This window comes from Lonchura striata, chromosome 7, assembly GCF_050655825.1.
Source record: "Lonchura striata isolate lonStrDom1 chromosome 7, ASM5065582v1, whole genome shotgun sequence".
Lineage (NCBI taxonomy): Eukaryota > Metazoa > Chordata > Aves > Passeriformes > Estrildidae > Lonchura > Lonchura striata.
Window position 1 is genome coordinate 25,882,932 of NC_140709.1, and position 68,087 is coordinate 25,951,018.

Consider the following 68,087-nt stretch of genomic DNA (forward strand, 5'->3'; position numbering starts at 1 on the left):
TATTAGGATATTGTCTTGTTTTGGGAGAGGATGTTTTGGCTTAGCCATTGTTTGGAGTATTTTATGAGGAGCAGGGTTGTGGGGACAGAGATGAAGTTATATTACCTTTCCCCTTTGGATTAAGGCTGATGTCAGTTTGCCACACTGCTTTTCCTTTAGAGCTATGACACTCAGCTTTATTTTTCTGTTGGTTTCAACATTAAAATACAGCACATCCCCCAATCAAGCATGTACAAGACTGTCTTGCAAGAATCTTATCAGCCTCAGAAGATGCACTGATCCAAAACCTTGTATTGAGGAAATGCTAGACACCTTCTTTTCTGCCTTGAGCTATGCTTCAAAATACATTTTTAAAAAGTCACAGCTTTAGACTTAGAGCTTAAATCTGTCTGCAGTTATAGTTTCTCTTTAATCTGAATGCACCTTGCCTAAACTTGCTTGAAAGTGTAACTGCATAGTATGGTCTTACCTTGAATTAACACACCCTTTGCCTTCTCTACTCCCCACATCCACCTGCTGAAGACAAGACTACAAAAAGGCAAGGTTTAATCTAAGTCATGTTTGGGGTTAATAGTTTGCACGCAAGAGCCTTGTTTACACCGGGCTGTGCTCAGAGAGGAGGATACTTAATGCCCAACCCCATCCATCCCTCCCAGACACATTCCTGTTCCTTGGCAGGCTGTACAGGCAGGGTGCACAGGAGCAGGTGAGATGAGATGAAGCTTACTGCACCTGAAGGTAACTGGCGATGCAGCCGCTGACAAGTTCTGCCAGTTGGCCACCAGGTGGAACCAGGGCTGCACTCGGGGAATTGCAGGAATTGCAGCTCCTCCGGGGCTGCACTCAGCTCCAAAACAAAGGGTAACAAACCCCTGCCCACCCCAGCAGAGTCGGGATAAAGGCACTCACCAGCCTTGCATGCAGTGAGCTGCATCAGTTATCACCTGGCTGTTCCTGGTACTGTAACCACAGGAACAATACTCAGAGCGTGTTTATCTCCCACCATCCCAGTTCTTCAATGCCACTTTTTCATAATTCTCTAACCTGAGGTTGCAGCTTCAGGACCAACAAGTAGTAGCACTGATTGTAAACTTTTTATCTTAAATAAACAGAGGTAAGTTGTGTAAGTAGCCCTGTTTCTGTAATTTTTGTTCAAATATTTTGCCCAGCCTATGTCACTTCCCTGCCTTTGCAGACCTCTATTATGCTTTTGTCACTAGCTGGTGAAAGTCCTCATATGCACCAACTGTCCAGCCACCAGAGCAAAGAGAAGAGATAAGGGGTAGGCTACAATCTAAACTCAGTGGCTAGGAATGCTAACTTAGATTTCTCTTTCTTATCTAGTTTTCAACAGTTAAATTTATGAAGAGCCTTGTTGCTATTACTAAGTTTGGCTGAAAAATTCTGTACTTGACTAGTTAGGTGGGAAAGAGAGTAGAAACTGGACAGAGAGCACCACATGTACTTCTTCCCCTTCTTGCCTTTCTTGATAAAGGCTGGACAGTTTTTGAACAGAAACCAGAATTTATTGTACATCTAACTGAAGGACATAGTGCTGTCAAAAAACCAAAAAGCATGCCAGAGTTCCCAGGGTAATGCTACAACATTTAAGGGAAAAAAAAATCTAAAGCTTTAAATTCTGAAGTGATAACTGTCTCGTTGCACAGCTGAAGTTAATCCTCTGTGTTTGTACAACATAGGAGTGGGGAGGGAAGAAAAGGTTTTCATCTTAGGAGCCTGAGAACCAAATGTTTTTCTGAATACAGGATTCAGCTACACCCTTTCTTCCTATTTTTGGCATATGTCACACACATTTTTCTTTTGCTATGTGCCAATAAACCCCTGCTCCTGCTTAAGAAGTAACATTCCACAAGGACAGGAGGAAGGTTTCATGCTGTACTTGGTCCCGTGAACTGCCATATTAAAACCAGACTGCAGTCTCCCTCTCTGCCTCGCTAACATGCATAGCAGGATCTCAATTAAATGAACAGTTACCCTTTTCTGTACCACCATGAGAACTGACCCTGTCCCTGTTGGTAACTGGAGATGGCAGGCTGAATAAAACCATGTCCAACATTGAACACTTAACTCGTGTGAGGACACTGTGATACACCAGCATAACCAGAAGAGTCTTCTTCCTGGGCAAAAGGAAAACAATGTTTTAAAAAGTTATGTGTTTGTTACTGAAAAATTTTAAGCATGGAAGAAGAAAAAAGGAATTTTGTAAAACTAAGGCTTCTACAGCAGCACCCCCATGCACTTAGTATTATTCTACACTGAAAAGGGTAGCTTTTCCTCATGCAAAATTAACTTTTTTTTTTTAAATAATACAGTTGGAAATGATGGCTTTATGATACTGTTCCCATATTCACAGTTCCTGGAAAAATTACACTGAACTTTTGTAGCCAGTTGAAAAGGAAGTTATCCTTCTTCCAAATTTACATTAACCATCATAACACAGAGGAGACAGTCACTGTTCTGAAGTTATTCTAAAGCATAAAAAAACCCCAACCACCCAACTAAAAAATACCACACACAACCCCTTCCCCCCACTTTGCTATATAAAGATCAATGCACAGAGAAACTATTCTGAGATTTTTTTTTCTGTATTTGAACTGGTATAAAGGCCTTTAGTCTTTCTGCTAATTTTTAAAGCACTTCAGTATGAGGAAGCTGTGTGAAGGCTGCTTTTTTTTTTTTCTACAACATCAAAATGATTTGTATTTCCTCCAAGAGTAGTCTCAACTAAAACAAAATGAAGAAACATACAAGTATCCAGAATAGAGTAGGTCTGAACATTGATCTAACCTAGGTATGAGGGACAACTTGCTTTAAAAGTACATTACAAAAACAGCAGTCACATTCTGACCAGGGTTTAATATTAACATACCTGGATACTCTGGAAGGAAGTGACAATCTAGTATTTTTGCCATGTAAACCTCTTCCTAGAAAATCCAGATTTACTGAGTCTGAGTTGCTTACTGAATTCTTTTCATGGAAGAAGCAAGAGCTACATGAATTACACAGGTAATGGGGTGGCTTGGTATTTATAATTTATTTGTATACAATCATCATGTACCCTGCCTCGGGATACAGTAAGTTGAGTGCTGCATGTTCCCTCAGACACAACAACAGTCCTACAGTATGATGGGGCTATTTGAAGCGATGAAAATGTGAATGAAGGAAGAAAAAAAAATACAACAGCCTGTCAAATAGATTTTGAAAAAAATGCATCAGTCACAGCAGTTAACTGCAACAAAAACCTAGAAGAAGGTGGTGGAAGTCTGATTAGTCTCTAGCAGATGGATGGCTCTTCTACAGCATGGGCACCTTCAACAACAGCTTTCACACACTTAGCCATTGTCTGGGATGCTCTACTGATGGAATCTGTAAAACAAAGAAAATCCAAACATGTCAGTGCACAGACACAATACAAAATAAATTTAGTACAAGACTAAATACAAAGAGGATAAATAAAATGACTTAGTTGAAAATAACAGTCTGTGCTTTATATAAATTCCAAATAATTTTACTGAAAATTTTTGTTTCTTCAAAATACTCAAATCCTATGTATCTTAGTGGAAAGCTTTAAATGAATCGTTAAGAACCTGACTGTAAAGCTAAGTAAAATGTTCTGATTTCAGAATGGAAAGACCACACTATACATACCTGTCATATAGAAGTCTTTTATTGTGAGCTGAGGTGGAACAAGAGGATCAGCAAGAAGCTGTTGCTTTGCTAACTGTGGTAAGAAAGGAAAAGAGTCACTTGTATGATAGGAGCTTATTACCAAAGCATTTGTTCAGTAAATTCTGCATTCAGTGCATTCAGCGTAGGCCAAAAAATGCTTCTGGTATTACCTATGAAGATTTTTCAAAAAGGCATTATGCTATATAACAGCACTAAATCATGCCAAGATGCTTCAGTTCTGCTTACCTTTGCCAATTCATTTGCCTGGATGAAGTAGTTCGCTTCTTCCACATCATCATATCGAACCAGATTGGGTGATACTTCTTCTAAACGCTTCCGTATTTGATCGAGGTTCTCGTAAGGCAAGGTCAAACCAGCCAACTGATAGATTCACAGAAAGAAATGCCATTAAGTCTAGGGATTTAACTCAGAGTGGTTTAGATTACCAATCCATTAACACCTCTAAAGTAAAATGAGGAAAAGTCTACACTCCTGAAAACACAGGCAGTTAGAATGCACAAACTGAAGCGAAGTCAGTGTTCTGATCAGTTGGACCTCTGATAGCCAACACTTCCCCATGTTAAAAACCAGGCTGTCCTGTTTGCTATACAAAGGATAAAAACAAAAGGAAGTACTTGTCTCCTTCCATACCTGCATTTTCCTTACCACTAAATGAGATAAAAGTTGATGCAATTATCAATGCATCTTGTTCCCTCTGCGTAGTGAGCGCATCTTTGACCTCATCTAATGATATCAGATCCTGGTCTCAGAGTCTATGCTGTTTTCTTTCTAAAAGGAATAAACTGCATGCCCCCACCAGCTTCCCCTAAAGCATTTCACAAAGACCTGCAAAATTTGCAAAGCTTCATCCATTATGCATTCCAGCAGCATACAGCAACTGCAACATTAGAACTATCTTCAAAAGGGAAACAATGTGATTTAACTCACAGAATTAACCCAGGATTCAAAACAAAACCTTACTTCTTAAAACTGTGTATGTTCCTGAAAAATCTACCTTTTTTTTTGCATTGGAAAATGTTTACAAAAAGGAACATTATCTCTCAGCATACTTTTATTAGAAGCAACTTATAACAGCAACAGTACCTCAGAGACAGCTCTAATAATTTTCCAGTCTTCCCTTGCCATCCCAGGAGGTGTTACTGCTACTCTTGTCTGCTGGGCCCGACCTTCAGTATTCACATATGTGGCTGCTTTCTCTGTATATGCTGCTCCTGGGAGAATAATATCAGCCATGGGAGCTCCCACATCCCCATGATGCCCTGAATACATGGAAAGAGGAAACAGTGCACAACCATGAGACAGAAGTAAGTCAAAATAAATAGAAATGCTTTACTAAGACAGAATTTCTGTGTTTCCAGAAAAAATGGATTTTCTAAGTTTTGCTTAGCCAGTAATCTGAAGCCCATGAGGCTGCCTGCTTTGAGGTCTTATTTGGCTAATACTCTAAGGAGAATGAATGGACTACAAGAAGGAGTAAATGGTACTTTAGTCTTTATAGTCACTCAGATTTGGGAGGTTCTTGGAACAAGGATTCTTAGATTAACATAAGATCATGTTTTGGTATGATAGAACAGCTGGAAACTAATACCGTTCTGTCTGCCAGGTTTGAAGCTATGTTTCAGAAGCCCTATAGTGGTTTATATTCCCTTATTACTCATCAACAGTTTCCCATCTTTACCTAAGAAATAGGTAACCAGTATCTCAGTTATGTGTTAGAAGTTCCCTTTCCTGTTAGAAAACAAAGGCTAAAATTCCTCAAAGGGTTTTATGCCACTGTTTATGCTTTTTCTCAAACTATTAACTTACAACATTTCTTAATTTACATCTACTAATTACCTTGATAGATGATAAAACAGTACTCTGGCAAGTCTTGACGTGTTATACAACCAGAATCTGCTCCCAAGAGATACAACACTTTGGGAGCACTTTTCCTAATTGCCTCCACTCCTGGTTTGAAACCCAGGTCCAAAGCAGCGACTTGGCTTGCAACCCTATAGGAACAAATACATCATGACTTTAAGTAATTTCATAATTCTCTCTCTCCCATCAGAACAGACCTAAGTTCTTTTTCTGACTACATGTTTTGAAGGGATGTAAGAGGTTCCTAATAGTAACAAGACAAACATGAAGCTCAAAGGCAGCTGAAATTTTTGACAGAGTATCAACTTAGTTTTGCATTTTGACAACCTGATATAATTTAAAGTTTCCACAGAGAATCTCACCAATTTAAGATGGGATAGCAAAGATAAAGGCAGATATTGAAAGTCGGGACCTAGTGGCAGGCAGCTCACTGGTGAAGCTTGATGCTCCAGATGACATTTTAGCTATGAATGGAACTCATCAGGCCTTTAATTTAGGGCACTCATGTGGAAGATGAAAGACTGGGGCCATCAGCTACTCAAAATCATCAAAGCATTAAGGCCACTATTTCATCTCTATTCATTTATTCACACATAAAAATACTTTTAAAAGAATGAAATAATTCCATTTTCTGGCAGTCTTCCTTTTCCAAAGCAACAGTTTTGCATAATCAGGTACCAGTCTTATTTAAAAGAAAAAAGATTTTCTCTAGAGTACAGATCTTCCAATATAACTCATTTTGTCTGACACAGTCAGACATGGAGGTTTCAATAAGTTAGATTGCTTTTTACACTTAAAGTTGAACGGATGGTGCACCAGAAGTGTGGAAGTCAATATGAAAGACTGCCAAACCACACTTGTATCATGAGTATTCTTTAACTCATCATTATTTTGGTACTAAATATTTCAGTTTCAGCAGCAGAATGTTATATTTGAGTTTCCTTCAAAGGCCCAAGCCCTGCTCTAACTATACTATTTTTACATCAGTGAGGCTGCTTTTGGCAGAAGAAATTTCTTGAGTCTCCAGAAATGAGAGCCATTACATTTGGTGAAATAATTTTTCCTTTAAAGAGATGGTCAACTTAACAGTCAGAATTTTAGAAAGGGAGTGATGAAGGACTGTTCAGAAAGAAGCTTGTCTGTAAAAGGAGTAGTATCCTGACAAACTGAATAGCTAAGATTAAAAGCTCTCAAATGGAAATCTTTGAAGCATTTCTATTAACTACTCAGTTGAAAAGCTGCACAGTAAAAGGAATATTAAAAAAACCCCAAACAAATAAACCATATTATTTAAATACTATTGTAATTTGTTTTTCTTCTTCTAGATAAAATCCACTCATTTAGCAAGTGAACACTGGTCTGCTGTGCATCCTACTATGGTAGATGTTATTAAGCCCTCTTATATTCTATGTCTAAATCAAAACCTTAAATTCTACATTTGAATATCATAAATTAATAAAAACTCATGGAGAGCCAGATCAAGGAACCCATTTTTATAAAGAAGTTTTTGCTAGCTTGTATTTCTGGTTTTTATATTCCCTACAAGTTTTAACGCAATAAGCTGCTTATGTGTACACGAAGCAATCTATACACATACATTGTGATAACCTGTGCAGCCCAATGTGCAAGCAAGCTGCTCCCAAAAAAGTTTTAAGCAAACCTGTGTAGGATGTTCATGACTTTCCAATCAGCCCCAGCACCGCTCCTGGCCCTGGCATTCTGTGCAATGGTAGAAACAGCAGCATGGATGGCAGCTCCGTCACCGCGCTGCAGGGCTGCACTGCCCACCACCACCATTGGCTTTTTGGCATTGTCAAGGACCTGTGCAAGACAACAATCAGAAATTCATTCCACAGCTACAAAGACAATTCTTGGGACAAATAATGTAATAAATCACCAAATTTCTCCATAAGTCTTCCATGTAAACCTACGGTTTCAAAATAGTAATTGTTTCATTTAGAGATAAAGCCAAGAAAACCTGCTGTAAGCAGGAAACTAACTTGTCAGTACACAACTGTATGCTCAATAACCACACATTTAAGTGGAAACAGCAGCACCTGGAACAGCCAAGATATATCCCAGGAGTTTCCTGCACTGCAAAGTTTTACACACCTGAATATATTACACAGTTTATACATACTTGGTGCACACTAATCATTACTTCGTATCCGCATTTGATTAAAAGCAACCCCAGCTATAAGATGGTACTTTTCTTCAAATCTGTCTCTGGGGAATTCAGATTATTACTCAATACCTGTGGGATTTAACAGTCACACTCTTAAGTTCTGTGTACCTTGGAGAAGGCATGTTTGCCAGAAGCAATGTCCTGAAGTATCTGTGGGGACTCTCCCAGATGTTCATATCTGTAGGTCAAATTCACAGGAGAGCCAACAAGGGCCACTTGCAAGTCATTATGAAGCCAGCTGAAAATACAACAAACATTTTTAAAAAATTAAAGAAATATAGAGTTTTACCCAACCAAAGCCACTCATTATAACTTCAGCATTAACTTAAAATAGCATTGCAAAGGAATTTAAATGGCATTCACTGTTTTGGTAAGATGCAGTTTAGCCTTATTCTGGCTGTTAAACAAACCTCTAGCTTTTTTAGAAGGATTATTTCTCTACATATATTCCAGAAACAGTACAGCAACACACCTTATGTGACAAGTTCATAACTCAATTCCCTCCTCCTCCCACGCTTCTGCCAATTCAGTTTTAGAAATCCACTTATTTCTTAGATAAACACAGAAAAAATTAGCTAGTTAGAAATTTTTCTTTTTTGCAGCTTCTCAAGGCACAGACATAAAAATGTATGAAAATGCACATTCAAAAGTCTCACTGCATTTTCTCCTTTCAAAATTTCAACGCCATTTCTGTTTAAAATCATGTATTTTCAAAGATCCCAGCATTAAGAAGGACAGGGCTTTTATAGACCTCATTTACCTTCTACTGACATATCTTATTAAAATTGAATTGGCTATGTTCAAAGGTTCGGGAAAGCCACGCTACTTGGCAAAGAAAATGTTAAACTGGAATGACAGCTTCTAAACTCAGCACATCTGATTTGTTACAGTACAAAAAGCAATAAACTGATGCTGAAAATAAATCTTTAAGGAATATGCTTTAACAGACTTCTATAAAACAGAAAATCTGAGGTGTCTGTGTAATGTGACAAAGGAATAAATGTCTGACTGGTGAACTTAATGTAAAATGTCAAAGTGAGAATGAACTAGCTCTACACTACAGGGTACTACCCTTTTTCCCCACATAAATCACCATTCCCTTTACTAAAAGGTGAACTAAATCCAATGATCCCATCTGAATGAATGCTCTCAAGTTACTGCCTGCGGCTCCAACCGAGCACTGTATCAAATCCAGATGGACTCACGTGCTTACTCACCACCAGGGAATACGAACCTCTTTCGAATTCTAGCATTAAAAAGTGGCGCCTCAAAGCGTGGATTGGTGCCAACCAGAAGGAGGACATCTGCCTCCTCCACCCCAGCAATCTTGGTATTCAGCAGGTAGTTAGAGCGTAAATCTGTGCTATAACAAAAAGATGGAAGAAAGAGGATAAGAATTCAGTTGAGGGAAGGAATTAAGCTATGGTAAAGATTATAAATGCTCAAAATACTTTTTCATCTCGGGAAAAGAAAGACAAAGAAGAGATTTCTCAATCCAAATTACTAATTATAACTGTACTAAAGTTTTCACACCACAAATAAACTAACTTATCCAGCTCACAACAGAGTGTAATTGTCTTTCAGTGACTGACTGTTAAACTGCAGCAGCTGTACACTCAGTACAACATGGGGGCTAAGTGTACAACCCTTGCTGGAGTAGAGACTACAAATCAACTCACAATCCATAAATACCCTCTATATATGTGAGGACTGTAAATTTAAATAAATCCTGATAATGCATTAGCAATTGTTATTCCTGCTAATTTTAGAATATTGTCACGAGATGATCTGCAGACTGGAAAGTTTATTAACATACTAATTATAGACAGACATTGCCTATCCTCTTACCCAGCTCCAGCAGTAGGAAAGATCTCTTCAGTGCAGAGTGTATCACAATTCATTCTATTCAGTAGGTCTTTCAGAGCTATTAGTGCTTCTGCATCCACCAGCCCTCCTACAACTGCTGCTATGTCCTTACCTTCCACTGACTGGAGCTGGAGAGAAAGGAGGCATAAACAAAAGAAACCACTGAAATAAATCCTCATTTAGCCCATGTAAATATTTGTTATATTAGGGTGTGCCAAAGCCAGCAGTGGTACCGCTGGCCTGGAGTAGCACAAACCAATCAGTGATGTCTGATTCCTGCCAGGCAGCAGCTCAAACTCCTTCAGAACTCATGATAAGCACAGAAGAGTTCTCTGTATTCTAGGCAGGTCCCTCCCATTTGAGTTATCACTCAGATATAGCTAATTTTCATTTGGTGTGGTGAGGGAGGTTGGTGAATGCTTTTATTTTAATGAAGCCACAGCGTAGACAGAATGCAAACTTCCGTAACACAAGCTCTGGTAAACTTAAAGGTATTATCTGAGAAGAAATAGCTTTTGTAACAAACCCTGCTACTGTACCATGGGCAAAAACATCCTTGAGGAAAGTTCAATTACAGTTATTCAATTTTACTTCACCCACATAAAATTTTTAATCAAAACCCAGAGCAGTCATGCAGCACTTCATTTGAGCTGCAGAATCAATCACCACACAGAGAAAGCACTGAGGAAAGCACAATTCAGATATAACTAATACAGACTTAATGTCTTTGATGGCAAAAATGGTGATAGCACAGTTTAAATAAATTTAAAGATGTCTCCAGATAGGTCAGAGTATTTGGGAAAATTGCTTCCTCCTAAATTTCTGAAGAAACAGTTTACTTTCCTATTTAAATAAAAGTAATTTCTCTCCCAATGCTCCAAATGAATTCATGATAAGAAAAAATTCTTTAAAAGGTCCAATCCATGAAACAGGAAATATTAGTCAAAATAAGAAATTTAAGTGGAAACACAATGGATTAGAAGTCAAATATTCCCCTCTAAACCTAAAGAAAAAATCCTTTTTAATATAAGTAATTTTATATTGATATTTGTAATACATCCAGTTTTAGAAATTAATTTTAGACTACTTATATTGAAAATTGTTCTTACCACACCAGCAACACGAGGTAATACATCCTCCCATGAGGCATAAACAAATACTCCTTTCTCATTTTTGATCATTGGCTGAGTAAGTCTCTGACGCTTCAGACCATCATAAGCAAACCTAAGTGAACACCAAAAATACCATTAAAGAGCAAAGACAAAGATAATTGTGAATAATTCTGTGAGTTTTCTAATTGTAGGCTTTTAGAAAAGATAAAACCAAGAAGTATTTCCCCTGAAAGTTTAACTTTTCCTTCTGAAAAACTCAGAAAATGATCAGTAATAGAAACAAAAGTTACCATGAAAAAATGTTACAAGAATCAAAACATTAGAAAACTCAGCAATTTCAATTATAGAATTACAAAACCTATTTTACAATTATTCTTCTTCACTGTAGCCTCACAATACTAACAGCTGAATACTGAAGTCAATGCTAGTGTGCACATTTCTGGTTCTCCAAACTGTGCCTTTAATGCATGCATAAACACATGTGGGTACAAGCACATCCACACACCTGGTTTTGTCAGATATCCATTCCTCATTGATATCTTCATGCAGTCTTGGCAAAATTCTCATCACCTCTCCAGTTCTCGTGCTCACTACAATGTTGCTTCCAACTGCATCAAGAACATCAATCGACTCTACCTTCCTGTTTTGAAGAACAAATAAACCACTTGCAGTCTTTCAAATAGGCAGCTAGTGTCTTAGTCTTAGCCTGAATAGAGACAATTTTCTTCCTAGTAACTGGTATAGAGATGTATTTTGGATTTAGGGTGAGAATAGTGTGATAACACAGGGATATTCTAGATGCTGCTAAGCAACACTTACACCACACCAAGGACTTTTCAGTTTCTCACCCAGTCCCACCAGCAAGGAGGCTGGGGGGCACAAGAAGCTGGGGGGACAGAGGCAGGACAGCTGACCCCAACGGGCCAAAGGGATCTTCTGCACCACACAGCAGCAAGCCCAGCATGTGAATGAGGGGAACGCTGGCTGGGGGCTGCTGCTCAGGGACTGGCTGGGCAATTGCAGTCTGCATCACTTGCTTTGTACATTCAAATTCTTTTAACATTATTGTAATTTTCTTCTTCTATCCTATTAAACTGTCTTTATTTCAGCCCACAAATTTTACATTTTGCCTCCCCCAATTTTCTCTCCTATGCCACATGGGGCCCTGAAATGAGCAACTGGCTATGTGGTACTTAGCTGCTTGCTGAGTTAAATCACAACAGTCATTTAAAGCATCCAGTGTGGGACACAAGGAGTTGAGGTAACAACAGATCTGACCAGAGCGTGTGAAAACAAATTCACTGTAAGCTCGCATTGTACTAGTTTAACAGGTGCTGGTCTCGGAGTTGCTGCACACTTTCTCAGAGCAGTGTTGTGTAACACCTTGCTGTCTGGATGCGTTCCTTGTTTGCTGTTTATCATCTCTTGAAGGCGGGCTAAGATGCGGTTCAGTCAGTGTGCCACTGGCTTGTGACAGGACGAGGTTGCTGCCGGCCACTGATGCGCGGCTCGCGCTCAGCACCGCTGCCGGCTCCGCGCCTCGGGCGCCTTCCCGCGGACACGCCTGGCAATCACACCCTCCAGCGCCCGGAGAGCCGCTCCGAGACTTTCCTCCGCCTTCCCCTGCTCCTCCAGGCTACTTACACCAGCTCCCGGGCATTTCCAGTATCGCTGGGATGGCCAAACTATCATGTTCGAGGCCTGGCTGGATAAAGTCTTGAGCAACCTGATCTAGTGAGAGGCGTCCCTGCCCATGGCAGGGTGGTTGTGACTAGATGATCTTCAAGGTCCACTCCAATCCTTAACGTTCTGTGATTCTGTCTCCTGAATGCTTTTCAGGGCTTGTTTAGGGTTAAACAACTACTTAAAAAAAATCACACAGAGATCTGCTCTGACGCTGAATGGCTTAGTTTCACAAGGTATTTTAAATAATATCCTCAACAATTAGTGAGTTAATGAATTTGTATTTTCCTTTATACACATCTTGTACTAAGCAATCAGCACAACATACAAGTCCAAAGCATTTTAGGGTAATAGTAAGGGAAGAACAGCCTACAAACTAACATTCTTCCTTTTCTTAAATAAGCTGTAAGTAACAAAATTCGTGTTAGTTTCAGTCTATAGAAAAGTCTACAACAAAAACGCAGAAAATGAAAACCAGAGAAAACCCTTGATATCACAGATGGACATATTATAAGATAAAGTGTACAACAAACAGAAAGCTGTGTCTTCAGTAGGAGTTAAGACACTTACCTTGTCTCCCATGGGCGTGCAGTAAAGGCATATGGCTTGGAGGTAAGAGCACCAACGGGGCAGATGTCAATAATATTTCCTGATAACTCAGACATAAACATTTTCTCAACGTAAGTACCAACTTGCATATCATTTCCTCTTCCGGTTGTTCCCAAGTCATCTACCCCTGCAACCTCACTAGCAAACCTGGTAGGTACACAAAGGAGAAACACATCTGGCATGCACAACTGCAACACAGAACGTTTTTCAGCCCTCATCTCATTTTCTTAAGATAAAACATTATTTCATACACCTGAAAGAAAAAAACAATTGTTTAGGTGCATTAGTCAGCACCACCACCTACAGACCATCTGCAAAATTTCATTCAGAAAGGGCTACAAAAACTAGGGGGAGGTATATCAAAAAACACAGCAGTTCAATCCTCACTGTATTACACTAACTGAGTCTAAGACCAGTCTGGAGTAACAAGTTCTTTCTAGAACTAGTTGGGTACATTGTATTCTTTTCCATCTGGCTCAAGTTGGCCAGTACAGCATCCAAGGCTACAGAACAGAGTAAATATAGCTACCAGAGGCTATCAAAAATAAATAAATCTTACAACTGTGGCTGAGGAAGTCACATATCCATTCTGGCACCAACACCATGGGACCAGTTCTGCCCTGCAGAACTCTGATTTCACTTTCATGCATTGGCCATCTTTCTCTATTTCCTGTCTGGTAGCTCCAGGAAACCAGCTATCAGTCACTAACAGAAATAAAATTTTTAAGTACAATCAGAAAATAAATTTTAAAAAAACTGACTACCCCTCATGGGGTTTCTTTCACTAATAACGAACTGACACAAATATGCCTGCTTAGTACTCTGCTCAGTGAAAGTAAAGAGCTTTACCTGATGCATCGAGTGCACTGTATACACCGAGTCATGATGGTTTTGACTAAGGGGCCAATGTTCTTGTCCTCCACAGCACGTTTGCTCTCTCTAAATCTGCTCCTATCACTGCCAAACATCATTGACTGGTCCTACAACAGACAATAGAACACAGGCTGCTGGAAAGCACAATTTCACCTAAGACAACAGCATTATACATAAGTCTACATAATTTAATTGGATCTTGTACCTGTAGATCACATTCTCCACCCTGATCACAGATAGGACAGTCCAATGGGTGATTTGCCAGCAGAAACTCCATTACACCCTCTCTGTTAGGTTCAGAGAATTAAATTAATGTCAACTTAACATCACTTAGCAGACAGTACACCTAATCAGCCAAAGGAGGCTAAAGAAAGGTACCTTGCTTTCCTGGACTTCTCAGAGTTTGTCAGTATATTCCAGCCCTTCATAACTGGCATGGCACAAGCAGCAACTGGCTGCAATCACAATAAAAAGGAAGCATGAAACAAATATTTTTCTTCTCAGCATGGGCACAAACCCACATCTCCTCCCCCCCAATTCTAACATATGTATCTGTAATAAATAAATAGAAATAAAGAGGTCTGCAAAGAAAACAAAAAGAATCTAACTGATAACATCACTAGAAGCCATATTCATTAATAATCTGCTATATAAAAAGGTTAAATTAGTTATGACTTATTCATAATTCTTTATTTATGAATAATTTTACAATTATTAACATTTTAAAATTCTACAATTTCCAGTCTCAATTTGAGTAGTTACAGCATTAAGAATCTCAGTTGTAATAGAGACAAGGCAAATCAAACAGTTTCAGCAGACATCTAGAAAACCTCTAGAACTGAAATTCAGAGTATGAATCGTTTACAAGACACTTATTTGCACAAAGCCTGTATAAAATCTTGGAATAACATTCTTCTCAAGATTACTGCAAGAGTAACAAAAACTCCTGCTCTGTAAATAAATCCCTTTTACTTTTCAATCGCATCATGATTTCCACCTTTAGTGATAACCCAACATATCCAGAGATACAAAGCTCAAAGTATGGAATAGAAGTTGGGTTGAGCTAAAAAATTTTATGTGTGAGTATAAATGTGTAATCCAAGACTGAACCCTAAAAGAATGTGCACAGATTTCTTAGTACTGCTGAAGACAGTGTTCGCTCCTGAAATCAACTATTTCACAACAGATATCAATGCATTAACATATAAACTACTAACTAACTGCAATCTTTACTTACAATGAACCTGCAGTTACTAATCATACAGCTAAATTCATACAGTATCTGAAGTGTATTATCTATGTAGTATCAGCTGAACATGTGTGGCTGAAGCTTGAACTACAAAGCATAAAATGCATCTAACAGCAAACACACAGCTATCAAATGCTCATGTCCAAGAGAATGCCAACAATTACTTAAAAGATTTAAACTAGGCCCAAGCACAGCAAAAAACTCCTACTGAATTCCATACTGCATATTCCATATTGTAATTCCTGTGAAACACAAACAATACCTTTGGAGCTTTCTCTATTTCCACAAGACACATCCTACAGTTTCCAGCAATAGAGAGACGATCATGGTAACAAAAACGAGGTATCTGAACTCCAGCCTTTTCACAAGCCTATCAAAAAATAAGAAATAGAGGAAAATTAAATCTTAATTAGATTTTTCAGTTCCACCTCAGAAAACACCATGCAGCTTTTCAAAGAGTAACACTGTCAATGCTCAAGAATAGAAGGCACTTGACCTTTCATCTTAAGAAGTGACCATAAATAAAAAATTGTGACAAAGCAAAAAAAAGTCAGGATATCAATTACAAATATAGTTTTTCTAACCTTTATAAGTGATTGAGGAAATGAAAACTGACCTCTCTTTCATTCTTTCCTCAAATAATACAGAGAATTCTCTGCAACAGGGCACTAATAATACAAATAACTTTTTAAAAAACAGACTCTTTACAGAAAAGTGCATCACAATAAAAACTGAAAAACTTAAAAAGAGCACCATGAGCAGAATGATTTCTGATAATCCAACAACACAGATCCTCTGTATGAAGGTACTCCAGCAGAGTCAATCTTAAACTTCAGCAGAGCCCAAACTCAAAGACAACACGACAGAAATAGAGACAGGAGGACAGAGCCAACAGATTTCCAGAGACCAGCTGAAGACAACCTTTCCTGCATAAACCCCCCACAACTAATGGGATCTATGCTACAGCATTATAGCTATGCCTGCCAGAAGAAATACCACCGAATTTAATAAAAAAACTTTAACAAGGTCTAATTTGTCTGACAATTTCTACCAAAAGGAACCATGTTATCTAAACTGAAAAGCTAATTTAAAAAAACAACATTTAAGAAAAATTTGCACTAGGTTCCTGCTGGGGACATTCTAATGCCTAAATAAATTAGTAACTTGTATCCAAAGAACAAGGGCTATATCTAGAAATAAATTGCATATTTTAATGTTCTAACTCATTATATCACATCTTCATTTAATGACCTCTTAAAAAAAATCTTTACTTGAAACTTAATCCTAAAAAGTAACAATGCTCTGTACAGGTTGGGAGATCCAGGTTCCCTTTCTTTCCACACCAAGAATAATAAAAGCAGCTAAGCATGAGCACTCTGAATCCTAACAACCAATAACTGAAAGGAGACAATCTGTCATTTACCCAAGATACACTGTAATAAGATACAAAATGTACAGATTCTGAAAGACTACAAGGTCAAGTTCAATGAGAATTTATTGAAGTCTGTTACTGCATTGAATAAAGTTTTGCAGCTGGGATTGATGCTGCATGCATCTTCTTTTAAGCAACCATGGCATATTTTTCTCTTTCAAACACTGGATTCCCCCAGGGATTTCTGTCACATGAAATTGCATCACAGTCGGTTAAAACACCCCTAAAGAACTGCAAGATGTAAAGGCAGGTGGCTTTTTGCTGAATGGAACAGAACATGCTGCCAAGAAGTGAGATGGGAAGTCCCAGAAAATTGAGAATGTCATTTCCCACACCTGCAGGACTGTGGTTCCAGGGTTCACCAATACAGGATGGCCATCCACAAACACCTCTATTTGGTTGCTGGCTGCTGTTGCAGTTGTACGCCCTGAAGGACATGGAAAAAGAAAACAAAAACTCCTTACTCCTGATTTTCCTTATAGAGGGCTGACGGAATCCCAATTCTACCAAGAGTACAACACAGTATCCCTTAGCCTGCAAAGCGAGTATGCATATGTGCCCTCCGGTAAATGAACTGCACATACATTTATCCCCAGAGACCCAGATATAAACCACAGACACTTACCACATACTCTGGAGGACTGGGTGACCCCAGCTAAGGTCCTGGGGACAGCAAGCAGTCGAAGCATGGTGCTTTGGAAAGAGAGAAAAGAGCACTGTTGTTACCAGTTCGAATGTTTGCTGGCAAGTTTAAAACAGGTAGCGTAAGAACTACACCAGCCGCAGAAGAGCACGGACCTATATGTACAGTTATGGGGCACCGAGTTACCTCCCTCAAACGCAACATACGATCCTACCAATCTATACATCACACACAGGAACGTCTCTGAGCGGCCCCTCCGCCCGCAGCGGAGCCCCGGCGCCGCTGCCCCGCTGGCAGCGCGGTTCGGCTGCGGCGGGCCCGGTGCCGCCGTCCCCGGGCCGAGGGCACGGCGGGCGGCAGCGCTACCCGGCGGGGGTCACCTTGGAGGCGGCGCCGCCGCCGGGCAGCCCCCGGCCCGCCAAGGACAGCGGGAGCGGCGGCGCCCGGAGCGGCGGCAGCGCCGTTACCTGGCGCGGGACGGCGGCGGCGCCGCGGCACGGCTGCGCTCCGCCTCGGCCTCCGCGGCGGCGGCCTCGGGCCTTTCCGCCGCGACCTCCGCCTGCCTCGGCTGCCTCCGGAGCCTCCTTCGGCAATCTCCGTACGGGGCAGACCGCGCTCGGCAACCTCCGGAGCGAACCACTTCGGGTGTTTCCGGCAAGCGCTAGGGGCACGATGACATGCGTAAGTTCCGCCGCCAGCCCACAGCCTCTTCGGCCGCCGTCACGCGCGCCGCCCTTCCCTCGGCAGTTTCCGTCCCTTTCCGCCTCTTTCTTCGCTCAACTCCGGCAACTTCCGCTCTGCCAGCAGGGCGGGGTGTGGCGACAATGCAGTGCTACAAAGCCGTGTAATGCCGCAAACCTTCCTAGCGCTTATAGTCAGCCTCACTTCTATTACTTCGACGCTTTCCCGCACCTCCGCTGTCCCGCCCGCTGCCCGCCCTGCGCTGCAGCAGTCAACCCCTGAGGCGCTACCTCGCGGCTCGCTCTCGCGGAGGGATACACGCGTGCAGTGCGCGGAGGGATCCGGCGCTATATAAGGCCGGCGCAGGCGCGGCCGGGCCCTTTCCCGCGGCAGTGGCGGTCGGGGCAGCGCAGCGTGTGGGCCGCGCGCCGCCGCCATGGGCTTCGGCGACCTGAAGTCCGCCGCGGGCCTCCGCGTCCTCAATGACTTCCTGGCCGACAAGAGCTACATCGAGGGGTGAGAGGCGGCAGGGGAGGGTGCTGGGCGCGGAGAGCGTGAGTCGGGCCTGGCGGAGACAAGCGGGACAAGGGCCCTGAGTCAGCCCGGCGGCCGCCGCTGCTCCGCGTGTTCCTGCGAGTCTCGAGCAAGGCAGATAACTCGGTTTGCTCTCCGCAGGTACGTCCCTTCGCAGGCTGACATAGCAGTCTTCGAAGCGATCGCCGCCCCGCCGCCTGCAGACCTGTGCCATGCTCTCCGGTGGTACAATCATATTAAGTCGTATGAAAAGCAAAAGGCAAGGTATAGTAAAACTTCGAAGCTGTAATACCTCCCCGAACTCGCCTACAAATTGTTGCGTTTGTTTCTTCCAGTTTGAGCAAAACTGGTTTCCAGTGGCACCGCATGGCATTTTGTGTCAGAAACAGGGCAGACATCTTCTGTCAGTACGGAGGACAAAATTAATGATTGCAGTACTGAAGGACATGGAAAGAAAAGTAGATATGAAAGGAAATAGTATATCTTTTCTCTCTTTAGTGGTTTTATGTGTTCATGAAAGGTGCTGTATTGAGATCCGTGGAGACTGCAGGCCTCTGAAAAGGTACAGCATAGGTAGGGTCAGTATTGCAACGCTGCTTCCGAGCCTCAGTCCTCTTCAGAGGAAACTACCAAAAATGGGTAGCTGAGTCTCTAATCAGTTTCTGAAGCTTTGGTAATGCTAAGAGGGACTGAAATTCTGAAGTGGTTTCACAAAGTATCTGGAAACTGCTTAGGGTTCCTGAAATCAAAAGCGAATTTTATGGCTTCAGTAACAGCTGTTCACATGAGCAATACAACTGTGACCTTATTCTAAGATAACAGGACCATATGAGCAGCAAGAGAAGGTAAATTCAGGAAGTTAGACTTTTTTGTCCTGTTGAGAGGAAGGGTTTAGGGCACTGAAACGGGAAAATAGCAGTTACCATGCAGTAATGTGTTTTCAGTGACTTACTAGGTTTTAAACAAGTGAAAGTAGTTCCAGGGAAGCACGTACATGAAGTTGGTAATTCCTCCTAGACAGAATGTAGTGCAGATAGAGGATTCCAATAAGAAAGCTTTTCTTATCCATGTACTTAGTTGGGCAGGATCATACCAGCTCTGAGCTACAGCAAATCCCATATTCACAGATTACTCAGCTGGCATGTCAGGAGTGTTGGGGCTGGCTTTCACGAGGTTCTGATTTCAAGTAGCAAAGCTGGATTTTTACTCTTTTTAGCACAAGTTTTTCATTATAAATTGCTTTGTACGGGCATTGATAAGCTGGCAGTGATTGTATTGATGTTTGAGGAGGTTCCTGATACCTGCATTTTTCTTTCAGCTTGCCAGGAGTAAAGAAGGCTTTGGGAAAATATGGTCCTGCTGATGTTGAGGATACAACAGGTGCGGCCACAGATAGCAAAGATGATGATGACATTGACCTTTTTGGATCTGATGATGAGGAGGTACTTGTGACCTTTTTGTATTATTCCTGTTACGCTTTAGAAATTAAATAAGGTGTGCAGATTTTTTCACCTTGACCTAGTTGGAGTTACTTATGTTTCCAACCTTGATAATCCTACTTGCAATACCCAAGTGTAGCTATCTTTGCAGAATAGGGAAGCTTGGAAGGTAAAAACTCAAAAGTTAGAAAATAAGGTGCTGGAATGGGATGAGCTGTCTAATTTTGGCTGGTTACATGATGAGTAAAACAAAAAATCACCATCTTTCGGCTGACAAGTGTGATGATTTGTTTTTATCTGAGTAAATGCCAGTCAGTTTGGTGTAGTGCTTTGGAGATGTGGAGGTTTGGTGCTTTTTTCTGTAACTGCAAATTTGTCTTTCAGGAAAGTGAAGAAGCAAAGAAACTGAGGGAAGAGCGTCTGGCCCAGTATGAATCTAAGAAGTCCAAAAGTATGTGTGCCGAGAACTTTCCAATCTTCTACACTGGAGTTAATTTTTATGCATTTGAACAGGATGGCTAGAAAGACTAATTAACTGTAATAATAGATCAGCTTGACTGGAATGAGACAGGAGTGATTAGCTTCACTTGAATTGCCAGTGAGCTCAGCCTTCCCAATGCAAATAGGAATGTTAACATGCTTTTTGTTCTGGTTCATACACTCCTGCTTGTTCTTTCCAGAGACTGGGCTTTCTACAAGGATTTTCTTCAAAATTTTAGTGAAAGTGCTGCAGTACACAAGTTATTCCACAGCTACTGGTCTGGAACTGTTCAGAACTGTAGCAGTTGCAGTATTCCATCTGTGGAAAATAAACTGTTACACAGCATTAGGCTCCTTCTCAGATGTTCTGAGAAGGACTTCCTATGTAACAAACACTGTCATCTGCTCAAATCTGTGTATACATAATGTATCTGCATATTGAAAGTTGGGATGTACACAGCTGCAGTACTTCAGAAATGTGCCTTGGTACCAGAGGCCTGTCACAGCAATGTCATCAGGTTCTTGCTCGTGAAATGGGATAAGTTGCTCTTGTAAAACCATTTTGCAAGTGTATTCATGAGTTTTTGGAAGATACCTATCTTTTCATGGTGATTTTCTTCCCCTAGAACCAGCTGTTGTTGCAAAGTCATCAATCTTGCTTGATGTGAAACCTTGGGATGATGAGACAGACATGGCCAAACTAGAGGAGTGTGTTCGAAGCATTCAAGCAGATGGCTTGGTCTGGGGATCTTGTAAGTATGGGGAAATTTCAGAGCAGGGTGTGGGGGAGAGTGCAGGTTTGTGGGCTAGTACTGAGTAGTGGGACTTGTGGTCACTGCTGATGTATGAAATGTAGGTAGCTGTAACAGGGGAACTGCAATACTGCAGTATTTCAGTGTCTTTGCATGGTCTGAAAAGGTGTATTGGTTCAGTGGCCTAGTTAAGATTCAAATACAGGTTTTAAAAGCTACAGGACTTAAGCTCTGCTCTCCTGCATCTCCCTGTACAATTCCTGATGCAGCAAACACCTTTATGCACCCACATCACTGGTTTGGGGAAGGGGTGGAGGTCCACAGAAGGAAACTTTTTCAATGAGTTTTCATGAATGCTGGGTTCTTAATTAGATGGTCTGTAATGTGGACCAAAGGCTGTTTTATATATCCTGAAAATTGCTTTGGTCAGCTCACTTTTAGGTCTGTTTTTTTAAGGGATTCCATCAAAAAAGGAGTACTAAATGCTTTTTTTTTTTGCAGCCAAGCTAGTACCTGTTGGCTATGGTATCAAAAAGCTTCAGATCCAGTGTGTTGTTGAAGATGATAAAGTTGGAACAGATATGCTGGAAGAGAGAATAACGGCTTTTGAAGACTATGTACAATCAATGGATGTAGCTGCTTTCAATAAAATTTAAGTCTTGATATACCTAGAATAAATGTTGTTGCAAAAAATGTGCAGTGTCTGTGCTTGTTTCAGAATCTTAGCTCACAAATGTAAGGTTTTCTTCATGGGTAAAGCAGAAGCTGAAACTGAATTTAGTACCCAGGAGTATGAGCAGAGCATTACTTCAGAGTTAACATTACCGTGGCTTTAAAATATTGAAATACTTTCCTCCATCTGTGGAGGAAATTGCTTCTTTGGAAATGTCTGGGATTCCTCTTGAGGGAGGCATGGTTCTAAGGGAAAGGAGCAGGGCTCAGTCAGAGTGCGTGTTTTAGTGGGTAAACAGTATGAATTCCTTTCGTTTAGTAAGGATGGTGACTAACCAAATACAGCATGGCCTTCGTTGATGGAGACGAAACTTAAATTCAAAGTGACTTCCAGTGCTGTAGAGATAAGGCCTGAGACTACCCTGATACTGTCTCACCTGTTCTATGACTTGGAACATTTTTTTTCTCTTGAGGCTTGGAAACATTTGCAATGAAATTACGCCGAGTTTTGTGTTTTAATTAAGCAGGTAATAATGTTGGTGCGGCGGCGCTGCCGGCGCGGGGCGCTGCGAGCCCAGCGGTGCCGCGGCCGGCGCCTGCCCCGGGAGCACGGCCGGAGCCGCGGGCTCTGTCTGACCCACAGGAAAATGCAAACACAGTACAGGATATACAAGTAGTGAAAGTAACAGCAGTTTGAGCTGTTTACTCAGCTCCAGATTGGTTTCTAGATTGATTTTGACATTTCTTTTAGTGATTGAAGAACCAGCAGGAATAAGTCCCAAAAACTGTCTATAGGTTGATACAAATGTAGAAGCTGTCAAAGTTGTGAATCTTCTAAACAAATTCATAATTCTATGCCTTGCATTGGACTGACAGGATTTATTGTGACCATGAAATGGAATCCTTTTATGTGCCACGTCGGTCACTCTGAGATGAAGATGCCCAGTGTCAGAGTCTGACAGCTGCATCTTAAGTAACTCTTTTTGTTGTTTTTTTCACAGAGCATCTGTGTGCTTATCTGGCACAGCAGGTCCTCTTTCTCCTTGTTTAAATGTCTGCCAACTTCAGATTATGTAAGAGCTTTGTTTATAATTTGTCTCAGAAAAAAAATCTGCCTGCTAGAGGCTTAAAGCATGGTTAAAGATCTGAAAGTGAGTATTGTTACAGGCTCACTTGCCACCTTCCATAAACCTAATTCCTAAACAATACCCTTTCTGTGGCAATTCTCTAGCTGTTGCTTCTGCTAAATAATGTAGCTTAGTTTTACCAATTCTGTCATGGTACTGTTAAAAGTAAGAAATTGGCAAGCACCGTATCAGACAAACAAATTATTAAAAATTCTGCCTTAAAAATACAGATTTAGTTTTCTTGACCATCACTTTCTCTGACCTCCCATTCAACGTGCTGCTTACCTTGATACTCTTTCCTTGGCTTTCAAATTAAAGCCCTAAGTGGATAAAATGGATTGATTTATAGGTGGTAACTTTGTTAAAATGCAGCACTGAGTCATCCATGTGACCTGCCAGACTGGATTTGTGTGTGTTACATTTATACTAAGCATGCACACACAAACTCTTTGGTTCTTGAGCTTTCTTGTGCGTCATGTCTTGTTGGGTTTTGGCAGAGCTTTTTTTTTTACCCTGATATTAAAAAGAAAGTTGCACAGAAACAAAAGAAACAAAAAAATCCTAGAGATCACAGTGTTCCCAGTGAAAAAATAGGGTATGTGGGCAAGAGTATTCGGCTCAATCCACATATATTTGTGTTAGGTGGTTTTAGGTGGTGTTGGGTATGCGCTGGTATATTACTGTGAAATTGTGCCTGTGAAAAATCAGCACCCTGGAATAAAAGGGGCAAGTGCCCCATATGCCCCCCGTAACAGAGGGATCAGTAGAAAATTCCATAACTTCAGTAAGCTCTATACAGGAATGCTAGGAAAACAGTTTTAACAAAAACTAATCTACATAAAACCCTTCAGAAACACAAACTGTCCTGGAAGAAGATAAAAGTAACTAGATCCTGTCCACTATGAAATGTGTGAATAGCTATTTCTATAGTATCTCTTTGCATGATGACACAGATTCCTTTCCTTTTTCTGGCCCTTTTTTTTCCATGGTGGTGAGTCGAATGAGTGTTCCTCATCCAAGAAGCATAGAATTGTTGGTATTGTTTTGGAGACTCTTTGGAAACAGAAACTTAGAGCATTATCTGTTTTGTTTAGCTATCTTGCTTTACTCTTGAAGACATGATTTAGATAATTCTGTAACTGATCTTGGTGTGAATGGTAGCTCTTACATTGCACAATTGTAAATCCACTTAATGCCATAGATCAAGGCTGATTTTGGCCTTATTCAGTTCTATCCTGTCTTCCTCCTGTCTGCTTCACTTTCTGATCCTTTATCCAAGATGGGACATATATGCTCCCCCATTTGAAAATCAGTCTCTGTGCTGTATGTAGGAACATGTGCGTGCACACAGCTGAAGAAAGCTGACATAAACCTTAAATCCCATGGTAGAAAGGCCAGGGCTTGACTTCACCTTCCAAAATCTTTGGGAAGGAGCTGTTACAAGAAAATCCAGTCACCACACATTGCTGCTAAGAAAAGCAAATGAATATGCTTTTTGGAAACAAGAATATTTTATTACTTCACTTGGGCTACAGCCAAGAGAGTACATCATTCTTAGAAAGATGTCAGGGAACATGTGAAGAAAAACTGCAAAATGTTTAATTTAGGCACATACAGCAGCATGGTGCCAAAACATTACGATGAGCAACTATGTACCAGGCAGCAAATGACTCAAAGGAAGAGTGCTGCTTACCAGCTTTTCAACCCAAAGGGAAATACTCCAAAATTCCACTGATCCTGCCTGACTCTTAGACTCTGAAACCAGAGCCCAAAGAAATAGTTACAGACCACAGTCAGGCTGTTTCTATTTGTGCAGCTACCAATGTGCTCATACATATTTTATAGGAAAGCAAATCTATTTACGCATAAGGACTTAATTATAGCATTAATGCTACTAATGTTTTGGCAGGCCATACTAACTAGGTAAATTATCTGAAAGGCAATAACTAGGCCAATAACTAGGAAATAACAGTTCAAATTTTCCCAAGGCTCCATACTTTTACTTTCAGTAGAGTTTTGTCCCACATTCAACTTTTTAATTAAGTAGTACTGCATCAGAAATTGGTTCACTCCACATAGCATATATATATTTGCATTGATGTATGTGTGATTCTGCAGAAGCAACAAGTTGGAACAGCATACAGCATAATTAGGACTACTTCATCTTTCTTATGGGAGTGGACTCCATTTCCTGGATGAACTGTCTTGCCTCTTACTTAGAAAAGAAATCCAAATTTGGCTTCAGACTTGTAACAGAATACTGATGAATTCACTCCACCCATTTTTTTAAGCTTGACATTAAGGCAAACAAAATGCTATATTATTTCTTTATCTTTGCTTGAAAGAGTAATAAAGAGCAATCATTAGTTGTAAATCTCTGTAGGAATAACATTTTAAACAGAAAAAGAAGTGTGACACAGAAGTTGCAAGAAATATTTTCACTAATTCTTTGCACATTTTGAATGAGCGTAATACTTATATGAAACATCTGCTCAGAATTTTGCACCCAGCTGGTGCTAAAAATACAGTAAGTGACCCCAAAACACAAGGTCTCCTGTCTTAGTTTTGAGTGTAAGATAAAGAGCAGGCAGAGAAGACAGGTTATATTTCCATATTTTTCTTTTTTGACAATAGAAGGCAGCAATTGAGTGTTCTCCATCTTGAGATTCTTCTCCAGCTGCAGAATGGTGGCACTAATAGTTTCATTTAGGTGGGATGTAGCCAGGGTGTTCCTCCTTGGGGCAGTAGTAGGCAATCAGGAGACTCATGACGCAGTGATGTATGGCCACAGCCTCTTGAATGAGAATGCCTCAATTAAGAGTGGTATCAGCAATGGCAAGGAGGAATATTTTTATTATGTGTCCTTTTGATATCAATGAGGTATGGAACCACAGCAAATCAACAGGATGACAACAACATTCCTTATCAAAAGCCCAGTTAGAGTCATTCCACCTATGCTGATAACTTTCAGTTCAGGCTGTATGTGCATTGCAAGGGCACACATCCAAATCACGTGTCCCTTAAAAACCTTTCAAAATTAAAGCAGCAAGCACAATTAAGCCAGCTGTTTACAGAAAACTGTATATGCAAACATGCACATCTGACTGGCAGATGTGAAGTCAAGAAGACTTGCAAATCTCCTGTCAGCTCCTTTGGGGAGAGCAGGTGCCGCGAGAGTCACTGGGCGGTTTCAGAGTAGTGCGCAGGAGCGCTGTCCGAGCTCCACAGCTGCTCGCTGACCGTCCCCGAGCGGCTCACCTCCCACAGCGCCAGCTTCAGCACCTCAGACACCGTGCTCTTCACCTGGGCTTGGAACTTTTTGCTAATCAGAACGTAGAGGATTGGGTTGAGGCAACTGTTGATGAAGCCAAGGCCAGTGGAGAGGGGAATGCCATCCTGTAGTAAGTCGTGCAAATTTTCATCATGGTGAGCATTCAGCTCCACAATGCTGAATATATGATATGGTGTCCAGCAGATGAAAAAAGCTACAACTACAGCAGTAATGGTCCAGAAAAGCCTGCTAGAAGTCAATACAGTTCTCCTCTTCACTTTGACAATCAGCAATGAGTAGCAAATAACCATGGTCACTAAAGGAAAGAGGTAACCAAATGCAAGCCTCACCCAAATGAGAATGTGATGTGTCAGCAAAATAAGTTCTCTGTCGTGTACATGGAAGTTGTTGAAGCAAACAGTGACATTGTTGAGGCCTGTAGCTGTGTCTCTAAAGTATAAGGCAGGGCCACCAATAATTGCAGCTGACATCCAAATGACCCCACTCAGAAGGAGGGTGTTCTTTACAGTCCTGTATTTGTAGGAAAAGACTGGGTGGACAAGGCGGATGTAGCGGTCAAGGCTGATGAATGTCAGGAAGAAAACACTAGCAAACATATTAAGTAGTGCAATGAATGAGTTCATTTTGCAGAGCCACTTCCCAAAAGGCCAGTGGAAACCCATTGCCACATATGTAATATAGAGGGGCAGGAAGAGAACAAAAATGAAATCTGCAATGGCCAGATTCAGGAACCAGAGTGTGGAAACAGATTTATCCCACTTAAAGCCCATAAACCAGATGACAATGGCATTACCTGGCACTCCCAGCAGAAATGCCACACTGTAAAAGAAAAGGGAAATAATATGGGCAATGCTGAGGGAGGACTGGGGTGACTCATCTTCCTCAGATGCATTATAGAAATAAGAGTAGCTCTCATAATCTTCATATGTCATCTTGCAGAGTGGCTTCCTGGGGAAGAAAAGAAATTAAATTGTCAAAGGAGAAATGTTTTAATGCACTGTAAATAGTAAACTGCAATCTTTCAAGTTTTTGATCATAAACCAAAAACATTGCCTTAGTTTGGCAAATTTATCACCTTTTATCTGTCAAAACTCCTGAAGAAATTTGGTCACAGGCATTTCAAGAAATGTTCAAATCAAAACAGAACTTGAAATCTTCAATAACTGTTTTTCTTTACGTTAATTTCTTAACAGACATCACTGAGCACAGTATCACCGATAAATTTCTAGGAGACCAGATGCAAAGTTTTATTCAAGTATGACTGTGCTAATATTTTCTGGTCAGATTTCATACTTTGCTGCTCTGTTCCTATGTGAAGCAAATTTTATGGATTATATCTGTCTAAAATCAGAGGAGCATTAAACATCTATGTAGGAAAAAAAAAATCACTTAAAATGCCAGGAAGACATCTTTTATAAAATTTCATCCACCACGATGCCTCAAATTATAGTTAACAAAATGACAGACAGTGATTTCTCCAGCAACTAAAAGTTCATGGGTTTATTAATCTCTTTCATGCACGTCTTCGTATCAAGAAATGATGTTTTTCAGGCCCATTTAACATCTTGGACTTCCTTAATACAGCAAGAATGTAGAGAAGGAAATATAGAACATATTCTAGGGATAATACACACTGTGGTGTTCTTCTACTAGAGAGCTGAGAAACAGGTCATAGATGAAAGAAAGTAAAGCTTCCAATAAACAAGAAGCACATAATAAAATCTATAAATTAAAATATTTGTGTGTCGTTCTTTTTTTTTAAGACAGAATTTTATCAGTTTTCTTCTCTTGCAAAAGCTTCTGGAACTTGCAAGTACAACATGATTTTTTCACATGGAAATTCTTTCTGTGGGTGGGAGAAAAGGTGAGGGGGAGGGGAAAGTGGAATATAAACCAAAACTGAGAGGAAAAAAAGAAATTAATGGGAAAACAGACAGGAAATAGAGTTTGAACAACAGAAAGAGAAGCAGTCTGAAATTATTTCACAGTATTATTTCAGTGTTTAGTTTGCAGTATAGACAAAGCTGCAGCACATCACAGGTGGCCGCAGTCAGACAAAAGTCTCTGCAATGATCAAAACAATTATTCTGCAAAACTCTGTCATCATTTGAAGGTGAACAGTTTGGCTGGACTCAGCTGCACTGAAGACCTGTGCCTGAGAGCAGTCTACTAGCTGCACTATCATTTATCTTACCACTACATTTCTGAACGCTGTCTCCATTCCTAAACCAAAATTCAGCCCACACTTTTGGAACTCAGTCCTGCATTCCTGTAATGCCATTAATTACAGCATGCTAAGGACAGAAGGAGAGGGGTCTCCAGAGCATGCTGCTTGCACAACCACATTGCAAACTCATATTCCTGTACTTACCTTTCCTCCAAAAAGTAGTTCACCCAGTTTGAAAGGATTACTCACATCAGCAAAGCTACGCATGTGCACACGCATTAGCAGGATTAGACTTCTCATTTGTAGATGGATAGACAGGGAAGGGAAAAAAAGGTTGTGTAATTTTATATCTCTTGATTAAAAAAATATGTAGTAAAAGTCAGCACAGCCTGTTCTGTCAAGAGGCTGTGATAGCATTTGTGATTTACATCAGGCTGAAAGAATGTTATTTGGTTTGCTGTCCTGATAAATGATACTTATTGGGCTGCATTTATGTAATTACATGCCCCTTGGGGGTGGATTCTGCATTAAATACCACCACCACCCATCTGAGTAATTTTTTCAAACAGCTTAACAGCTGCTGAGAGAAGAGTATAAACATGGAGCAGTACCATTAACATCTGGAATATTATATTTGGACAGTTTCAGAGGACAGTCAGGTTAACAACTGGATTTTTAAGTGGGTTTGCCTATACAAAAAACTGTACCTTCAAATCAAATTTATGCAACTAAACAAAAAAAATTCCAACTATAATGACAATGATAAACATTTGCCTACTGCCCAACGTTAATTTTATATTTAGCATTTTAAAGATTATGTATCACAGAAAAAAAAACACATATCCAAATAAATGCCAAATATTTCCCAAGCCTCCTGTAATTTAAAACTCCAGTGAAAGAGCACACCTTTAGAATGCAATTATTTTTCCAGGCTTATATTTTTCTTCCTCTCTAACTCTAGTCTTCAATGCAGGTTGTCCTCTATAGCAGTGGGAGTAAAAAAGCAGAAGGAACACTGTTTACCACTGCTCCCAGTGCACAGATGCTGAAATTAGACTCTATGGCTAGGCTCAGCAAGGACTGCCAATTACATTTGCAAAGCCCAGAAACTTTTACTTCTGACATTGACATATATGAAGCACTTCTAGAGCAGGACTCATGGTGTTAAGCCCTGTCCTGAAAAAGATAAGCAGTAGGTGATTGTCAGTGGAGTTATACTGGATTACATCAATGAGGACACAGATTTTTTTCATTAGCCATAATTCAGCTGGGATGTTTTTTGGTGGTCCTGAAACACATTATCTCTTAATACATGACTCTTAAATTAATAAATTTCCAAAGTCAAAACTGTCTTGCATTTCAAGTCTAGGTCTTGTGAAGAAATCTAATTGTATTCTTTATTCTGTCACTAATTTCCTGTATGATCTTTGACAAATGGCTTGCTTTCCAAGCTGGAAAAATTCTCATGAATGTGTTTGCATACTGAGGCTCAGTAGAGAAAACAATACTTTCAGAGAGCAGTTTCTGCTTGGCTTTAAGGCAACTGATAGAAAGGGTAAGGGAGGTTTGTGCAGTTCACTGGCTCAGTGTCTGCCGGTCTGGGGAACCAGTGCATGGAAAACATTTTTCAATAAACAGGAAAGTGTGGTTAGAGGCCTGCCAATAAGCCTTGGGAGCAGCCACAGGTTACAGAACAGCGTTCTGTTGCATATGGATTAATATAACCAAGTTTAGATTTCATCCTGTCCTTTTTTTTAAATTTTTATTTTAAATAGTAAACACCCTGTGTAAAGTGTATGCTCAGCAGTTGTTTGACGAGTCCATTCCTGTTTGCTGAACTACAAGCAGCTCTGAAAACTGAGCCTCCTTGATTCAGTTGCTTAATTATGAAAATAGTTGACCAGGAGGTTTCATTTCCTGTCCTTTTCTGTAAAACAGAGCTAATTTCTAAATGACGTTATAGGAATATAACAGGATGGCTCTCGGCACTTTCGGATCTTGGGACAGAAAGCAGAATTACCAAGAAATACAGACAATCAGGAAATATTTCTAAAATACAAAGCCACAGAACTGCTGGGAAGAGTTCACCACGTGTTGCATGAACAGTCTTTCTCTGTACTTCAGCAGGGAATTACAGACTTGGATCTCAGTTGACATATTCACAGCCTTCTACTAAAAGTACCTAGAGTTCGTGTCCTCTACCACTATTACAGCTAAGCCATAATCACAACTTGGACAAATGATAGGATCTGCCTAAAATAGAACAGCTCTTGTCATACTAAGAATGGCCTTAGAGTTCTGACATGGGACAGCACTTTGGAACCTATTCATGGCTATGCCACATGCGTCCTGTTTGGCCAGGGAAAGTCGTTTGACCTCTCCACACCTCAGCCCTGAGGTCAGTGCAACGGCTTTGGAATTAAATTACATTGGGCTTTCAGTCTAAAATAGAAGAAAATAAACAAAAAAGTTGCAATTTTCATCCACTTCACTTGAAGTAAAGTCCTCTTGGGGGTTCAAAGTTCCCTGGGCACCACATAAGTTAGGACCTAACTGAATTACACTGGCAGTCTTGACCACAAATTGGGGCTCAGCCCACACAACCTCTCTCTCACATTTGGGCCTCATTACTTTTGAATTTTACAGAAAGGTCAAAGGGAAGAATTTATTCATTGTCTATGTTAGTTAAAAGTTAACACAAATATTTGAGTGGTAGTCCCCAGATCTATTTTTTCAGTGTGACAAACAGTGTTAGAGCCTTTGGCCAGCTAAATTGGTTTCAGAGGTCACAGTAATGGGTCCTGACTTACTAGGAAAATTATGGTTTGGAGGGTTGGCTGTCTCAACAGTTGAAGTTCATAGAGTGAAGATATTACACAAACCCTCCTATCAATGTCTTTTTGAACAACTGTGAGCACATCACATTCCATGTGTATTATCAGTGGCTAAAGGAAAGCTTATTTGATTGCACCACTTCAACGTCTGTCATTTGCAAGAGTCAAAAGCTGGAAAACAACTAGTTTTACAAAAGGTCACTTAGAGCCTGCTTGTCATATTGTGGCAGCAAGTTTATCCAGGTATTGAATTCAGTTGAAAACTTTTCTTGGAACTTTTGAGGTGACAAATTTTTAATTTATCAGTCTTCAAAAACATAAGCATGAAATACACCTGGTAGTTTATCTGAAAAGCACAAAACTCAGAAGGCTGAGCAAATTCATTAAAGGTACAGATGTATTTCTGGCAAGCAATTTACAAAGACATAGGACATATTTGAAAAGAAATTGAAAAGAAAAAGTAAGAACATAGTTTTTAATATTTCTTTGGAATGTAAGGAGTTGCTGTAGCCACTGCAAATCACAGAACCACAAAGTTTGTACAACAGAATACAAGGAATACTGGTGGATTTACAGACTGTCATAGACATTTCTCCCTCAAAAGGACAAAGCCAGGACAAGCACTTGCCCTTATGCAGAAATATTCCTATAGCAGGAGGTGCCTGATACACTCATACTACAAAAATAAATCATAGCTATGCTACAGATTCAGCCTAAAGTTGGCCCTGCAGACAAAGCTACTAGGTAAGGAGCATTTTAAGATGGTATACACAAAAGCAGAACCAAGGCTTGTGTCTGTTTTCTCTTTCACACACACATACACCAACAATTGTCTTTTGACTATCCTTTTAACAGTGGTTAGATATATGGTAACCTAATTACTTCATATGTCATCCTGAATTCAATAACTACAAACAGGTCACAACAGATGTGATATGTGACTGGAAATGTTTTTGAGCCACAATGTAGATGTCTTTGTTCTAGCAGATTAGAAAGGAATGCAAATAACAATCATTCACCATTATGTCTCTCAGCAATGCAGTGTTAGAAATGTATTTGCAATGTATTTACTAGACATGTCCTAGAACTTAGGCCAAAACTAACTTTCTTCAAGCAAGGCCAAGCATGACCCTGTTAGTCATAACACACCACCTCATCTGTGGTATTGAAGTACTTTGACCAGATAATAGCTTGAAAACACTTCACACAAAATAAGTGCTACAGGATTAACAAACTCATATAGCATAGACTCAGGTAATACTGGTAAATCTACAATTTCAGACCAGCAGTTTTGCCAACACAGAAATGTTAAACAGAAAATGGAAAATCGAACTTTATATCTAAATAAGGCTGCTGTAGTACGAAGAGTATCACAGTAGTTCTGGCCTGAATATAAAATATCTTCCAGACAATGGCTGCAATTGAGCAGTGTACCATTTTCTCAATCAGAGACCTGATAAATGTCTGCAACCAGCAACTGCATATCATCAAAACTGATTTATTTTCAAGCTGATCCCAAGCACCAAGTCTTCCACTCCCAAAAATTACAAAGAAACCCAGATGTCCCCAGGATATGCACTGGCAAAGGGGAGAGCACCTGATAACTCCATAGTTAGCACTTGTTTCTATTCTTATTCCCTTCTGTTAATACAGCTAAAAGTAAGAATATAGATTTTAATATTTTTTTGGAATGTAAGGAGTTGGTGTAGCCACTGCAAATCATGTAACCACAAAATTCGTACATCAGTCAGGAAAACGACTGGTCATATCTGTGAAACACTTAAAAGTAGCACCATTTTTAGAGAAAAAAAATCTAATATACTTACAAAAAATACAGACATTTAACTAAACAGTGACACTTGAGATTTAAAAATTGCCTGATGTATTGTATGTGTCAGCACTGCCAAAGTATTTACATAACCAGTCATAATGCTTCAGTATTCATAACCCTTATTGAAGTGAGGTTCAAGTGAGGAGTATCATCAGTCTGGTTTACTGTAGAATGCTGACAATGACCCACAGGAAGTCTCTGATCAAACCAAGTGCTAAATCAAGAGTCCCTAGTGGCTCAACCACAGTCCTATCCTCCTTTCTCAAACTTAGCACTGTCCCTTCTCTCATGGTGAAGTAAAGAAACCACAGCTTCACCTCTGGGAGCCCTTCCCCTTCCTGAAGGGAGGCTCCCTTCTGTGCCATCATGCTCATTGTGGTGGAGGAAGGCAGCACTTACCTGGGCAGCCCTTACTGCTCCTGGTGTGTTTTCCCTGCACAGAAAGGCAGCCTGGATTTGCACCCCTTGCTTGCCATCCCCACTGCTGAGTCTCAGCAGTCCCAGGACACACCCCAGGCTGCCAGGCACAGCTCGCAGGCGGCAGAGCCCAGCAGGCACACCGTGAATCCTGCTGGCTGGGAGGCAACAACTGATCAGGTGTTGTTCCATGGAAGCTTCACGTGTTTTCTATTCCTCCTCAAATGCCAGCAGGATTTTCTTTGGCTATAAGCCACCATAATAACTACATACCTAGAGCAACAGAGATATCTGATTAAAAAAATTTAAGTGCTTCAGCTTTGCAGTGACTGGACAGATGGGATAATGAATGCTTGCGTTTCTAATTAATTATGGCTTTTTAAAATTTTCATGCAAAAATTACTTGGAATTTTTACTTTGCAACTGTTTTATGTATTTGTGATGAAAGAATATTTTGACTAGCATTCATGTGATCATTACATGATCATGCAGCTCTGAGCATGTTTTTCAAATGGTTGTACCGTTTCAAAAAACACATGCTTTAACCACAACTCCCTCCAACCAAAAAATAGTCAAGTGAGAGGATGCAGAGTAAATGCAGAGATTTTTTTCTGCAGTTGACTCCACAGACTAATTAAGACCAATTAAACATATGTTAGACACAGCCATTCAAAAGGCATTGCAGGGTAACAACATGTCAGTGCAGAAAAAATTCAAAGTAACACTCTCTCCAGCAAGATACCAAATATCATATTGAATAACAGATAAAAAATAGGTTACAATCTGCTATATTTACAGTCCTTTTAAAAAGAAGAGTTAAGAAATAACCCCAGAGATCCACAACTCATTCCTCTAATATGCCTTATTATATCCTATCCAATTTCACAGATTAGTTTCCTAGTCCCTTATTACAGTATGCTTGGTTGTGTACTGCCCTCTAAATTGATCTCTGTTTTCCTAGGTTTATTCTGCCCCTCATTTATATAACTTATCAGTTTATTCTAGCATAAACATAATATTGCTATGCTTATATTACTCTTGACACATACCCTTGCATGGGTGTATCAGAACATCCAATTCCAAAATACTGCTAGTACACATCTTATCAGCTGGAATGTTTTGGATAAAATACTTTATTATGTCCTCAGAGTTAATATACTAGGATCACTGTGTACAGTAGATTAAGGGTGTCTACTCCTGTATCAGTGTTATTCTAATTTTCCTACTCATACGAAGCCAACTATTTTTTTTACTATAAGATCAAGTCTATAATAAGTACTGGCTTTATTCCTGCAAAACTGAAAAATTTATGTTGTTAAACACAGTTTCAGGAGGACTGGATATTTATCTATTTGCCTAGCACGGTATTGGGAACACTCCCCAGCACTGATAAGAATATATGGCACCTGTGATTAAGGTGTTAAATTAGGAGCTTGGAAATACTGGTTTTACAGGCTTCCCATATTACCCTTACAAATCACTTCTCACTTGACTCTGCCAGATATGGTACAACATTATTCAGGCTTCTTAAATGGGCAACGGTTCTTAACATCTCCAAAATACCTCATTATAATGATATGCGGATGAAGCTCATTAAAAGGAAATTTCTTTCACTAGAAAAAAGAGATGGGAGTGTAGAGAGTGGCAATACATTGACTATACACGAATTACTACACATCACTTTCTCTCTCTCCTCTAGAAGATCTCAGAAGGGAATAAAACTTGTGTGCCAGGCTCATACTTGCTAAAAGAAGCAAGTATTTTATGTTGGGAAAGTACCCAAAGGCCCTAGTCCATGAGATCAAAGCCTCACAGGATCTAGGCACTACATCCCATAATGAAAGACAATTCCTGCTTTGTTTATAATTAAACAGAATAAACAAATACAAGAGTAGGGAAAGGAAGAGGTATATCTTGCCCAAAGCCAAACAGTAAATTTGAAGGAACAGTTAGGAGCAGAATTACTTGCCAAATGAATAAAGAGGCAAATATCTTCAGTGGATAGAGCGAAAAGTTCTTCATCCTTGTGACTTTTGATTCTTGAAATACATCCTTCAGGAAGTATCAAAAAGGGACAAGAAAGCCTGGGTAGGGGAAGAGAAGTAGGAGCAACAAGCCAGCAGAAAGCAACCATAGACTAATATGTGGATTTTTGCTCCTGCTTGAAGGCCCTCAGCCCCTGGAACATACTGAAGATACAAAGAGTACAGAAGTAGCTGAGCTCCCTGGAAATACTGTATGCTATCTTTGAGGACACATAACTTTTTCTTTTTGTCTCAGGAGCCCCAAGCACACTGTAAAAGTAAAAGCAATTGTGAGAGTTCATCTCCACATAATGGCATCTCCCCTCTAGAAGCAATGTCTCTGGGACACTGCCTACCCCAGTCATAGCAATCCCTTTCCTCTGCTAAGAGACCACAAGGACCTGCTCCTCACAGTCAGCTCTCTTGTGCAAAGCCAGCCACAACAGAGCCCAGCACTGTGGTGAAACTGCTAGCTTCAGACTGAATGAACACAAATTAAACCATTATCAGAAATAATGAGTGCAAATTAGCCAGACAACCAGCCACCACAGTAAGAGAGACAGCTGAACTGCTGGCACATTCCATAAGACTAAATAAATAAATAAGCAAATAATAAGACCATTCAATAGATTACAATCTCCTGGAAACCTAGCTGCTGCTTAGTGCTTGGAATAGCAGAATTATTAATGCAAAATTAATATTGAATAACAGATCAAAAACTTCAACTCTCTGTTGAAAAACACAAGGAGAAGAAAATTCTTTAAGGCAACTGTCTTTATTTGGAAACAGATATAAGTTTTCCTCTTGAATCAATCTATCAGAAATAAACAAAAATTAAGGTATTTCGGAAGTTGCTCATTTGGTTGTCAGCAGAAAAAGAAAGTCTTAAAATGAAAAGAAAGAACATACAATGATCAAAATAATGCAATTTCTATGTCTTGTACAACACTTTTCCTCTGCCCTCACCCATGCAGTAAAAATCTGTAATCAGATCCTGCCTAGGAATCATTAGACAGAGCTTCCCTGACTTTTCCACAAAGGCAATTAGAAAATCCAAACCATACATTCATCCTTCAGAGTCAAATAACTTGCACTGTGCCACAATCAAAGAGATTCTCAATTGAACAGAAGTGTACTCACTTATGGCACATAAAAAATCCCTAGGATTGAAGTAAAGTTGATAGGACCTCCATCCTGTCTGCCTGGCATAAGTTGCTGATAATGCTTTAAATTTGGCCAGGAGTTGCAGTGACATCAAACAAATTTATATTGGGTTATCAAAATATTTGCATTTTCCAATTCTGAGGCAGAACAATAACATTATGATAGTGAAAGTAAGCTATCCTATCATAAATTAATCCTGAAATCAGTTTCTACAAATCTGCTCTAACAATCTACTTTACCTTGACATACTCTTAGTCCCTCTCTTCTCCTTAGCTATGACTTAATAAGCATTTTATATAATTCAGTGATACGATTTTATTCACCTAGAAATCAAATGTGTTTTAATTCACAATGTTCAATGTATTCATGTTTTCTAAGTCCACAAAAAACAGGTCTGGGATATTGTTTGGCTTGCAAGATCACATCTAGAAAGGCAACAGGTGACAATGACACTGTTATCACTAAGTGTGAATAGCAGATGGAACCTATTCCTGTCTCATTGTGTGGTAGCATACAAGGCTTCAAATCTTATTGTCACTTCCAATACTGAAAGCTAGATCCATATCCTACCTTATTCCACAATGGTTAGGGAAAACACACACACTTTCCAGCTGAGATCACAGAAGCCTTACTTAATTCTGAGGAACTGCAATTCTTCAGAACTATTCTGTTAATCTGCTATTTAAGTTGAAATGATTTCCAGTTTCTGTTCTAGAAACTGTTCAGATCAGAACTGATGTATTTTTAACTAATTATATAGGAAATTGCTATAGCTATAGAAGACACACTATCCCTGAGCAAATAAAAAAATTAAATCCGACATACTAGAGGACACAGAGGGGAGAGAGAGATTTAAGTCAGGGTCACTTACATTTGCTGACAGGGTAAAACTCCTCGAAGTGTGTATTAATATATTCAAAAGCAATTAAAAATTCATGCACATTTTCATACCTTTTCTTGATGCTGGGGTGGTTCAAAGTAATCTTTGAAGTAAATGAGTATCACATTCTTCCTTCCAAGAAGCTCTTTTAGCCAGTATGTGCTATACCACCTTACAACATTTGCCTGCAAGTGCTGTTGCAATTGTAGAGTCTCACTATTTAGAGGGGAAGAGAGAGAAAGATCTTAAATATAAGAGAGTTTGACCTACCTTACTTAGTTCTTTGAAACAAAAGACACTGTAAATCAGGGATCTGAGCTCTGCAGCAGAAGGAAGAATGAAATGATCTGCAGAGTTCAGAGTCACTTCAGTGTGATTCCAGCTGCTTCACTTGGCCACTGCCTTCCTTCTAATAAAGCTGCAGAATGATATAACGCCGTGTTTGTTTTCAGCTGAGGAAGTTGTTTCCAGCTTCCCTTGGTTTTCTAGACCCATTTTTGAAATATTGCCACGCTGTATAATCCCAGTATTTCACCAAAAATAAATGTTAGACATTTGAATGAATCATTTTGGTCAGTGTCCAAGCAAGCAACAGATGTGGTGGCTGATGAATGGAAAGAGACCTTACAGTTGTGGGCTGCTTTTTGTTCTGCAGAGAAGAGGTTGAACAGTATTTCTTTGTAAGCATTCTGGTTTATAGAAAATAATGTTGAATGAGCTGAAAGATGTTTAAAAAGTCACACTGAAAGCATCATTTTGTAACTGTACAGTGTGATACATTCATTTGGTATTTAGGATTAGTAGATTAATCTCCTTTTGTGTGTAAGAGAGAAGTAAGATCTTCAAAACACTAATTAGTGACACTCTGTCAGAGTGTAACACCGGCCAGGAATTTGAACTGGATTTTAGGTGACTGGGCCTGACTCCCAGTTCTCTAAAGAGCCTGATGAGATTTTGTGGCCGGGCCTCATGAACTCCACATCGTTCAATTTCTCAGTCAGTAAAATGGAAATATTATTCCCCTAGTATCTACCTACCACAGCTTATCTGACTCTGATGGTACCACACTAATAATACCATTTAAAATCAGCTAAGCATCTGCCAGTCTACCCTGCCAGTGGAAACAATAATTTAATAGTGGTACTCCACTGTCACTAATGTAAAACATGTAACATGTTCAACACCAATTGACTCTAGTCAAGGTCAAATTTTCCAGATAGCAAATCCATTTCAGTGAAAAATTAAAAAAATAGAAAGAAAAACCTCCAACAAACCAACAAAGCATAAAAAAAAATAAAAAACCAACAAAACCAACCAAACAAACAAAACAAAACCCTCAGAAGACTGAAGTGCTTAGTGAGATCAGCTAAACTGGGATTTCAGCATCTGGTTAAGAAGGCTATCAGCTCTTAAGCAACTCTCTTTATGTTCATAGTCCACAGATTCTCTTAACAGGAACCAAAAAATCCTTCTAGCAAAATTAGTCTTCTTTGTCTTTCCTCCATGACAGTTCTTCTTGTTCTGCCAATATAACTTTAAACACTGAAAGTTACACATGTATAATGAAGTTTTAAATGTACATTGTACATGAGTGGGACAGCCTCTAATTCCCTGAAAGGAGGATGGGGATTATGCACAGAGCCCCTGGATCATAAGGAAAGCACAGGGGAGCAGGATTCCCAGGAATATATGGGGACAAACAGAAGGGGTTGCCTGAGGAAAGCATCTCACCTGTTTATTTCTTGTATTTTAAAGTTTTCCTGTTTTCTCTAGGTAACTGATTGGTGAATCTTCACTAATAAAAGCTCTTGTCACAGTAATTATCTTATTTTGTAAATATTTGGATAGGTAAATACAGGCACTGTTTAACAGCAGATCTGCTGAGGGTTTTTTTTGCCTGTATTGGCACATGAGTCTGTGTCTCTCTAGATATTTTGCCAAATCTGATTATTGTAAGGCAGTTAATTCAAAGATTTGCTCAGTATTATTTCAGCAAGACAAAAGAGGAAATTAAGAGGTAGATAACCCCCAGACATGGTCAGCAAAAAAAGACAAAACCTCCATCAAACAGTCAATTTGCCAAATGCTCTTCCTGGTGAAGAGAGCATTCTGGAGAGTGCAAAAGATTCTTGCAGTTCAGGGTAGTGAGAAATTGTCCCTAAGGCATTGTTCCCTTCAACAAAATTAAAAACAGGTTTGTGACTATTGTAACATATACTGGTGCTGATACCTCAGCTTTTCCATCCTTCAGAATCAAGGGAGGATTAAACTCCATGGAGCAGTTTTCCTCACCCTTCCTTATCACTGAACCAAATATGAAATACCAAATGCTAAGGGCCCAAAAGTCACTTTGCAGAGGAAGTTAGAATTAATGAATTAATGAATTCCTAATTTCATAGGAAATCAGATTTTTTTTCAAGAATAGCAGATTCTGCATTTAGAATAATTTTTTACCTCTCTGTCCTACCTACATTTTCTCATTTTCCATTGAAAAGGACTTTTGATTGATAAGCAATTACCCAACTTGCACAGTATTGCCAGCATAGTAACATATGGGAGAAAAGGAAAAAAAAAAAGAAAACAGATTTTTACCAGCAAAATTGCATTCAATCAGCAAGGGCTTCATTCTGCTTGCTTTTTGTTTAGATCAAACTACAGCGTTTTAGTAATATATAGTTTTGATTATCCACAGTAGAAATCTTAAACCCCTAAAGAATATAAGCTTAGGCACGAAATCTTTCATTGTTTTAGTTCTTTCTATGCTCAGACACAGTGAAACTGGAATGGTGAGTCACAAATTAAATGGCTTTTTAATACACACTTTTTTGCAACCCATTAACCACTGACATCATTTGAGTGTGATCTTTGCAGATAATTTTGTGGAAGTTATAAGCTGGAAAGAAAATTAGTGAATAAAAAAAAATACCTTGTTTACTTTCTTGTCTTCTTTCTCTATTTGGAAGTTATATTTGTATTTTGCTGTGTTATTTGTGCTTTTTCAACTGGGTAAGTTATCAAAGCCAATTTGCCAGAGAGCTCTGAAAAGGGACGTGCATTCATCAGCATACAGTGCACCTGGATCTTGCAAATCAGGGAAATACTACTTTATACCTGATGGAAAAAGAACAAAGTAGAGGATTTATATACAGATAATAGACATTGGGTTGTCCAGCAGCAAATAAACTGGGTCTATTGAAAAGCAAGTTAATTTTAAAATCACTTCTGGCTCTTTGTGGGCTTTTTAACTCTATAAAACAAAACAAAAACACAGGATGTATGGAAAAAATATACAGGGGAAAAACTTCCAGAAATGCTTTACAGGTAGTAACCAGTAAAGCACAAATTACAAAACAATCTTTTAAAAAATGTAACTTTTAATTTAAATGGATTGCCAACAACTGCCTGATAGCTCTGACAATTATACCCACTGCTGGGACCACCGGATCTTATCTAGCTGCCTATTAGTATGTGCTGATAATCTTAGCACTAATCAACATCCCATCAATGTTCCTTAATTCAGTTAAACTGTACAAACCAAGAATTTGCAAATTAGATCAAACAAAAGATATTTAGTTTTTCTCAGGGTTAATTTAAGCTGAACAACACAAGAAAGCGACTACTTACTGCTGTTTACAGTTAGGTCTTTTTTTTTTAGAAAAGTAATTCTTCATTGTTCCTTTGTCCTCACTGTTTGAATACTTCCTCGACTAAAATCCACTCTGGAAAGACCACGTTTAACTACGTGACAATCAGGAAAAGGGTAATTTCCTCCCTTCCTGTGAAACTAATGGCTATTCATGCCTATCCTTTAGGTAAAGGATAATGTAATGTTTACTTGTGGCTTAAGTACCCACTATATACCAGAGTCAGCAACACTGACAAAATTTTCCAGCAACACATTTGAATAAATCACCCGATGAAGGAAGGTTTGGCTCATTTAGGCAGGTCCACACCTCTTTCTATGCTGACATTAACGATCTGAAAGATTTTAATGTATAACACATTGAAGAAATTCAATAATTCTGCAGAAGGCAAAATCTTTCCTCTTTACTTTAGTCACGTCAAAACACACAAGCATATGTGGCTTGGCTATACATCTATATATGAATGCATGTACATACCAGGTCAAGCTGCAGCACTTCATGTAACTCCTGCAAACACAGTCAGCAGGGTGTTAATTCTATGAAATAATGCATATTATAGAATAATTTATTATAGTATATAGTTATGTGATGTGTGTATTATATGTTATTATATAATGTATTTTTATATGATACCTGGAAAAAAATACCATTAGAAATACCCTTTTTCCTCCATAGACTTTACTTCTATATGTGCATTTCTTCCCATTTTCCACAAGTAAGTAGGAATTATTTTCTATATAACTTTCAGACCACAGGTATTCAAGTTTTATATTCATGTGACAATAATAGAAGACATAATACTTGCCACTTAGATAACACTTGAAATCCATGGAATTTTCAGAGTGTGTCTTGACAACCAAACTTCTGATATATGTCATTGAGTGCTAAAGATTATATTAATTGAATAGCTAACTAGCCAACTCAACAACAGTATTTTTCCATTTTAGCCAAAGCGCTGTCTCCTCCCATGGAAAGGAATGCCAGTGTTTGGAAAAATTATTTCAGAGTGATTACAGAGATTAGAGACACAAAAATAAGGCTATGCAAACTTTAGTTGTTTCACTACGTATTTCACAAAATATTTTCATATCTTCAGTGCTGGTGTATGGATTAACCAACTTGCTCTTTCTCACCTCACATGAATTACCTAGAACTATAGAGTAACCTCTGTAAACAGGTCTGAGGAGTGAAGCCAGAATTTACTGCACCTTGGATTGAGTCAGATGTCTCAAAATCTGCCCAAAGCCTCACCAGTCTGGGTTCAAAGAAACCCAAAGCACAGGGATGAACTTTAACCACACCTCTTCAGGACTGAGGTTGCTCCACCTACTCAGGATGCAAGTCCCAGCATAACTGCTTACGCCTATGCTTACAACAAACAGAGATCTCATTTTCCATTTAAAGTGCAATGACTGAGTTTCCCCCTTTTATATAATATGTCTTTGTATTAAATCCACAAATCCACAGTTCAAACAGGATTACATTATGATGTTACAATGGGCAAAACTCCTGCTTCTGTTTCACATTCTGCAGTCAGCTATCAACAATTCACAGCCAAGTTGCTGAAGACTATTATGATGAATAACAATGCATAAAGCAAGCATATTTGCATGAAGGAAACAATCACCAGTTCCTGTCCCTCACTATTCTACAGCTAGACTATTGCTCTTGGCTACTGTGATCACTGTGTCACAGCTGGTCTTAGACACAAACAAAATGAAGAGGGGAAACTGAAAAGGAATTCAATTTCCCTGAAAAAGACACAGAGTAAAACTGAGTGTTGATAAAAAATTTGGGCAGTTCCCTGAAAATATATGCTAATAGTCAGGGTGCCTATTCAGGATTCACATGTGATCAAGCAAGGTTGTTGCTTTGCACCATTGACGCTCAAAATCTAAATAAAGAGAAACACCTGTGCACATGTGGAATTTTAGAGTCTGCTGGTTACTCTTTACAATACTCAATCAGCCACTGACATTCCTTAAGAATTATAAACATTTAAGGTTTTAAATTGGACAGTAGTTCCTTGCAATGAGGAATGATTCCTGACCACCAAGTGCAAAGCTGATGCAAATCAAATTTAAATCAAACTCAATCACCTATAGATGTTGTGAGAGCTCCTGGTTTGGTGGTTTCAATACATATTCATTTGTATTATCAAAGTTGCTTTTTATAGTCAGCTACATTTCTGTTTAGTTGATGCAAACATGTTTTGTGGAACACATGACCTTGACTCCACAAAGACTTAAGTTATTTATCCATAGAAATGAATGTGAGACGGGGAGAACCAATACGAGTTTCTGTCTACTGCTCTGCATTTGTCCTCTCTGATGACAGTTTTGCTGCTAAATCCTACCCAGTTCTTAGCCTCTAATGGGTTGGGAGCTGATAAATCCCTATAAACTTGCTACTTGTGATAGAGGCAAAACAAATTATTACATGCTCTTAAAAACACTTTGCTAGTTAAGGGCTCAGTGTATAAGTCAACCTTCATTCTTTCTTGGTCTTCAATAAAAGCAAAATTAACACCATGTCTAATAAGTCAGCAGTAGGCTCAGGGGATGAGGCATACGACATCAGTCTAAGCAAAGAGACAGCTAAATCCCCCAATATTTATTTGACCATTCTAGTTCTGATACTTAAGCTCTATCAAGACACATAAAGGTTAATTTTAAATCCTCCTTACTTTGCAATCTATTTTTGAAGACTATATGACCCAAATTCAGAACTTAGCATGAACTTCAATATAGAATTTACATTAATTGGTAGTCCATATCCTTTACATAAAATGCTAAATCCATGAGATTGGATGTAGCATTTTATGTAAAGGATATTTAAGTTGCTACTTGTCTTTTCAAGACAAATAGGCTCCCTTCTTTTAAGAGAAGAGAAGGGAAGCTTGTGGAGAAGGGAACAATCACTTCTCCATTTCAGGTTGAAAGACTAGGCAAAGGGAAATTACCCTAATTATATGTAACTTGAGTGCAATCCAGAAATTGAACTCAAATTATTTCAGTATTAGAAACACAGACAATCTAACAACACAGATCAGAAAAAGCAAGAGGCTAAACTCTGATCAAAAGTAATAGTATGTGAAATGCTGAAGAAACACAAATCAAATGAAAGGGTTTTTGTCTAAGTTATTTTTCTCCCTTTTAAAATCTTCCTATGAAAATCTGTGTTTTCAAACTATAAGAGAAAGAGACTTTTTTCAAAGGCTGATGTTTTTACATACCAGCATTATTAGCCTAAAATTAAGTCTTGTCCTTGGGAAAAAAACCCAGGATTTTTCTTGTTTAACTCCAGGATTTCTCTTGTTTAACTTTCTGCTTGCTTCCTGAATAGGATAAAGAAAGCTTTTTTAAAATTATTCCCATGGCAAAGCAGAGTCTGTTTTTTCTCAGATGTAAGAGAATATCTATGTGGTTTATTGCGGGAACATTAAAAATGTTTTATATTATTTAGAGCAGCCAGAGCAGAGAAAAATAACACTTACTTAACTTCCTTGGGAATACATTTTGACCCCACCTTAAACTGCAGAACATCCAGTGACTCAACATAATAGTATATATTTGGAACTTCTCAACTCCTAAAAATTGCACTACAGACAAGCAAGCTGTGGAAGCATTTTACATTCCGGATTCTCTTAAATTCATATGCATCTATTTAAAATCAGTAAAGTTCCATTAAAATGGATGTATATAAATATTTAATTCAGAATATTACAAGGGGTAAAAGCTGGTTTGAAATTTCTGGGAGCTTGAAAATCATTGATAAACAGAATTAATAAACTTCCAAGCAGCTTTGAGAAAATGATCTCTTTGTATCAGAAAGAAATTATTGCCTGCTGTGGTAATGGGAATTAATATTTACTTACACAAAAATGCCTTGAGTTCCTACTATGACAAAATGTGAGGTAGGCTATAAGGGAGTATTAGTAATCTACTATACTTATTAAAAATATTTCAAGAGACATTGGCATCTGATTAAAAAAGCTACATTCATTTGTTACCTTATCTGTTAACAAAACGGATGGTTAAATGCAGGCTAAAGCAAATATTGTGATATATAGACAAGATTCATTCAGTTCTGAGTAAAAGTGTATTTCCATCATGTTATCTGACTGTGGTTAGCACAAGAACCTCTGGTGTTTCTGTTGCCTTCATAACTGAAGGCTCTCAGGATGCAGAGACCCCTTAAGCATGGAGGAAATGGAGTAATTTCATGACTTTCCCTTGTATCTTTCAGCACATACATGTCAGAAATTATCATACATGTCCAAGTAATTTGGTAATCAACAGTAACACTTGAATATCTTGCAATTCTCAATGGTCAATCTGACTTTATCAATCAGACAATTTAAAAATTGGTGTTATATTTGGAAGTAAATATGAAACAATAGAAAAACAGAATAGAGAAATTCTAAGGAACAGCTGTTTTTGAAGTGATAAAAAAAACCACCAAGCACAACATGAAGGCCAAAGAATATCCTGCAATTCATGAGCAGGCATGTACAGACGACTCCAAGCCTAATTACTGACGTAGACCCTTCCTCTATGTCACTACCCTAAAAAATCAGGCAGAGTTATTTTGGAGAAGTTAACTGACCATTAACTGAAAACAGAAATTACTGTAACACTAAACTGTTCAGCATTTTAAGATGAAAACATGTTCTCTGAAAGGAGAATGTTTTTTAGCATACAAATTTCTCAACTGCTGATTTTTTTTTTTTTTGCATTTTCTTTTAGAACAGAACACCCTAAAAACAAGTTAATTTAAGCTGAAAGAAAGATTCAAAACAACTTCAGCAAAGCTAAGGTACGGATTTGAAATCTAATGTAAAATTATTGGAAGCCCACTATACAGAAAATTTCTGAAAGCACTAGATTTGGATACATTTTGTATCCATACTGTTTAAAGCAATCCTTTCAGAGTTGTCTCCTCAGCTGTTCCTTCAGGACAACCTGCCAGCAAATGAACAGCAACAGCAGTAATAAAACCCTATGGGATCAGTGCATCCCAGAATTTTTCTCAGCACTATTATAATAAAAATCTCTATATCCTGTACATGTACACAGAAATAAAATACAGAGAGCAATTTTAGTGGAAAAAATGTGTAGAACCCACAAACTGACAAGGCAAGCCTGTGAAAGCAGCAGCATGGCCTCCAAATAACAACAAAAATAGACTAGCTGAGGATTTTCCTCTAATAAGATACTGGAAAAAGAGTCAAACTGTTTTGTATTTCAAGTAATCTTTTAAAAAAGTAAAATAATATTTTTAGGATTCAATATTCAGCCCAGCATTTAAAAAATTATTTTTAAAGTTGCCTTTTAAAGCTTCTAAATGATATCTCAAACTTTTTTCTTGGTCACTACCCAATCATGTTTCAATTATAACACAACTGCCAATGTAGTCGATTACACAATTAAGCAACTAAAAAGAAAATTTAAGTTTTAAACTTTAAATCTTAAGAAGGCTGTTCTGGCAAGAAAATGAGAAGCAAAAACAATAACCTTTATAGTATCTTTTAAGTCTTGGGGTTAAGCTAATATCCTGCATATTAAGGATGTTTTTATTATTAGCTCAGGTAAAGGACTTATGCTAAAATTTAAAAAAAAATTTGAATACAAAACAAAAAGCAAAGTTCAGTTTTAGATAATGAGAAAGCAAGTAGAACGCCCATAATAATTCTGCCTCTTTCAAAAAAAAAGAGAAAAATTTGGTCTTGGTATTAATTTAATTTCAGTGCTCTATCAAAGTAAATATAAGACCATTATTCTTAAAAATATATGTTTTTCATTAAAAAATTAGAATACTTATAATAGAGAAGAAACAATGTGTAATAGTAATCTGTCAACCCCAGCAAAATGTTTGAGTAAAACAGAGCAAACAAAACAAGAAGCTCAAATTAGAATACCATAGAGGACCAGATAATTGTTCCATAAGTCTGATACCTGATATTGGCCAGTGGCCAACATCAGATTTTTCAGAGAAAGACTACAATTACTTCTTAGGAATTAAAGGTTTTAATATAGTGCCAGGCACTATGGAACAGCCACTCATCTGTAAAGTTGGAAAGATATTATTCCCCAAGGTTACTCAGAATGTGAAGTTCTCTAAAATCTACACATGTAGTCACACTGCCTTATTATAATCCAGGCTAAAACCAGCAACCCATCTTTGGGAACATTTGGCAAAAATGACCTCTGCATGGCTCAAGCCCCAGACCTTCAACAGTCAGTCAACACTTACCTCAGATCCTTTGGAGAACTTTACCAAAGCAATGATTTAAGGATAAATTAGCCTTATCAGAATGCATAAAGTACATATGCAACAAACTAAAAACCTAGCCAAGAATTTCCTGACAGCTAGTTTTACCAAGCTTGATTTTCTTTCATCACATTCTCTATTTTCCAATCTGAACCCAGCTGTTGGAAGCTATTTGACACTCTTTAAGAAAAAGTCTGTCTTTGTTAATTTGTCTTAATGATTTTATAGACACAACTTTGAGTTACATTTGGATAACAGAATTGAAAACTACAACACATCAAAGTAAAAGTAGAAAGTGATGCAGTAAAAGGTATGGGGCAATTTTTAAATTCTGAACACATGAGTAAAGATACCAGCAAGGAAAAAATGTCTGATGCTTAGATCAGGAGAAAGTATAGCTTTTTAAGGGGAAGGAGAGTTTGTCAGCCCTACTCAATGTTCGTGCACATATGTGAGGAGTAGCTCCCTATGGGAAGAGGAGACTGAAGGAAAGTAATCTCAATGCCTTACCTGAATATGAATCAAGGTGCAACCTCTAGCTCATAAATACAGAAAGAGTTGAAAGCTAAGAAACACTTGGCAAAACAAGCCTAAATTCTGCTATCCTTGAGTGACAGTCCAAGACATAGAATGTTACATTCTATCTTGCAAAAATATTCAGGAATATTCTGAAGACATGTTGTATGGCATTATAAGACAGACTGCATAGATTTCTCACAGCTAAAAAGGGTTTCTGCTTCACATGAGCTATTCTGGAAAAAAACTTCAGTGCCTCAGCTATGTAACCAAGCTTCCTTTGTTTCAGTAAGGTATGGAGTTAGCAGAGCCACAGTAGCTCACTAATCCTGCCATAAACCACCATAAAAGTAAACTATTTTAGCCTAAGATAACATGTCTATGTATGTGTTTGCCACATGTTTAAACAATGAACTCTGCTGACGTGCAATAATTTGGGCATGTGCCTTAGCCTTCCACACATGCAAATGCTTTTAGCTGAAAGTTCCAGTTTTCCTAAGTTGTGTATCACACTAGGCAAGAAACTATAATCAGGCAACTTTTGTTTTGTAATTAATATTTATTTTTCAGAAAGAAAGATATATTCACAGGCATGCATGTATCAAAAGAATGCAACAGCAACTAAATTCAGCCTTCCTAAAGAGGGGCCTTCTCCTACTCTTCTGTCATGTGAAATTTGTATTGAATTACTTGCTCAGTGGGGGTGGACATTTCAAAGCCATGGTTTCATAATCACATAGCCACACAGCAGCGCTGTTTTATAGGAACCCCTTTAAATTTTCCTTATTGCAGTGCATTCAGGATCGTTTTCTCTCCACTGCACAATCCGAGCCTGTACCTGCACCTGTCTTCACACATAAGGGTGTTGTGTTGACTTTGCGACTGCCTGGATTACTTAAATATGCTGCTGCTTCAGCAATAATGACAGAAATATGCAATGGCTGGTTTCCCAAAGGAGATGAGATAAACGTTCAAAACCCTAAAAATGAAAATAAAAGAACCTAAGGTAAGGTCACATTCTTAAGCCCACTTATAAGCGAAGCAGCTCTAGCATTAACTCTGATAACCAAGTCAGACTTTAACGTTCTGATAAAAACCTACTTGAACAAAGCACACCATGCAAAGCAAGCTTTTAATAGCCGAAAATAAAACAAAATAAAATAAGGTGACGCTTTAGCCTGCTCTCAAGTACATGAAATAGTGTGCTTTGAAGGAGAAAATGACAGCTGCTGAAATGAAACTTAGCTAAGAGGTAACTTTTCCGTAACCAATACCACCGGCCGGGGCTGACAAAAGACGCCACCCCGAGGTGCTCTGGAGCAGTTTCCAGCGCTGTGCTGCAGGAAGCGAGGCTGCGGGGCTCCGTGCGAGCCTTGCCGCGCCAGCCCCCCACAGCCGGCCCGCATGGCGGGCGGGCCGCGGCGCTCGGGCAGGAGGCGCCCGCGCCGCGCCGGGAGCAGCGGCCCGGGAACCGCAGCTCCCGCCATTCCCTTCGCGGGGCGCGGCCCGCCGACCCGGAGCAGGAAGCAGAGGATGGCGTCCCTTGACCCCCGGGCGGCACTGAAGAGCGAACGGGGAATGATGGAGGTGAGCCGGCAGCTGGGAATGGGGAGCGGGCGGGCGAGCGCGCGGCGGCCCCTCAGCGCCCGGCGGCGGGCGCCGGCTCCCGGCGGGGCGGGCGGAGCTCCGCGGGCACGGCCGGAGCTCCGCGGGCGCGGCCGGCCCCGGTCCCTCGGCTGCCGGCCGGCCCTGCGGCTCCGCCCCGGGCGGCGGGGCCCGGCGGGGGACGGGACGAGGCGGGCTCCGCGGGGTCGGTGCAGCCGGGACGGGGCCCGCGGCTTGCGCCGAGCCCGCGGGGCAGCGGCCGCTGCTGAGGGGAGCTGCCGCCCGCCTCCCCGGTGCGGCAGTGCTGCGGGACGGCAGGTCCCGCAGCCGGGGGAGGGACCTGGTCTCCCCCTGCCTGCCCAGCACAGTCGCTCTCGGGTGAAGGGGTGACAGCGGTGCTTGTGAGGTGTATTTCCAGGATCAGTTTTTATTGCTTTTTCACCCTTTCTGCTCTGCTTGCTGCGGTGCAAGAGTGACAAGAGTTTATCTGATGCCTTTGACACTCAGTTACTATCAGAATGCACCACTGATTTTTAAAAATTATTTAAAAAATTTTTAATACATACGTTTCATACCTTTTGGTTGTGTTGCTAAATATGATTCAAGTTTTTCGTTCTCTACATGCTGTACACAGTGTAACTCAATGAAGCCAAAATGAAGCATTGGTTTTAAAGACAGCTGCTAAAATAGCTTGATTAGAAGTTTACAAATCAAAATTTCTGTATGTAACTGGTTGTTTATACATTTGTTACGATGGAAAGGATTTTTTAGTTGTAAAATATTTAAGCTTAATCTTGAATAGATATTATTTATTTATTCTTAATCCAACAGTTTAAGATAGTTCCACTGTCAAGATCTTAACTAAGGCAGAATTTTGCATTCTTTCCTTGGATATATGAAAAATCCTTTTTTGATTTATAGCTGTAGTCCCTGTTTTAAAAAAGCAAGGATCTCAGGCCCTCCAGATTTTGGCAACATAAATAAGGCAGTTACGTAGCAGATTTCCTTAATATTATTAGCTTGTGGGTTAAGCTTGACTTCAGATGCTAAGCAAGCTGTATATAGTTTGAGTTCAGACTTATTTCTTTGTCCAGTACGCTATGGTTCTTCCAAACACTGATATAAAGAAAATAGGTTTTCCTGTAAGACAACAGTTCTTCCTACATCCTCCAACACACTGCTTAGCATCTTCGAGATGAAACGTTGGTGTTCCAGGTGCTTTAATCTCTTTTTGGGGCAGTGGATGGGGATGAATGGTTGTGGTGTCCCCTTCTGGCTGTGGAGCTGCCTGACTGCCTCATCCATGGGGTAGCCTCCTCTGTGGTTGCTACACTCTTGCCACACTTTTAGCTTTATCATAGGATTGTATGTAAGACTTAAAACAGCAGGAAATCAACTTCAAGCAGGTAGAACAAGTGATTTTACATAAAACGTTGCTCATGAGGGGTAGTTTTCTGTGTTTTTCCTTCACTTTCTTTTGGATCCTGGCAGTGTATAGGAAATAGAACAGGACAACTGAGATCAGCTGATCTATCAAAAAAGCTTTTTTCAGCTGCAAGAAGAAAAGGTTTATTGGAAAAGCTGGGATTTCTTGTTTATTTTGTTTTTTAATATTATTACATAAATTCCAACACAATAGGAAGTAGAAGGAATTTGGTGTTTTGGTGGATTGTTTTGTTTTGGGGGTGAGGGGCTGTTTAAAGTTGAACCGTTAATATATTCCTTCTGACCATAACTGCTATAACAGCTCAGGTATTTTATCATAAGCAGTACATAGTCTGGGAAGTGATAACAATGTTTAGTACACAGAGCCCATTCCAAAAGGAATGGTTAACATTTATATAGGAAAGACTCTCAAAATTACTTCCATATTAAGAAAAATGTGCTGCAGACTTCAAAAAGTTTTATCCATTTGTTAACTGTCTGCAAAATGGTACAGAAAAATTTTCATGCCTTAGGGCATGGAAAACATGCATTATTAATGTTATTTTAAAAGTCTCTTAAACTTCCATGTTGCCAGATGGGGTGAGAGAAGTGTCCTGCACTACAAATGGCCTCCTGTTTGACATTTATTGCTTGCTAGTCTGGAGTCAGCTTTGGTGGATGAGGAAGATTGGTGACTCTAAGGTAGGTACTAAAAAGGTGATTTAATGCTTACAATCCATAGCATAAAAGGCCTGTGTGACACCTGGAAGTCCTTTGTGTTCAGACACCCTAAAGCACAAAACTGCTTGTTGCTGCAGTCGTGTTTTTATTAAAAATTGTGAGAGTCAAAATTGATTTGCAGATCTTTTGCCTAATAAGGATTGCTTTTCCAGCCTAGATAATTACTTTGTGTGGTATAGGTCTCAAATGGGTTTTCTTACATATATGTCTTGTCTTAATTTTTAAGGCAACTTAAGAAATTAAGTAATTTAATTAATTGGACAAGGTTATTGCTTAATAACCTAACAGAGGGTGGGCTGTGCTCATTATTTGATTTAATTAATTAGTTAAAAGTTAGCCCCTTCTATCAAAGCTAAAATGTATTGTTAAATGTAATATTAGGGTAACCTACTAAAGCAGAAGTTTCTTTTTAGAATGCAGCTTCATTTAAATCAGGTATTGGTCTGTAGCTGAAGCAGTTCAGACTTTTAAAGAGCTTGTAGCTTGGAGCTTCAGGATACAGTATGATGATGGACTGACTTTAAAATTTTTTTACCTACAGATGTTTGAGAGAATCAAACGACTTGATGAAGCTTCTGCTTCTTCAGCACAAGGTAAGAAGTTGAAAAAGTTCAAAATTGTTTTTGTTGAGGTTACATTTAAAAATGTAATAACTATCAATTCAAGTATTAGTTAATCTTGTAGTTCGATTGCATGCTTTGATTTCTTAAATTTCATGATGAACTTAGATGGAAGGAGTGACTCCTGAATCATCCAAAAAGTTTCCATGTAGGTGTAATTTTCTTGTCCTGTTGAAAACTGAGACACTTTACATTTTATCTCAGTAATCATGGATGTTGCAGTACCAATGTAGATTGCCTACTCTTGAACCCAGACAAATCAGTAGAAAAACTCACCTCAGCTATGAAAGAGTGAAGCTTATTTTATGAAATTGTTGGATGACCTTTGCTGACAACAGAATCTCTTCATGCTGTTTTGAACTTACTAATTCTTTTATCTTCCTTTAAAATAGTAGGTTTGACAAATGCAAGAGAAGTAAAGATCTAAAGAAGGAGCTAGTGCATATAAAACTCTCCATCTCCGTGATACTCTGTTGGTTTTTGTGTTTTCTACATGTGTGTTTGGTTGGTTTATTTCTTGGTTGTTGTTTTTGTTTTTCTGTAGGAATCCAAAGACACGATGTTGAGGGTTCTCCACGACAGGACAGCAGTAGCAGGTAAGTTAGGTGATGATCTAAGTTGCATCCAGCTTACTGCATACCATAGTAAAATGGGAAGAATCTGCTTTTCAGCCTTATCTGTTACCTTGTGTAATGGATGACAGTGACACAAAATGGATTTGAGTGTATGATTGGAAGTACTTTGTATCTTACACCCAGGTACTGTTAAAAACTGTGGGGAAGGGACATTGTAGTACCCCAAACTACTGTGTGGATGTCAAGATTTTTGGTCTTTTTTTCTTTTATTTCAAAATACTAGCAAACAGAAGAATGAAAAGATGACTCTGCCTTTTTCTTTGGAGGCAGTTATTATCAGATTTCAGCTAACTGTACCTTCAAGCTGTTATTCTTCATTTTGCGTTTAAGGAGAAAGTTCTTTAGTGAAATTTGCTTCAGAATACTTTAAAATACATAGTCTCACTTACCATTACAATTCTAAAATAGAAACATTTATCTTGGAAGTTTTTCCCATCTCTGTAGTAAGATAGATATTTAGAATTTCCATCCTAAGGACATGGATTAAACAATCCAACATGTCTTGACAATATTACATGCTTCTTTCAGTTTACACAGAAGAGGACAAGAACATCCTCAGCCTGGAGTATCCACTGTGCAGAACAGACAAGGATACTGCAACTGTTGCCATGTACACTACAGTAATCTGGAACAGGTAAGACAGCTTCTGCATAATTTGGCAGCAGATAGCAAGGATTTATCAATTTATAAATATGAGTTTCTACACCAAACAGCCAATACTGAGTGAAAGATAAGCGGTTTGTGAATTGCACACTATGTGCCCTCGGGAAGATACCTTGCTTATTTTGCTGCCTGTTGTAAAAGATGCTGATGGGGTGGCACAGCTGCTGCAGTCTGCTTTTCTGAAGTGCCACACAGCTCTGCATTGCACCCATTATGGTTTTCTCTGTGTCTTTAATCTTGAGATCTCTATATATTTTGAAGTATTGGTTATAGTAATATGTTAGATATCAAGGCTGGAGACATTTGATCAACCATTTTCAGTTATTTTGCCAGTCTCTTGTCTTACAGACTTTTTCAATGAGAAAGTAGAAGCCTATTTAATCTTTTGCACTTAAGAAAATTCTTGTTAATTTGAGTGACTCATAGGATGTTTGCTCATATGAAATTCAAGAATATTATAAGTAAATTATAGATACATTTATAGTATTTGTTGTGGTTAAGAAACTTGTGAGCAGATCTGAGATTGGTGAGAGCATTTGTGCTAGTTAGAGAAGAGATTAACCACTAATTTAAATTTTAATTAACCACTAATTTAAATTCCAGCTCAGAAAGATACTTCAATACATTTTAGTATTATTTGAGATTGTCTAAACATACTTAAAAATCTCAAGATTATTTTAAAATAGTAAAATAAAATTTTTCTTTAAATATTTTCATAGCAGTAATGTTTAACCTAGAAGGAATTTTTAGGAATAGGCCTGTGTGTTAGCAGTAGTATTAGACTAATCATCTATTGCATCTTTCACCAGCATATTTTCAGCTCCCAGCACAGACATTTTACAACATACTGCAGGAATCGTACGGGTACCAGTAGCTTGATGGAGCGTTTCCTTCAGGATGTTTTGCAGCATCATCCCCACAGATACCATGACAGCAGGTATAATACAGACAGCTTACTTGTTTTAATATGTGTTAGTGGTATGCATTGTTATGAATTCCTGTATTTGTTCTACTGCTGAGCAGTAAATTTGGCTCATTTGAGGTGAAACTTGCTCAATGGAGACAATTGCTGTTTATATGAAGACAACTTCACTACTTAGGGATTTGAAACAACACCACTGATAGCATATAAATGTGAAGACCTGAAAAAAGAAGGAATATATAGGTCAGCACTTAAAATGGCAGACTGTATAATCTCAAATGCTTTTACAAATTCTTAAATTTTGAGCTTTGTATGTTTTATTCTAAATATTATGATTCTGGGCCTTACATATATATATTTAGCAGCATATTTTATGTATGTTTGGAAAGGGTTCATAATTTTGGTTTGTTGATTATGTCAGGTAGGTATTTACATGCTTATTTTTTCATTAGCCTTGCAGGTCACCTGTTCAATTAATATTTGAATTACATTAATTGGCCAATTCATTAATGCTCAAATTTTGAAAAGTGTTCTTTTTTTTATCATGTGTGTGTTTCAAGAGTGATAAGAGGATCAGTGTGTTACATTTTTCTCTGTAGATAAGGGAAAAATAGATTAAACCTTATTTGTTATGTTTTGAAAGGCAGACAAAAATCCCAGTTTAATCCAGTATAGTTTCTAAATATACAACTCCATGTCTGACAAACAAGCAGAAGGGTGTTCTGTCTGAAAGCACTCATTGGCCCTCATTATCAGGGATGTGCTAGAAGTAGCTAATATGCATGTCTATACCAGACTAGCCCAGGACATGATGTTCACATCACTACAAGTAAATAAATTGTCGTCCCATCTTAAATAAATAGATTTTATTGCACTATCAAGAACACTTCAGCATTTTTTGCTCTGGAGAAAACATAGGATTCACTTTAAGACAGGCTTCTCTGGACGTGTCGCTAATAAAGGGTTGTTGCTTTGGTGAATTACACCTACTAACAAGGAAGACCATGCTATCCATGTTCCTTTAAGTTGTTGGAAGAAGGAATAGAATGAGAAAAATAATATACAAAATCTAGATTAAGTTGGAGGAAGAAGCGGGAGACAGTACTCCCAAATCTAGACAGAGTTTGTAGGAAGAAAAGCAAAGATGGAAAAGAAAGCATTGATAGATTTATGCTGTGGTCCTGCTCTGAAAAGAAAGTCATGGTCTTAACTGACACTCAAGGTAAGATTTTTATTCTCTTCTTTCTCATGTTAAAACATTCGGATTTATGTACAGTTTCACACAGTTCTTTAAATAACTGTTTTGCTATTTAGCTGAATTCATACAAGGGATCCTTATGTGTAATTTTAAAAGATTATGGAAATATTTGTAAGACTTGATTTGTTTTACAGAACCAGTATGCCTAGTAGTTATGTGGAAAAAGGAAAAATTCACCAGAGCTTTGTCTTATACTGAATTTCAAAGGATATTGTTCTCCCCCAGTAAAAAACAAAACAAAACCAAACACCCACAAACCACCAAATCATTCCTTCCTCCAAACACTTGGTATGTAAGTTTTTACCTAAGGAAATAGTATTGAGCATATAAAGTAAATCTTCATTCTACTTAAGCGGGTAATTTGTAGCAAAACTGTCAAAGGTTCCTAATTATATAAAACTGTTGTTCTGTTCTCTTTCCCACAGGGACATTTGCTTAAAAGTAATTTTTGAGAAGTGCTTGTAGGCTCTTAACTGAGGTAGAGACCTAGGAGTTGGCTGTAGTTTCTCCATATGAAAATCTATTTAGTTTTATATTCAGTCTTTCAGCAAGATCCACCTGCCAGGATGCAAAAATGTTTCACACAAAGATGGAAGAACTCTGAAGTTAGGAAGTTAAAAGATTATTTCTGTTGCATCTGGCATTCCCTTTAGGTCCTATTTCAGAGGTGACCGAGAATTCATGCAAGGGCAAAGCAGCATTTCGGATGATAAGCATTGTTTGATAATCTGATGTATTTGGTTACTTTGCATTCATGTAGTAATAGTTCTTTTTTAATGCTTCATTATATGAGATTTCTGTTGCTCACTCAGTCCTATATCCCTTAGCTGTATGTAGTCTTAGTTATATAACCAAGGAAATTACTGTACTATAAAATTGTTCACAATACTGTTAGTTGATGTCTGCCATGTATTAAAGTAAGCATCTGTTTGGGTCTCACAAGATGGTTATAATTTTTGAGTGAAACACATTAGTCTCTTCTTCAGTTATATTTACATATTTTAAAAATTGTTTCCATTGGATTTGCCTGGCTGCTACACATTGAAGCCTTGTGGGTTCCTGGGTTGCATAGGAAAGATAGCCCATATCTGTCAGCTGTGTTAATTCTGGAAGACACAAACCCTTGTGTTTGAGGCAGTCTTAAAGACAGAACTGCCAATTACAGAATATATAAAAATCTGTTGTCACAGCAAGGCTGAACAATCCTAACTTGGCTTCTTGCAGGAGTGAGTCAGAAGCTGTGGTATGTGTGTGAGAAACAGTAAACATGGAATTCCTTGGCTATGTGTGCAGAGTTCCTATCAGGCAGCCATGTTTTGTAGGGAAAAGGGCATTTATACTCAACAATGGTTTTATACTGTGTCCTATTATTATGTTCCATTTCTCTGCAAAAGCTTGATTTTAAGTAATAATAGTATGACCATTGAAATCACCTCTTTGTAGGCTTACCGCTTCAAACAAAGGAAAGATCTTTACTTTTTCTGCCGTGCTGTATTTATAAAATTATTGTAATCTATGTTTGGCCATTCTTAATTGATGATTGCATAAAGAGGGTGCTAGACTAATGCCCAAATTATTATTTTTAGCTTTGTGGAGCATTTCCCCCTCCATAATTTAAAAACAATTGAATATCTCTGAGATAGAGCATCAGAAATAGTAATTTCAGTTTATTCATTAGAAGTGATGCAGTCTAGGTAATGACTCTTAAAAAAACCCCACGCTGCTGTTTGAACAATTCAAGCATATTTACAGTATTTATCTAAGCTGTTTTTTTCTCTCCTCCCCTTTAGACCAACCTATGATGACATGCCATTCCCTGTCACTCTGGAGGCTCCTAGGATTTCTTGCCTGTCCTCAGAAGAGATGCAGAAAAAGAGGAATAGTGAGAAACAGGAGATTTCCGGCAAAGACCAGGAGTTCACTCGTGAAATGGGCTCTTCCGTTCCATGCCTGTCTCGTGAGGGCACAAAGAAAACTTTTGTCACACAAGCATGTTTTCAAAAACTTCAAAGAGGCCAGGAACGTGTTCCAGGAATGTCTCAGCAGTCTTTTGGCATTTGTAGTGATAAGAAATGGGTAAATCTGAAACGTGCTCGAATTGCAGATCGTAACTATGAAGGTCAGTACACAGCTTTGAGCCCTGTACCTCAGCAATTTTCTCTCAGTCCTACAAGCCACAGTTCCTCTGTTAATCCTAAAACGGGAAAAAATGTTAGGGATTTGACAGCATCAAATCTGTTTCTGCGCAGTGGATGTGATGAAAGAGCAATGGAGGTGTGCAGTAAGGATGTGTTATTGAACACACGCTTGAATCCTGCTCCAGCACTGGCTCACCCAAAATGCCCTTCAGTTTCTCATCAGAATCCTACACACAGCCACAAAAAATCTTCCTTTATTACCTCAGGTCAATCTCTCTCAAAGCGAGATAGTTTACGAACTCAGGATGAAACTTTGGTGTCTGATCTCCATCTCAGGGATACTGTGGGTATCAGCAGCTCCCTTGATCTTGGGACATCCCCACAACTAGCAAGATGCAAAAACATAAAGACAAACAGAGGTGATGAAAGTTCAGTGGATGAAACTATTGAAGACGTAATTGTAAAATACTGCCATGAAACTACATCAGAAGAAATTTATTTCAAAGAAGAGAATAATCCCAGTGTACCTTTTTCATCATTTCTGGACCATACTAGTTTAGAGGGCTCTGAAATGAGTTTTGACTGTGATGCACCAATACAGGTGGGAACAGATTTACCTAAGGCAGCTATCAAAGATATAGAATTCCTGAAAGAGGTCCAGGTATGTTTGCAAGATAAAGACTATGGAACACAGCTCTCTTCTGTTTTAAAAACTGAGTCATTAGAGAAAACAGAAGCAGTGAAAAAGGATGTCATAGTTCATACCGAAGAACCAGTTCTTCCAGCCCTGCCTCACGTGCCTCCTTCTTTTGTGGGAAAAACTTGGTCTCAAATAATGTATGAAGATGATATAAAAATTGAAGAACTTGTGCGTGATTTCAGGGAAGGTCGTTTTCGCTGCTACTTTAACAGCGAATCCTCAGCCAATTGTACAGGGAAGAGAATGAAGAAGAAAAAGCAGAAGGATGAAAAAAGGATCAATATTAATGAGGGTAATAGAACAGAAAGTGCACCAGTTAAGGCATTGCCAGAATTTAATGATGCTTTAAGTGGTGGCTCTGATTTTGATAACCTGTCTTTAGCCTCAGATACACTATGCAACCCACAAATTGTAAAAATGCCTAGGAAAAGGACATGGCGCCTGGCTTCAAGGTGTCAGGTGGTTAAAGTCAGCCATGGTACCCAAACAAGTCTGCTGAACTACCCTGTAGCAAAAAGGAAAATGTCTAGAAGGGAATCTGATCCAGCGGATCAGAAAGCAAGCATAGCGTGTCTAGAGAATGAAAAAACTCCAAACATGAAAACCAGACTATGTGCTCTTAAACTTCCAGAATCCTATAGCAAGATCATGAGTCCTGTACAGCCCAAGACAGTGGTGTATGTACTCTCATGCCCAGAGGTAAAACAGTGCAAAGGTAAACCTACAGATATTCCCAAAATGAGGAAAAATCATAACTCCACAGATAGCAAGGACTCTGTAAGATATAAATACAAACAGTGTTCACTCAAATATTATGACCCACTGACAAATCGAATTCTGAAAACACCTCCAAAGAGTACAGTTGGAGAAAAGGCCAAAAAGCCCTCTCATGTTCGACAGCTTTTCAGAAGTCTCAGCTTTGATGCAAACATGAAGAAACTAGCTGATACACAGAGAGAAAGCATGCCATCAAAGTCACTCAATTGGTCAGACTTCTGTAGTTCTTCAGCATCTTTCCTGCCAGATCAAGATAAAGGGAATGATGCAGCCTCAAGTCAAAAGGCAGATGGACCATCTGTTGCCACAGAAAGAACAGATTGTCTTGTATCTGAGAACTCTTTTAAGCACCTAATCATTTCACCTTTGAACTCTGTGATAGAAGGAGATTATAGATTAATTCCATTTAATAGAATTACCAAAACTCCTCTGACCTCCATCAGGAGTGAGTGGTCAGAGAGGGAGACTCCAAAAGCAATATGGAAAAGAAAAGAAGGCACTAACAAAGAACCAGTTTTTTCCAGAAAGACTGCAGGATCTAAGTCTGTCAGATGTACTCTTGCAAGGAGAGGAAACAGAGTAACCACAGGCAAACAAACATCCAGAACTAAAAAACAGCAGAAAGAGGGGATGAGAAGACAACTTCAGCCTTGTGCCCAGAAATCTGCTTTCTCCATCCATAGGTGCCAGACAAGGAAAACTACAGTGGGAAAGCACCCTAAGAAAGAAAAGCATGATGCTAAAAAATTAAAGGTGAGGAGGAAACCAAAAAGGGCCTTTCTGAACTCAACAGTTGTAACAGGGATTCCTGAAAAAAGGCAGAAAGTCACATCAGAATCTTTTCCCAAGAAGCCAGAGCAAGCTTCCTCCAAAGTCAGGAACTGGGGAGTAAGTGGAGATCGGGGTCATCCTGGCACTGTGAACCGCCCCTCTAGGAGAACTTCTGTTGTACCATTACTTCGAAACTGTCTTGTTCTACCAGGTGAGAGCTAGCTACCAAAAGAACTTTTTTTTTCTGTTTTTTATAGCCAGCACCTGGAAGAAAGAAGGAGAAAAAAAGGAGGCCATAGACAATGCAGTTGAAGTGCTAGAGCTCCAGAAAGCACAAAGCCAGTCTAATGTGAAATAAATACAAGTATAAACTCGGCTCTTGCTCCTGGAATATGGGGACACAATGTATTGCACTGTTCTACTGTGTAAAGCTGCAGAAGTTGTGGATTTGATTTAAAAGCACTTATAATAATATTTACTAGTCTTCACCTGTAGATCAGTAAAATGACCTTGAATGGTATCATATTGTTATTATGGTATTATCAGTGCATAACAGTGCACTATAATAAGGTAATTTAGAAGCTCTGCTAATGAATTGTGCCTATTTAAATTTTTTTACGTAATTCAAAAGTGCAGAAGATGACTTAGTTGCTGTGCTAGAAATTTAATGAAGATACATCAATCAGGGCTGAATTCTGTGTATGTATTTAGTATTTGTGTATATGTGCACCTTCTTCAACACATAATATATACTTGCCTGTGGAATGGCATTAAAATTAATACAGTATGATACAATTCAGATCAATTCAATGCTTTCCTGAAATGAAATATAATTTTACCCATTTTTGTATGGACTTCTTTGTTCCTGAAACCATGTCCAAAATTGTTGTTTTTTTTTTTTTGGACTGAAAGTCACTGTGGGCTCTCATCAAGCAATAATGGACCATGCTGGTAAGAGAATATGTCTCCTTAGGGGACTGTTCAAATGGTGGTAGCTGAATTGAAGTCTTGAATTCTAAAAGAAATATAGGGTTATGTTTGGGGGCTTTTTTGTTTGTTTTTAATATCTTGTTGATTAAATTTGTAGATGAATTTCACATTCCTTAGTGAGGGGGATGGAAAAGTTATAATGCAAACAAATAGCAGTAAGTTTTTTAGAATGTCAGCCTTGAATTTGGGGTTCTGTGCTTTTTTGGTTTTATTTGGTGTAGTGTTGGTTAAATTTTTATGGACTAGAGTTCAAACTTTCTAAATTTGCAGTAAAATATTTAAATAAACATAACACAGCATCCATCTAAATGTATTAGAGTTAAAATATTTGGTTAAAACCCTGGTTGAATTAAAATTATATTCCACAGAAATTCAAGTTTGGCCACTGATGTTCCATCTGCTATGGTTTTATGACAAACAAAAACCCAAACCCATGGTATTTTAGCTTAGTTTTCTTTCATTTTTTAACAATTATGATGATGACAGTTTGTTTGATGCAGTTAGGAGACATAAAACCAGTCTTATGGATGTTTCTGTGCTTTAAAACCTAAGATTAATGGTTCATTTACAGTAAATTAAGCACACAGTTAAATATCATCATAATCCAGGCTTTGGTTTTCAAATCTTCAGTTTGATATATTACATTATCTATTTTACCTTGAAGGTCTTCATAAATTCTCTAATGGTACAATACATTTTTCAGAACACAAGAAAAACATGGAAAAGACCAGACCCTGCTGTCTCTAACATTGACCATATCTGTGCATTTTCCCCTCAGAAAACAAAGCTGTTCTTGATTCTTCATTCACTTCTTTCTGAAGTGTCAAGGGTCACAGATTTGGGCTGAGATAAAAGTGGCTTGGTAATGGTTTATTTTAATATACAGTATCTGAAGGAAATATAAAAGCTGTCATCATAAACCACATGTTCAGAGAATATTTTGAGGATGGTTTTAATGTATATGCGTATTTCCCAAGATAAATAAAAGATGTGCATGTGTCAGCTGGAAAGGACGTTCCTTTACAAGTCAGATATGGTCTGACAGATTTATTGTTTGTTTTGTTTTAATTTATTTTATTTTTTATGTAAAAGTTGATTTCTTTGGATAAGTTTTCCTATGGTTGTCAGTAGACACAGAATCTTATGACTGTACTGCAAGTCACTGGAAAATGAGGAGCTATAATATAAATTTTTATAGCCCTCAACTAATTGTGCCTGTATAATTTAATATTTTGTCTAATATAAAACTGATGTTTTTAAAGCAAAGTTTTAAAGGAATGGTTTTTATAGAAAGGCTAATTTTTAGATAAAGCAAAAGAAGATTTTTAAATAAAGTTTGTTTAAAGCAAAGCTTTAACTATAGATAAGTCCCATTCTAACATATTTTTATGATACAAGAATGTTTTCCTATCTAACTTCTTCCATCTTATTTTTCACAGTATTTCACATGTGAAGAGCATGAATTATTTTTGTGTGAACAAGTTTTAATGCACATTGTACTTTAAGAACACTAGTGTGTATTTGTTTAGAGTCAAAATACTGTTCTCCATACTAATTCATTGTACACTTGTCTTATTCCAGTGCACAACTTCCCCTTGAAATCTTGAGTAATAAAGATATGTTGAAGACTATAAAATTACTAATATTTTTAGACTGTAATGTCTTTTGTTTTTGGTAATAGACTCTCTTATCAGGGTGGGATTTTTAGAAGAAAAATGTTATATTTACATAAAAGTGTAGGTAGCTATATATTTTCCTTAAAAAAAAAAAAATTAAAAAAACGTATGTAAGAATTTATTAGAAGAATAAGACTTGAGGTACAAGTCTGGAAACATTTATGTGGTTGACATTGTCAAAATAAGGTTTACTGTGGGCTTGGATGTTGATCTGTGCCTCGCTTCTGAATATTCAGAAACCTCTTCTGTGCATGCTCAATGACCACTAGGAAAAAGAGGAAAGACTGTGATATGAGAAGTAAAAGCAGAAACTGCTTTGGAAAGGGAATTATGAACGTATTTGCAAAACAAAATATTGCAAAAATACTCAATATCACGTGCAAGAAGGACAAAATTCTGAGGTCTTGAGAAATAGGTAAGCACTTTCCTGTTAGACAAGTAATACAATTTCTATCCTTGTGGAATGGAACATTGTGTCATTAGCAGCATGGCTGATACTTCAAAACATGGTTGTGAAGTCTACAGCAATGGCAAACGTGAGAACTGAAATATTTTTTCTCTGAAATTGGTGGGTGGGTTGGTTGGTTTTGGGTGATATTTCTTGTTTCTGTGTTTGTGTTTCTTTTTTTCCTTTTGTGTTTTTTTTTTTTTTGGGGGGGGGCGGGGCGGGGACTGGGTTCTTTTAATGGTAGTGGACAGAGATGTTTTGTCAGTATGTAGTTTTTGTGTTACATTTCATAATTTTTAAAAAGTCTCTCCCCACATAAAGTACATAAAGTACTCATTCAGCCTTTCAAAACAGTCTTATTCTAAGCAGATGATAAATTTTTATTATTCATTAGTATTGTGAACCATGAGTGTGACCATGTCATATTGTGCCAGGTCCTAACCAAACATAAAGTAGCAATCCCCCAGAACTAGATAGCTGAGGCTTGCATCTCGCAGTTCTTCAGTTAATTTTATGATAGGACATTTTGCTCCCTTGTTCTCTCTGACAGGTTTGTATCCAATGTTCTGGTAATTGTGTTATGAAAGTACCCCTCTCTGAGACTCAGATAAATGAAGTATTTCTGTTATAATGAGCCTATGGCTTCATCTGAAATTCTGTTTAAGTTTCATGCTGAATTTGTGCCCAAATGAGAATTTGTTTTGTGGTTTTCATGTTGTTGTTATTGATAATATATTTTGCAATAATTTTGCTTGATGTTGTAATTTTTTATCTGCTTCTCTGTCTCTTCTGTCTGTGGTCATTTGACACAATGTGATTTTGTAAGGATACAGCAATACTACAGACTCATCCAGTGCTGTTGCTGGATGTTCTTTCTCTGTATCTTCTGCTCATTTTAGTTCAGATTTGTTGGTTCCATTGTTTTTATCAGTCTATGTATTTGGATTTCTTCTTTTATTTGTAGAGAGCTAAATTTCAGGGCAGTGTATTCTGTTTGGAAGTAAATCAGTGATAGGTGACAGAAGAGAGTGTTGTCCCAGTCTGAAGTGCAGAGGGCAGGTTGGCACAGGTGCTCCTGTGCTTAGGAGTCTGCTTTACCCCACTGTGAAACAGGAGTGGGATGATGATTTTTGATTCCTTTGCTGGTCTTCCTTTCTTCTTTCCTTAGGGTCACTCTGCCTGAGAACAAAGCAATCTGAACTCATTCTGGAAATAAGAGGTTTTCAGCTTTTGGTGTTTTGGGGACAGATAGAAAAAGTAAAATGTATCTTTCACTAATATAACTAAAATCACTGAATTTTTGCCTTTTATGTTTTACCTGCTGAATTAAAGAATTCTTGATAATATTTTTCAGAAAAATTTGTAATAGCATAGTTCTGAGCATGCCCAGAAGGAAAGGTTTTGTTCCTTGTTTGTTTTGCAGTTATAAATTCATTCATTTCTTCAGCAGAACAAGTCTTGTTTTAATAAAATAAAGACTGAATATGTGCTTTTGGTGTTTCTTTATTCTTGAAGTGGAATTTACCTTGAAGCTATTTGCTATAATTTGTTTTGGAAAGAACACAACAGCATGCTATGGAATAAGCTACTACTATGAAGGCAGACAGTCATAATTTAAACAACTGTTCAGAGTGGTGTGATATCTTGCCTCAGTGAAGCCAAGATTCATCCTATTCTGTGCCAGCTGAAGCAATGACACCCTTAGGATGGCATTGAAAAGATGATAGATACATTTAAAATGTCTTAACTTCATTTTGGCAGCAAAAAACCAAGAAGCCCCAACCACATAGTAAGCCAGACACCTGCAGTGCTTACTCAGGAAAGGTTTTTTGAGAAATGTGCACTTACTATATGAGGGCAGGGGCTGGAAGTATTATAGTCTTAAGCAGCTTTCTACTTTATGCAAAATAGTTTGGCATCTGTAACATAGACCAAATTAATGCAGGCATAACTCTCTTCAAAACTGTGTGCAACAGTACTTTTAAGAGTATGGTAAACAGATTACTGGAATGCTTTGAACAGTATAATACCTTGTTCTATGAACTTGGTAGTCATTTGCTGTTTGTAGCAGTGCCTGTTTAAACCAGTGTGATTTTTTTACAGGAGCAACACACACAGACGTGTCAGATCAGTAAGTGGCAGAGAAGCAGAGGCATGAGGTTTCCTGAGGCTTTAGTAAGTCATAAAATTTCAGGACACATTTTGCAGTTTTCAGTACATACTTGAAAATATCCATGTATTATGTTGTTGGCTGAATAAAGTTAATACTGTGCTATCAAATAGTGATTAACTAAAGAAATAATTGTTCAACCATCTAAACATGGAGTTGCAAACATGATCCTATAAACAAAGTTTAAGTCAGGTGATTGCTCTTTCATGGGAAATATAAGCAATTAACAATATGCTTATATACTTTAGAATGTATAAGGGAGATCCAGTCCAAATTGGTGTGTTTGAGAGTTATGATGGAATTAATAGCATAGTTTTAGTTGGCTTGGGATTCACTGGAGTCATTAGTATTATAATTATTGTGTTTTGATGGTTCTGGAAGTCATAATTATTTTCTTGGAGTGCAGAAGCATTTTTCATGAAATGTACGAACACATTATTGCAGTTTGTTATTTAACAGTTTCAGCATTTCTAAACTTAAGTTCTTTTTTGTCAGTGTTCTACCTTAAGAAATACTGAATAACAGCTTTTCCCAAATAATGGGATTCATAAACAGGTTTTTCAGTATCACACATCCTCAAATATAATTGTACTTTAATGTTTTAAAGTCAGCTTCTCGTATTTGCTGTATCATAATTATTAATGCATTAATGTTGGCACTGGTGCATCTGAAAATTTTGGTTATAGCTTACTGAGTTATGATTAATATTGTACAAAAAAGTTGAGGAATCAAAATACACCCTTGCTAGCTTGTGCAGAGAGCTTAAATACTGTGCTGGCCTGGAGATTGTGCAGTAAGAATGAACAGAGAAGCTGAAGCTGTGGATGCAAGGCATGTGTATGTCTTGCTTTTCATTACACTGAAATTATAAGATGAGGGAGGTGGAAGTGATTTATAAGACTTAAATATGTATTTTAGATTGGAACTAGATCAATGAATATTCAGCTCTGGGGGGTTTGGTTTGATTTGTTTTTATAATGTTTATTTTATCTGAACTTTGGCAAACAGTTGTCAGAATCTGTCTACTTCTATAGTGGTGCAGCTCAGAATATATCACTCTTTTGGTATTTATTTGCTTAATACATGGATAATACTTCTCTTTACTGCTGCTTGTTTCGTACTTTTGGCCACTGGTAAGAGGGGAGGAATGTTTGTAACAAAGATTGTACACGTACATGCTTTTGAAAGCTAAAGAGAAAAATTGTAAGGCAGCACATGGCTACCAGCAGATGCCAAAAGGAGCTTTGTTAAAATTCAGGTCTAATGATGAGTAATAAATCAATTGCCCAAATGGTGATAAAAAGACTTTCCATTTTATTAGCATTAGTTGCAATCTGCATATAATTAAAAATAAACATACTGACTTTTTGGTGACAGTTATTTTATAGATTTCTAAATGTGTCTAGTGCTTTAATTTTTCGATCTGTTCTAGCAAATTGTTGTTTCCTGAGTGATTGCCAACACACTCTAGTTCTGATTGAATCTGGAGTCAGGGTAATAATGGAGTCAAAGTCAGCATATTTTTACCTACCACAATTAGTTACTGTTCACACAGCATTTTCTGTGGATGTAAAGAACTCTTAAATGTTTAATATTATCAAGAATTTTCTTCTGTATTATTCTTATTTTAGACATTAGTGTTAAAATTAGTTTTAAAAAATGCATGGATACATTTATATTTTTGTGAATATAAATGTGTATTTGTCATTGATGCGCACAATATTTTTTATTTTTAGAGCTCAAAGGAGAGCACTAACAAAACAGTATTTTATGTATTTTTATTTCCAATTATACAGAGACTATTAACATTTTATGTGCTTAGCAAATTTCTGGTTTTCCTCCCTCACACTCCACCATTTTAAAATAAGAATTCATCTGCAATGCAGAGTTCTCCATCTTTATTTTCTCAGAGTAGGGTGTGATGAGTGTCATTCGGCTGTATCACAAAGATGGTTTTTTGTAATTAATATAGTTATTGCATATGCCTTCAATAATTACCTCTGCCTTTTCATGGAAGCTGTAAAGGGGAGCCAGGATCTCTGTCTGACCCTCATCCTTTAGTTTTGTTTTATTGCCCACCCCATCCTTCTCGAGCTCCCTATGCAGCCAGTGGGTCAGCTCCCTTCTTTTCCTTAATTTCATTGATTTCTACAGTATGTTGGAAAACAACCATTTTTAATTCAAACAACCATTTTTAATTCCCAGGAAAAAATTATTTGAAACTATTTTCAACCAGTTTTTCCTGCAAGAGACTCAAATTCTAGTGCATGTGTGAGGAAACAGCAAAATTCTGACTTACATTTTGGCAAGCCTTGTGTTCCCACCATCTCCCCTAAGCTCACAGAAGCCCAGGAAGGGCTGAGGTTGGCAGGCACCTCTGGTGACCATCTGCTCCAATCCCCTGCTCACAGCAGGCTCAGCTGGAGCAGGCTGCTCAGGGCCAGCCACATCCCACGGATGCTGAGCATCTCCAAGCACAGACATTCCACAGCCTTTCTGGGCAACCAGTTCCAGCACCTGGCCACCCACACCCTCATAGTTAAAAGGGTTTTTATCTGTATTTAAACAGATGTGTTTCAGTTTGTGCTCACTACATTT

General features: G+C 38.5%; 4 protein-coding genes and 2 non-coding genes across 14 annotated transcripts; 4 read left to right on the forward strand and 2 right to left on the reverse strand.

Moving 5' to 3' along the window:
• Nucleotides 1-3,031: 3,031 nt before the first annotated feature.
• On the reverse strand, nucleotides 3,032-18,285 carry NDUFS1 (NADH:ubiquinone oxidoreductase core subunit S1). Of its 5 annotated transcripts, none has more exons than XM_085585213.1 (19): nucleotides 18,195-18,285; nucleotides 17,206-17,273; nucleotides 16,916-17,007; nucleotides 15,411-15,518; nucleotides 14,278-14,354; nucleotides 14,105-14,186; nucleotides 13,876-14,006; nucleotides 12,988-13,173; nucleotides 11,240-11,374; nucleotides 10,732-10,846; nucleotides 9,605-9,750; nucleotides 8,991-9,119; nucleotides 7,865-7,994; nucleotides 7,232-7,392; nucleotides 5,548-5,702; nucleotides 4,795-4,970; nucleotides 3,937-4,071; nucleotides 3,670-3,742; nucleotides 3,032-3,387 (listed from the first exon to the last, which is right to left on the reverse strand). In XM_085585213.1, the coding sequence occupies exons 2-19, from the start codon at nucleotides 17,267-17,269 to the stop codon at nucleotides 3,296-3,298; spliced, it is 2,187 nt and encodes a 728-aa protein (XP_085441339.1). In that variant the 5' UTR covers nucleotides 17,270-17,273; nucleotides 18,195-18,285; the 3' UTR covers nucleotides 3,032-3,295. The 5 variants fall into 5 exon arrangements, with proteins under 5 accessions (XP_085441339.1, XP_021394546.3, XP_021394545.3 ...); XM_021538871.4 differs by lacking the exon at nucleotides 18,195-18,285 and adding an exon at nucleotides 17,691-17,793; XM_021538870.3 differs by lacking the exon at nucleotides 18,195-18,285 and adding an exon at nucleotides 17,379-17,502.
• EEF1B2 (eukaryotic translation elongation factor 1 beta 2) lies at nucleotides 18,283-21,825 on the forward strand. Its single transcript, XM_021538872.4, has 6 exons — nucleotides 18,283-18,420; nucleotides 18,580-18,702; nucleotides 19,757-19,880; nucleotides 20,262-20,328; nucleotides 20,984-21,109; nucleotides 21,611-21,825. Exons 1-6 carry the CDS (start codon nucleotides 18,341-18,343, stop codon nucleotides 21,763-21,765), a joined length of 675 nt encoding a protein of 224 aa, XP_021394547.1. The 5' UTR covers nucleotides 18,283-18,340; the 3' UTR covers nucleotides 21,766-21,825.
• Nucleotides 20,106-20,185, forward strand: LOC116183874 (small nucleolar RNA SNORD51). The gene has a single exon (XR_004148572.1). It is a non-coding gene; the product is annotated as a small nucleolar RNA SNORD51 (small nucleolar RNA).
• On the forward strand, nucleotides 20,622-20,755 carry LOC116183875 (small nucleolar RNA SNORA41). The gene has a single exon (XR_004148573.1). It is a non-coding gene; the product is annotated as a small nucleolar RNA SNORA41 (small nucleolar RNA).
• Nucleotides 21,826-24,400: 2,575 nt separating the features above from the next.
• On the reverse strand, nucleotides 24,401-41,278 carry CMKLR2 (chemerin chemokine-like receptor 2). 4 transcript variants are annotated; one of them, XM_085585217.1, is made up of 5 exons: nucleotides 41,142-41,278; nucleotides 40,444-40,628; nucleotides 37,589-37,733; nucleotides 33,432-33,722; nucleotides 24,401-27,148 (listed from the first exon to the last, which is right to left on the reverse strand). In XM_085585217.1, the coding sequence occupies exon 5, from the start codon at nucleotides 27,130-27,132 to the stop codon at nucleotides 26,086-26,088; it is 1,047 nt and encodes a 348-aa protein (XP_085441343.1). In that variant the 5' UTR covers nucleotides 27,133-27,148; nucleotides 33,432-33,722; nucleotides 37,589-37,733; nucleotides 40,444-40,628; nucleotides 41,142-41,278; the 3' UTR covers nucleotides 24,401-26,085. The 4 variants fall into 4 exon arrangements, with proteins under 4 accessions (XP_085441343.1, XP_085441342.1, XP_021394544.3 ...); XM_085585216.1 differs by lacking the exon at nucleotides 33,432-33,722; XM_021538869.3 differs by lacking the exons at nucleotides 33,432-33,722; nucleotides 37,589-37,733; nucleotides 40,444-40,628; nucleotides 41,142-41,278 and adding an exon at nucleotides 37,788-37,924.
• Nucleotides 41,279-49,405: 8,127 nt separating this feature from the next.
• On the forward strand, nucleotides 49,406-60,650 carry ZDBF2 (zinc finger DBF-type containing 2). 2 transcript variants are annotated; one of them, XM_021538868.3, is made up of 8 exons: nucleotides 49,406-49,537; nucleotides 51,576-51,682; nucleotides 52,263-52,314; nucleotides 52,886-52,937; nucleotides 53,505-53,610; nucleotides 54,449-54,576; nucleotides 57,610-60,187; nucleotides 60,463-60,650. In XM_021538868.3, exons 2-8 carry the CDS (start codon nucleotides 51,659-51,661, stop codon nucleotides 60,502-60,504), a joined length of 2,982 nt encoding a protein of 993 aa, XP_021394543.3. In that variant the 5' UTR covers nucleotides 49,406-49,537; nucleotides 51,576-51,658; the 3' UTR covers nucleotides 60,505-60,650. The 2 variants fall into 2 exon arrangements, with proteins under 2 accessions (XP_021394543.3, XP_021394542.3); XM_021538867.3 differs by having other exon boundaries at nucleotides 57,610-60,562.
• The last annotated feature ends 7,437 nt before the right edge of the window (nucleotides 60,651-68,087 follow it).

Coding starts and splice junctions, on each gene's coding strand:
- EEF1B2 (XM_021538872.4), top strand. CDS start 18,341: ATGGGCTTCGGCGACCTGAAGTCCGCCGCGGGCCTCCGCGTCCTCAAT. Junction 18,703..19,756: donor TATGAAAAGCAAAAGGCAAG/GTATAGTAAAAC, acceptor TTTTTCTTTCAG/CTTGCCAGGAGTAAAGAAGG. Junction 20,329..20,983: donor TGAATCTAAGAAGTCCAAAA/GTATGTGTGCCG, acceptor TTCTTCCCCTAG/AACCAGCTGTTGTTGCAAAG.
- CMKLR2 (XM_085585216.1), bottom strand. CDS start 27,132: ATGACATATGAAGATTATGAGAGCTACTCTTATTTCTATAATGCATCT.
- NDUFS1 (XM_021538870.3), bottom strand. CDS start 17,449: ATGTATAGATTGGTAGGATCGTATGTTGCGTTTGAGGGAGGTAACTCG. Junction 17,008..17,205: donor CCAGTCCTCCAGAGTATGTG/GTAAGTGTCTGT, acceptor CATGTCCTTCAG/GGCGTACAACTGCAACAGCA. Junction 4,971..5,547: donor CTGTTTTATCATCTATCAAG/GTAATTAGTAGA, acceptor CCATGTATTCAG/GGCATCATGGGGATGTGGGA.
- ZDBF2 (XM_021538867.3), top strand. CDS start 51,659: ATGAGGAAGATTGGTGACTCTAAG. Junction 51,683..52,262: donor GGAAGATTGGTGACTCTAAG/GTAGGTACTAAA, acceptor TTTTACCTACAG/ATGTTTGAGAGAATCAAACG. Junction 53,611..54,448: donor ACTACAGTAATCTGGAACAG/GTAAGACAGCTT, acceptor ATCTTTCACCAG/CATATTTTCAGCTCCCAGCA.